Raw genomic sequence first — 62,364 nt, 5'->3', positions numbered from 1 at the left:
GGAAATGCAAATCAAAACAACCCTGAGATTCCACCTCACACCAGTCAGAATGGCTAGGATCAAAAAATCAGGTGACAGCAGATGCTGGCAAGGATGTGGAGAAAGAGGAACACTCCTCCATTGTTGGTGGGATTGCAAGCTTGTACAACCACTCTGGAAATCAGTCTGGTGGTTCCTTAGAAAATTGGACATAGTACTACCGGAGGATCTAGCAATACCTCTCCTGGGCATATATCCAGAAGATGTCCCAACCGGTAAGAAGGACACATGCTCCACTATGTTCATAGCAGCCTTATTTATAATAGCCAGAAGCTGGAAAGAACCCAGATGCCCCTCAACAGAGGAATGGATACAGAAACTGTGGTACATTTACACAATGGAGTACTACTCAGCTATTAAAAAGAATGAATTTATGAAATTCCTAGGGAAATGGATGGACCTGGAGGGCATCATCCTGAGTGAGGTAACACAATCACAAAGGAATTCACACAATATGTACTCACTGATAAGTGGATATTAGCCCAAAACTTAGGATACCCAAGATATAAGATACAGTTTGCTAAACACATGAAACTCAAGAAGAATGAAGACTGAAGTGTGGACACTATGCCCCTCCTTAGAATTGGGAACAGAACACCCATGGAAGGAGTTACAGAGACAAAGTTTGGAGCTGTGACAAAAGGATGGGCCATCTAGAGGCTGCCGTATCCAGGGATCCACCCCATAATCAGCTTCCAAACGCTGACACCATTGCATACACTAGCAAGATTTTGCTGAAAGGACCCAGATATAGCTGTCTCTTGTGAGACTATGCCGGGGCCTGGCAAACACAGAAGTGGATGCTCACAGTCAGCTAGTGGATGGATCACAGGGCCCCCAATGGAGGAGCTGGAGAAAGTACCCAAGGAGCTGAAGGGATTCGCAACCCTATGGGTGGAACAACATTATGAACTAACCAGTACCCCGGAGCTCTTGACTCTAGCTGCATATGTATCAAAAGATGGCCTAGTCGGCCCTCACTGGAAAGAGAGGCCCACTGGACATGCAAACTTTATATGCTCCAGTACAGGGGAACGCCAGGGCCAAAAAACTGGGAATCGGTGGGTAGGGAAGTGGGGGGAGAGGGTATGGGGGACTTTTGGGATAGCATTGGAAATGTAATTGAGGAAAAGATGTAATAAAAAATATTAAAAAAAAAACCCATCAGAATGGCTAAGATAAAATCTCAAGGAACAGCACATGCTGTTGAGGATGTGGAGCAAGGGGAACACTCCTACTTGTTGGTGGGAGTGCAAACTTGTACAACCATTCTGGAAAACAATTTGGTGGTTTCTCAGAAAATTGGGAATAGTTCTTCCTCAAGACCCAGCTATACAACTACTCTGTCTCTCTGTCTCTCTGTCTCTCTCTCTGTCTCTGTCTCTGTCTCTCTCTCTCTCTCTCTCTCTATATATATATATATATATATATACATATGTATATATATATATAAACATGTTCCACCACCCCACAAGGACATTTGCTTAACTATGTTCTAGGAGCTTTATTCATAATAGTCAGAAACTGGGAAGCTAGAATATTTAAATCAGGCTAAATAGCAGATGAGAGTGGATACTTGGTTTTCTTTTCTGTATAATGTATGAAATAATTGTTTCTGCTATACAAAGTCAGATATACTGAGTCAGGGGATGAACTAGGAGTAAAAGGATTGATGCTCACAAGCTATGGTTCAAAGTGCAAGTTATCTTCTTCAGTAATCATTGTTGTTACTGTGAGTACAACATGATTTGACAAGACTTGAAATAAGTTCACCTTCAGTAGACCTTTGTCAGAATGGTCCACAATACCACTGAGCTGTTAGCAGTCATGGAAGATGGGGGTCTCCTCTGAAACTTTTCACTTTTTAGTCACCTCAATCATCTCTCCGTAAGGCTCATAAAAGAAACACTTCCAAGGACAACAATTCCTTCTACATAAAATCTGTGTTAATAAGCACATATGTGTGAGAGCCCATGGGGAGTTTGCTAAAGTCCCTCATAAGATGTGCAGAGAATACATATAGAGAAATATGTTTTCCTTCTTTTGTTCCTTTCTTTTTAAAAAATATTGAACCTAATATGTACTTCCAAGAATGTAATGCAGGAGGAAAAGCAAATGAACAACACATTATGTTTTCCCTTCTCTGGGGAAGAAAAGTATCCTCAACAAGAATGAAATGTTAAACCTTAGAAAAGCTATCATGGGCATTGACAAGGAATAAAGTTTGAAAGCATATTTAAAATTTAGAGAAATAGGAACCATCTCTTCTGTAATCCCAGTGCAGATAACTACAGTTCTTGCATCATTAGTTATATCAAATTTATATAATGAGCTCACTTCACTCCAGTGAATAGCTCCAAACCCATGTCACACAGACAACCCTGGTTAATTTCAGTAGATCACAAAACAAAATCAACACCTGTAACATAAGAGAGAGATTTGTGCAGAGGAAGGGGGAATAGACAGATAGTGGGAAAGTAGAGATTGTGGGTGGTTGGTATGCATTTTGTATGTGTGCAAAATTGTCTAAAACCAAATTTAATTAAATTAAGGCATGAATTCATGTATATTTACATATTTTATATATTCATAATATAAATAATATATGAAGCATTCAGATAGACATATGAATATATATGATATACATATGACTATATGTATATGTTCTGAGGCTTGTCTCCTCCCATGCAGAGACAGTCCTTCTGCAGGTATCCTGTGTATTTTTGTATCCATAAGCTTCTCTTCTAACCTAGGCAGGCTTCAGAGCTATACGCATACTCAGATATGATCCTCTTGATTTTAGACTCTCCTTTCTTCATGGTTGCTTTTGGATGCTTAAATCTGATCCCTTTCCTTATTTTCTTAGCTAAGTGGTTTGCTTCAACTCTGTGACACATGGAATTCTGTTTCTCCTTTTTGCCTCTTGCTCACATGGGCCTACGCCTCACTTAAGAGACAGAATATTACTATTAACTTTCAATCCCACTCTTGAAACCTCTTCATTTCTTTTCTCTCATTTTGTACTTTTCACTAACCTGAGTTTGTGTTTATTATTCCATTAAACATGTGTATGCACAATTAAAAACAATGGGTTGTTTTGTTTTGCCTATTAAGCTTTACATGGGATCATAATTTAGGCATTAATTTAGAATTTGCTTATTTACTCAATGTTATTGTTGTGATTGATTTATGTCAACTTATTCAGCTGCACCTTTGAAACAAAAGCACCATTGTTTTGCATATGTGACCATTAATCACTTATAAATTTTTGTTGTAGAATATTTGCATATTAAAGTTTATAAGACATTGTCAAATTGTGTTTTAGGGCCTACATACTGAAAACACTACGGGTATCATACTTTTCTATTTTTCTTTCTCTCTCATATATTACATCTCACCACAGTTTCCCCTCCCTCCTCTCTGCTCAGTCCTTTTCCCCCTTCTCCCCTTTCCCTGAAATCTACCCCTTCTCTTTTTTTCCCTTCAGAAAAGAGCAAGCCACCAAAGGATATCAACAGACCCAGCACTACCCTCATTTCAGGCACAGGTCAGGCACAGACCCTCATTTCAAGGCTGTGCCAGGTAACCCAGTAGGCAGAAAAGGGTCCCAAAGCAGGCAAACAAGTCAGAAGCAACCCTGCTCCCACTGTTATAAGTCCCCCTAGAAGACCAAGCTACAGAACAGTTACATATATTCAGAAGACCTAGGCTACCCTTACAGGATACCTGATTGTTGCTTCTGTATTCTAAGGAGTCATATTTGTGTTTTAAAATAATATTCATTATACATGCTTGTGTGTTTTATATGTTTGTATTTATCTCTTAATTTCTTCAACTGGAATAATTATCATTTCCTTATTAGTTTGAATTTACTCTTTATATATGAATAAAAGTAATTTTAAGCTATGAATGATGTGAATTGAGTCATGACTATATTTTATCCATTTGCTTCATAGTATTTACTAATTTGGTAAATTAATCTATTAAAACTCAATTGTACCTTAAATTATTAACCTATATATAGTGAATCTATTGCCATATCTTTAGTAAAATCAGTAAGTAATTTGGTTTTACTCTATTTTTCTCTTATACTGAACACAAATTTGACTGGCATAGATTAGACACATGTCATCTCTGTTCACCGTCTGCCTGTGATGTATTACTTGTATCTACTCTGTGATATGTCTTATTTCATTAGTCTTTTTCAATTGGCTTATTGTTGTTATTGACATATCATTGTATTACTTTCTAATGATATTTAAAAAGGTAAAATAAACCTCACCATTGTAGTCTCCCTTAGTATGTCCAGCTCTTAAGTTTTCATCTTGTCCTGTGTCACTTTTTATATCCCAAGAGGATTTCAACTAAAACTGCATTGAAATAATAGATTGAACCGGGGAAGATTGACATATTTCGCTGAGACATTCTACTCTTAAAAATACTTATGTATAGATTTATGCACAGATTTGTTGTCTTCCAACACAGTATAATGAAATTATACATGTATATGTGACACATATTTTAAAACTCTTGACTTTTGTTAATTTTTAAAATTAACCACACTTAATTGTCATTTACACTGTCAGTGAGAAGGACAATCAGTTTTCTCCAGTTGAATGACACCGGGTGTATCTACCACTATAGGGAGGGTTTCATGTTCAGGAACAGTTGGCCACGAAATAACACACTCCACAGTTGTTTGTGTGTGTTTTTATTTGGTAATGGTTTGATGTTTTTGGTTAATGTCATACTTTGTTTACTAGATTTTGGGCATTTTGTTGTATTGGATTTCTGACTTCATTTTTGGGAAAGAACTTAAAGTTGGGTGAGTAAAGAGGAGAGAATTTGGAAAAATTTGAATTGGAAAATCATTACCAAGATATTTTTAAATCACGAAATTTTGTTTAAAAATAAAAAAAACAAATAAAAACCTAACCAACCAAACAAAAATAACCAAACTTTTACCTTGGTATCAATTCATCTCACATATATGGTTTGAAAATTTTAATACATGTACGTGTATAGGCAGTGAAGGAAATAGAAATGAACATGGAACTGAGGGGAAAGCCATGTTTTCTGAATGGATCTTCCTTAAAGTCTACTGTGAGTTTTGTCTTCTTTGTTTACTGGTACTTCTGCATGATAGACAGGCTTTGTAGTCATGGGAGAATCCATGGGAATGACCCTGGGGGAAGACTCGTTACTCTGTTTCACTTTCCTCTTAATTTGTCCCTGAGAGAAGCATAGGCTCCTCCCTTTAGAAATTATATCATCTAAAGAAAAACAACCAAGAAAGGGTATCTCTCCATTCTATATATCCCACAAAGGAGTCTTCAGAGACATCTCTACACTCACCAGTGTGTATAGAAGTCACCCTGGCTACAGACACTGAGGAGTGCTTGGTGGTCTCTGGCAGGGTGAGTTGAGCAGACAGCTACTGAAATCCAACCTTCAGTGAGACTTCTGTTCTCTCCCTGCTCCTTCCTGTAGGCTCTCTACACTTCGAATCTAGCTCTTGACTTTTGGAATTTCAGTACGTTAGTAAAGAATTTCAGTTATGAGACATGAAATGGAAAGAGGACACTAGAAGGAAGAGAGGTCACTTAACTGATGAAGGTATTGGTATCTAAAGTCTTCTGAGCCCTATAATTCAATTGGTTCAAACAATTCCAGCCTTCAAGGGAGTCATCAGTCAAGGTAACATTTTTTGTTTAATCACTAAATACTAAATCAGATCTCTTTACTGTACAAGTCATATTTGTAGGGTGACTTTTTTATATTCTGCTAGTTTTCTGTCATTCCATGAGTTATTTTTACATCATTACATTATTATTACATTGTTTTTACATTCTTCATTGTTTGAAGGGCAATCATGATTTTTGTTTCATATAGTTCTGGAGCCTTTGGGAGTTATCAGACAATCTTGTATGTCAGCTGAACAATAGATGAATGGTGAATAATAGGACAGCTTACTGGTGAGAGAAAGTCCCGACTTAGGGCAACAAAGGAGTCGTATTGTTGGGCTTCTCTGAGATGACACTTATCACTGAACTTACTTACCCACTCTGTGCTGTCCTGCTTTGCAGTGCACCATGCTGCAGATGAGAAATTACATACAATCAGGACAGATATATAAATAATTTAGTCACGGTACCTCCAGTCTTCACGAGTCCACTTTGCATGCTCCCCTCTGCTCCACAGCTGAGAATCACAGTTTATTCCATTTCGAAGCTGTCTCTCTTTTCTTCCTCCCTCAAAGCTTGGCATGGAAAACCAGAAACATCTACTGGGAACTAGTTTTACTAATCTGCAATGCATTTTTTGTGTCTACTTTGACCACCTGGAGGAGCTACACCCTATCTGTCCCCATAAACCCAGGATAGTTGTAAATATAAATAGAAGGATTTAAAAAAAGAAGGCCATAGACTTCTAGGACAAACAAACCTTACTTTTAAATTACTGTTTTAAGTCCTTGCTATTTTAATTTGAAAGTTATTTCTCATTTGTTCTCATTTTCTCTTTTGTGTAACATTAATTTAGCACAGGTAGAAGTACATTATATAATACATGTAGAGCAAATCTGTTTAACTAGAGTTGGTTGCATAAAAATTAATTAGCGATATTTTATTTTTCCTGTTAGTCTTCTTAATGATGTTTTATCCTACTTGAGGGAGATAATGCTGAAATGTGAATATTAAAATGCAACAAATATGCACTAATGTCAAAAAGGTATCAATGGAAGTACAGTCAAAAAAAGAGAATATTTGCTCTGGCAGTGGAAATCACAGAGATTTCCATGACCATGGGGACACCGACACCTAACATTTCATCAAAAGTAGATCCAGGAAATAAAAGATATGAAATTGCCAAAATTAAAAATAAAAGAATGTGATCTTATTTTTGCTGAAATACTGATTTTCAGAATACTGCGTTCCAAAGTTGGTTTAGAACTGCATTAGTGATGACAGTGAATGTGAGGCAGAGCGTTCTGAGTTTTGCCTTGAATGTTTTGAAAAGAAACTGAGAGGCAAAGGTCACAGTCAGGGATACTCATCTCCAGAATGATTCCTTAGAAGTCTGGATAGCAGGGAATGAAATCTTGAGATGGCCAAGGTGAGAGAGTGTGGATTTAGCCTTCACTAATTCTTATTAGCATTGCAAGAAATGTGATTGTCTGTTATCTCAACAAGTAGGTGCTAGTGTAGTGTTGCTACAGGTCATTTTTAGCAACTTCCCCATCCCCTAAGATGGCTATCTTTAAAACCATGTGATTATTACAACCGAGAATGATGTTTTTCTTTTGTTTCTTAACACAGCCTTTGTAGCAGAAGGATGGGCAGTGTTGAGGAGTAACTGTAAGCCTGACCAGAGCTGGCGGCTAAATAGGTACAAGTTAACTCTGGAGAGTCTCGTAATTTGAGCAATTGTCATAGTAACCTGAAGAGGGAAAAGGGAAAGTTACAGAGAAAGTAGAGAAGGTGAGGGTTAAGTCTGCACAATTACCATCTGATGAAGAACAGATGTCCCAGTGCAAAGCAAACTAATCAGAAATCCAGAAAGTGATAGTCAGCCAGCCTCAGAGGCAGTATTAGTAGAGGGAAAAATAAAAACTTTACAAAGAAAATTATTGTCACAAGTGTTCCTGATACTTACTTTGTGTTTTACTTTATTCCCCCCCCCCCGAAAAACAGGAAACAGAAATATTTTAAAATCAAAGTGAAAGGTTTAAGGCTAATCACACAGGGGTTGAGGTTAACTCTAAAAATGGATAAATTTTCAGAAAATGTTTTCTGAGCCTAAACTTCTGAGTCATTTATTTTTCTTCACATAAATCTATGACAGTGAGAGAAAGGTCACTCAGAGATTACATGATGTTATAAATGCTTCTGGCATGGAATTATATAGTTTGGAAACAGCGGTAGCTGATTTCTTTAGGATCTAGTTTTCTGTACAATTTTTTTATTAGATATTTACACTTCAAATGTTATTCCCTTTCCTAGTTTCCCCTCCAAAAGCCTCCTCCCCTATACCATGCCCCCTCCCCCTGCTCCCCAACCCGCCCACTCCCATTTCTGGCCCTGGCATTCCCCTATACTGGGGCATAGAACCTTTACAGGACCTAGGGCCTCTCCTCCCATAGATGACCGACTATGCCAGCCTCTCCTACATATACAGCTAAGGCCACAAGTTCCACCATATGTTTTCTTTGATTGGTGGTTTAGGTCCAAGGAGCTCTGTGGGTACTGGTTAGTTCATATTGATGTTCCTCCTATGAGGCTTCAAATCCTTTCAGCTCCTTGGGTACTTTCTCTAGCTCCTTCAGTGATTATCCAGTTTTCAACATAAGTAATTGAACATAGAAAGGAATCTGCATGTAAGCAATACTGAAATTCCAGGAAGTCCCTTATATCTTTTCTTACCTTCACAGATGACCCAATTGGTGGCCAGCCAGAATCAAACTATGGTGATTGAGTTCCTCTTCTCCGTGTTCCCACCTCTGTATGAAGGTGGCCTCTTGTTTTTCATTCTATTGATTCTTGTCTATGCATTCATTATATCAGGGAACCTAGTGATCTTTGTCGCTGTCCAGCTGGACATGGCTCTGCACACACCCATGTATTTCTTCATCAGTGTGTTGTCTTTCCTGGAGATCTGGTATACCACGACTACCATTCCCAAGATGCTTTCCAGCCTAGTCAGTGAGAAGAAGACCATCTCCCTAGGTGGCTGCCTCATGCAGATGTACTTTTTCCACTCGTTGGGTATCACAGAAGGCTGTGTCCTGACAGCAATGTCCATTGACAGGTACATAGCTATCTGCTATCCTCTCCGTTACCCTACCATCATGACTTCCAAACTTTGTATTCAACTAACAGCTGGCTCCTGCTTCTGTGGCTTCCTTCTGGTACTCCCTGAGATTGCATGGATTGCGACTTTGCCTTTCTGTGGCTCCAACAAGATCCATCAGATCTTCTGTGATTTCACCCCTGTGCTCAGTTTGGCCTGTACCGATACATCGCTGGTGGTCATTGTGGATGCCATCCATGCAGTAGAGATCCTGGCCTCTTTCCTTGTAATTGCCCTGTCCTATATCCGGATCATCGTGGTAATTTTGGGGATGCCCTCAGCAGAAGGGAGGCACAAGGCTTTCTCCACTTGTGCAGCCCACCTTGCTGTTTTCTTGCTGTTTTTTGGCAGCGTGGCTGTCATGTATTTGAGATTCTCAGCTACATATTCAGTCTTCTGGGACACAGTAATTGCTGTCACTTTCGTTATCCTTGCTCCATTTCTCAACCCCATTATTTATAGTCTAAGAAACAAGGAAATGAAAGATGCTATTGGGAGGCTTTTTCATCAGAAGAGAGATGTTCGGGCTCAGAAATAGATCTCAATTCCTGATATTAAAGCCCTTCTTGAAGTTTGGAATCTCACTGTTGTTTTTTGTGCTCCTGATGGTACTCTTTCCATTGTCACAGATGCTTTTTCTTCTGCTGTTAACAAGAACGATGGAATGTGCCTCTAGGTCACTGGTGGCCACTTGTTTACATAACAACTACCAGACTCTTGACAAGTGAAGCAGTAAGTGTGGATTCTCCAGCTTTAAGCACAAATTGACATATGCCTCATACTATACTAGTATGGTTCCTTCCCTTCTCTTTTGTGAGTACTTGTGTTGATGAGGCCAGCGATTAGAGTAAAAGATGCATACCACATAAAATAGTTCTGAAAATTGTTAATGTTCACATCCTTCTTGCCTTTATAGCTCTAGATTCCTCTGTCATTCATCATTGCTCAAGTACTGGTTCCTGACAGAAAAATCAACCTTTCTCTACTTCTGGCTTATTTAATTTAATTAACTACACACTCAGCTCAGAAAAAAAAAAGGTACTGGCTACTGCATGATGTGTCATAGAATTTCAGGCTCAAAAGGTTTCAGAGGAATAAGGTGGACATGTTTGCACTTTGGCTGACTTGCTTTCCATTGCGTCTTCTGCACATAAACATACCTACTATGAGTCCATGGGTTCAATAGCAGGACATATTCAGAAGATCATTATTTCACAGATCATATTTCACTCCTCCTCACTGTCTGTCTCTTGCATTTTTCTACCTTCTGTTCTGCAACGTCAAGAGCAATATTCTGAGAATTTAATTCCATGCTTCAATCTATTCAATGCTTTCATGTGCATATTGGATTGAGTTCAGGAGTTTATGGCCTAACATAGGAAATTCCATGGTTTCTGCATGCCTTTTACCGTATGATACTTCCTTTGTCCCTTCTGGACTTGTCTGCACCTGGTTCTTGTGGCTCATTAAGCTGTTTACCAACTAAAGGACAAATGAGGAATGATTCTTCTTAGCACGCTTTCCTGTCTGATTCTTTCTAAGTCTTCAGTTTTCAATCCACTTCATCAGACAACTCTTCATTTGCCCCTACCTCTGTTAGTCGTTTTGAATCTTATTATGAAAATGTTTCAAAATTAGTGTACCTTGTGAGCATCACAGTTAAGCTGTGTGTATCACCCTCATTGCATTTAAATTATTCCATAGAATACAATGGAAATACTTTAAGATAAAAGGCTAGAAACCATAGATTTTTCAAAAGTTAAAAGTCGAAACACATGGGCTGGAGAAAGGCTCAGCTGTTATGAGCAATGATTGCTCTCCCAGAGGTCCTGAGTTCAATTGCCAGCAAGCATATGGTGGCACACAACCAGCTGTAATGGGGTCTGATACTCTCTTATAGTGTGTCTGAAGACAGTGACAGTGTGCTCAAAAACATAAAATGAATAAATAAATAAATAAATAAGTAAATCTAAACAAATATAGGAACACATTTTAGGAGAAAGTTAATCAGAGTTAGAGATCAAATTTAATTTTGTTTACAAATTCAGGTAAAGATGAATTACATAATGGTAAAATCAATTTAAAGATGGATTTTGAGATTTGGAACATTGCTTGATTACAGAGCATTTTTCTTAAGCATTTAAGGTCCCAGATTTGATATTCAGTATTCAAAAAAAAATTAAAAATGCCCCCTAGTTAAATAGAATTAGGAGAAAAGATGAAATTACTACATAAAACAAGTAAATAAATTTTATAAAATGCTTTTTATCACTCAACACTGAATGTACAATGTTTTTATATTATGATTGAAATTTATCTTTATTGAAACCATAATTAATAGAGTCCCATTCAGTTCTTAAACCTTAGTTCTTTATCCTGAGAATAGATGTATACTGTGTAATGTGATCATATCCATTCCTTGTGTTCTCCCTCCAGCTTCCTCTATATTCCCACTTTTTTTAATGTTACCTTGATTTTCTGCTTGATTGGCAGTAAAACTTCACAAAAGAGTTGTTTATTTTTGAAATTACTACACCACAGAAATTACCTTCATACACTTAACAACATCATGTCTCACCACAATTACTAGAAGATCTCTGTATCAATTAGAGGTTTCAGCTGTGCCACCCTGGACTGTTGGCTCTACAGAGGGAAGAATGATTCAGGCCAGACAGCACTCCATATCTGCTCCAAACTCCGCCCTAGTTCCTCCATACTCCACTTACAATGTCTAACTCTCCCAAAGTAAATTACAAATGTCTAACTCTCACAAAGACCCTCAAAGCCCTGTGATATACGTCCCTCCCCTCTCTTCACTTCCCAACTCTAATTTTCCTTAGACCCATCCATCTCACACTCTCCATTTCAGACACAGGAGAATCTGGTTCTGGCTTTCATGATGCCTGAGTATTTTCTCTTTAAATCTATGGAGCCATCCACTGTCCATCAAAGCTTTGCTCATCCTTAGCATTTTCCATGGGTTTTAACTTGACCAATCTTAAACTAAGGAATCCCCTACTCACTCGAGATAAATTTGTACATTTCCTTTTCTGTTTCCCACAGAACACATAGTCATGTAAGGCATAACGTTCTAAATTTTGCTTAGTTTTATACTTTAAAAAAAATCTCCTCTTTCTCAACTGGCAGGTTTTAAGGACAAGATTTTTTTTTGTCAGGTGTATCCTTATTTTCTTACATATTATAGCAGTATATTGTTCCAGTAAATATTTGTTTTATTAGTATAAGATGACTCATATGACATTTATGTGGTGTGTTATCATATTTTAATTGCCATAGAGCCTTAGAACTAAGTACAAAAGTGTTAGTTGAAATCAAAACCTGTGATTTATGTTTTAGAAGAAAAGCTCAAGTATATTTAGTATTTTATTTTATTATTTAACATACTGTGATTTATTAAAATATCAAATCTTCCATGTAATTCTAATAGTTTATCTGCAATTGAGGAACTTATTTAGACATGTTATTGAGTAAAGTTGACATGAATTTTATAGTCAGAAATTCCATACTATTTATTAGACTGATCATATTAAGATGTATTTTGCCTCATTAATCACATTAAATACAGGAAAAGATTTGGGATTGACCATATTTATAAATTTTTATACTATAATGGTTATTTATGAACTTTAATGGTTTTATTGAATCATGAAGTTGAGGCTCTTAAATCAAAATAATTCAAGTCCCATTTAAATGCATTTTAAAGGGAGATTTAAATGTTAAGATTAAAAAATCACCTTTTAAATACAATTATTAAAATTGATAAATTTATAAATAGGATACTAAGATTTTTAGATTTATGTTATATGATTTTTAGATAATGAATAAATTCAAAGATTCAATAAAATCTAAGATCCTGAATGTATCAATGTTTCTTTAAAATTAATTTAAATGTATTATCAAAGAAATGTATCCACAGTTTACTCCATTCAAAGATTTTCCCTAGAGGTGTCAAAGAGTTCATCTGAATGTAGAAAAAAAAAAAAAAACCTAGGTTTTTCAAGCACGAGGTGATATGAAGGGAGCTGAGTTGCCTGGAATTGGGTGGGATCACTTTCTGGGGCTCACTTTAAAATGAGAGTTAGCCTTACTTCTGCTTCTGTGTTCCATAGTATGTGCAGCAATTAATCTACTTGACAATCTGCAGCTAATGATTGTTTATTTTTAAAACTACTCACATTTCCCTTTGTTGGCTTTATTTAATTAGTTTTTCACACCCCAATCACTGCCACCTCCTGTTCCCTACCTCATGGTCACTCCCCACCTTCCTTTCCTTTCTCCTCTGAAATAGTGCCCTCCCCCCACCTCATCCCCCCCCCACCCCCCCAGTATTTCTCTACCATGATACATCAAGTATCTGCAGGGATTGGTGCATCATCTCCCACTGAAGCCAGACAAGGGCAGCCCTGTTGGGGAAGAGATTTCACAGTCAGGCAACAGCTTTGGGGACATCCCAGAATCAGTTGTTAGGGGACTCAAATGGAGACAGAGCTGTACATCTGCTACATTGTGCTGGCAGCCTTGGCCCAGCCCATGTAGGCTCTTCTGGAGAAATCACCATCTGTGACCACAAGCAGAACTGCAAAACAATAGTGATAAAAACTGTATATGGTATTGGCACAGAAACAGACAGGTTGATTAATGGAGTCTGATCTAAGACCCAGAAATAAACCCACATAACTATGGACACTTGATTTTTAACAGAGATGGCAAAACTACACAGTGAAAAAAAAGAAAAACCATTTTCAAAAAATGATGCTGGTCTAACAATGTCTCTGTGTAGAAGAATGTAAATAGATCCATGTTTATCACCCTGCACAAAACTCATGTCCAAGTAGATGAAGATTCTCAACATAAAACTGGATACATTTAATCTAACATAAAAGAAAGTGGGAAATAGTCTTGGATGTTTTTATTCAGGAGACAATTTATGGAACAGAACACCAATGGCTCAGGTTCTAAGATCAAAAATTGATAAATGGGACCTCATGAAACTGCAAAGCTTCTGTAAGGCAAAGGACACTGTCAACCGGACAAAATGGCAGCATACAGATTGAGAAAAGATCTTCACTATACCTACATCTGACAGAGGGCTAATATACAAAATACATAAAGAAGTCAAGAAGTTAGTATCCCCCAAAAAACATCTCCCCAACTCCCCAAATGGGGTGCAGAGCTAAAAGGTGAATTCTCAACAAAGCAATCTCTAATGGCCAAGAAGTACTTAAAGAAATGCTCAACCTCCTTAGTCATCAGGGAAATGCAAATCAAAATGACCCTGATATTAATCGTTTGCCACTCACAGTGGCTAAGATCAAAATGTCAATTGACAGCACATGCTGGCGAGGATGTGAAGCCAGGGGAACACACCTCCATTGTTGGTGGGATTACAAATGCATACAACCACTCTGGAAATCAACCTGGTGATTTCTCAGAACTTTTCATTCTTTTTCATTCAACTTTTTTTTTTTTAGAATTTTATACATCGATATGATATTTACAATAATTATTATTGTTTTACACACACTCACACAGAGACACAACCTAATAGTCAATTTGATGTTGCTTTTATGTATATGTCTTTATGGTTGAACTTTTGGGATTGAGTAACCTACCGAGGTTGTCATCCATGAAAACAACTCTCTCTCTCTCTCTCTCTCTCTCTCTCTCTCTCTCTCTCTCTCTCTCTCTCTCTCTCAACTAACTGATTAGAGCTCTTTATCTTGGGGCAAGGACCTGTGAGATTTCCCACATCCCCATTGCTGTATCTTATTTAAAACACATTACTGATGAGACTTCATGGATGCAGCTTCACTGTCATATCTAGAAAACACTTTTCTTCTTGGATTCTTACAATCATTCTGCCTTCTCTTCCCTACAAGATCCTTCATCTGCTGCAAAAAGAAACTTCTTTGATGAAGAACGCTAGCCAAACTTATTTGGGACTATAAAGATAAGAATTTAAAACATATTTAGCCTCTGTATTGGTATAACAAAATGCCATTTTGATACTTTGTTTACAAAACCAAATCAAAATTCAAACTAATACTACTGAAATTTTTGTTGTGAAGAGCCTTTCCAGACTATTAGATGGATCCTTGCTCTTCTAAGATGGACTGGTAACTTACCAGTTCTGTTTTTCTTCCCATAGGAGCCAGGAAAAAAATCATTTTCTGGAGATTTTACTGTATTTTTTCCATTTATTTATTTATTTATTCACTTTACATCCTGTTATCAGTCTGTCCTTTCCTCCCAGTCATCCCTTCCCACAGCTTCTCTCCAATTCCTTTCTCCCCAAATTCCTGGAGTTTTTTTTTTTTTTTTTTTTTGTAGGAAGAAAGCAGAGAATTTTGAACCAGGGTAGCCAAATGTATAAAATTTGGGATGGGAAAGTTTATATGTTCTAGGGAAGAGAATGGAGGATCAAGCTATAGCTGGAAATAGTGAGAATAAAGGCAGTGCTTATGATGATGGGACAGAATTGTAACAGAGCATGACAAAAATGTTAAACATTTTAATACTACTAGTATTATATCATATTTACTTTTGAGTGTGTGTGTGTTGCATGTGTATGAATGCTTGAGGAGGCCAGAGGAGGGTGTTCCTGTAATGTTACATTTTAGGGGTCTGTATTGAGATCATTTTCTCTGCCAGTCAGTACGTTAAAGGAAAGGAGAAAGTTTGCAAGACAGCAGGTAAGAGCAGTTATATATCAGAAACACAATGTAGGGACAATGATGAAATATACTTTGATTAAATGTGAACACACACACACACACACACTGCACACAGCAAGGTACACAGAAATAAATATCCCCTACAAAGAGTGAAAATCTGGAAACAAAGCCTGTCTCTTCTCTAGGAATGCTGTTTTATGCTTTATGAGGAGGTGTGAGGTGTCTTCTTCCTCCAGTCAAAGTTTGAACAATTTGAACAAAACTAGGAGACTGATAGACACATAGTTTTGAGTAAATATTTCCCTGTCCGTGTTCTCTGGCAGAGATGCTCTATTGGCAGCAGGAGGCCTCAGCCTCAAGCAACCAGTCCTTTTTATCAGGTCAGAAAGAAGTCAGACATTTCATTTGCCATCTTTGTTACCTATCTGTGCCCCTTCCCCTATCTGTATGCTTATAAAGAGTCTGTCTAACTCCTAGCCATTGAAAGGTGTAATCTGGATTTTATGGTGTCTGATGGAAGCTGAGAACCAAACTCAGGCCCTCTGCAAAAGAACCATGGACTCAACCACAGAGCCATTGACAGTAACAATCTTTTAAAATATGAACTGTCACTGTTAATGGTTTATGATTATGACTTTTAGTCTCAAGGCAGTATACTAAATCTATAAATTTTAAGAGCTCTATATAGGATTGCTATGAAATCCAGAAAACAGTATGAAGTCCCACAAAAGAGATGATAATAACAAAAACTCAAGTTGGTCACTAAGTACCATAAAACCATGGCATTTTATTACTGTCCAACTATAGATAGTATGGCAAATGTCTCCAGAAAAACATCAGGGAATTATGCTCCTTTCCCAAGCCCAAATCATCTTAATTAGGTGGATTTGCTTAACATTTTATAAATGACTGTATAAGTAGCAATCAATTTTAAATATAGAGTAGATGATGATACTAAGGAAGCCTTTAGATGTGCTGATAATTAATTTTAAAATTTCTTAGACTATGATCCTTGATCGACTTGGGAAAGGTGGTACTGCACTGTTTGTGATATTGAAATAAGAATGTTCCATCAATAATCTTAGTAGTGCATGGAAGAATATGGCTTCTTCTCTCAGAATAAATCATGCTTGTGATAAAAACTGAAAAGCAATAAAACAAAGAACATGAAAATGAACCTTACATAGTAATTCTGGAAATGAATCATTTACTTTTTAAACATACTCAGAGTGTGTGGTATCTATTAATAGGCACTTGTAAACTCACATCAGCTCCCAGAGGCGGCGAACTTTCTGAGAACAGAACATTTTCTTAATGGCTTTTTTCATATCCTTGTTTCTCAGGCTATAGATTATAGGATTGAAAAATGGGGCAAGGACAGCAAACATTAGTGCAATGATCTTCTCCAGTAGTGGTTGGAAGTTGACAGAGAAGCGCAGGTACATAAGAGACACACTGCCAAAAAACAGCACAAAAATGGTGATGTGGGCCGTGCATGTGGAGAATGCCTTCTGACGGCTCTCACCAGATGGAATCTTCAGGACCACGGTGATGATCCTTAAATAGGAAAGGCTGATGATAGAGACACAGCTCAGGATGGAGATAGCATGGATGACATCTTCAACCAGAATCATAGATGTGTCTGTACATGCCAAGAGGAGCACAGGTTCTAAGTCACAGAAGAGCTGGTGAATCTGATTGGGGCCACAGAAGGGCAGAGTAGACATCCACACAATCTCTGGGAGGAGCATGAGGAAGCCAAGGGTGAAAGAGCCTGTGGAAAGCTGTGTGCAGAGCTTTGGAGTTATAATGATTGCATAGCGAAGTGGGTTACAGATGGCAACATACCTGTCAACGGCCATTATTGTGAGGACCAAGCCTTCTGTGACTCCAAAGGAATGGAAAAAATACATCTGCATTAGGCAGCCAATGAAGGAGATGGTTTTCTCTTTGCTGACCAAGTTGTAGAGCATTTGGGGAATGGTCACTGTGGTGTAGCAAATCTCCAGGAAGGAGAAGATGCTGATGAAACTGTACATGGGATTGTGCAGATGGACATCCAGCTGCACAGCCAAGAAGATCATATCGTTCCCAACAACAATGAACATGTAGACACAGAGCAGAAGGATGAAGAGCAAAAGGCCACCATCTTCAAACTGAGGGAAATCAGAAAAATAAAACTCTGTCACCTTCGTCTGATTCTTCTTATCCATATTTTCAGAAGCTTATTGGCTGCTTCAAGGAATAAGTAAAGCAGAACTCAAGTAAAGGGACAAAGAGAAAAATTAGCCATCTAAACATTCTCAATATTAATCCAATTAAATAGTATATAGAGAGTTGTTTGGAAAATTATAATATAGTACTCTCATATTTGCACAATTTTAGTCTGGAAATTTTGTATTCTACTAATGTGTTTTTTTAAAAAAATACCTGACTATTTAGAAATATAAATTTATATATACTACTGAATTATAATTTGGCAACTTTTATTATTGGGTAATAATTTAGAAACCGCCTTTCACTATAAGGAAAGTTATTTTACATAAAAATGATATACAGAGACTATCATTGTGATATTAATTTTCCTAGGAATATCATAACTTTTAAATACACCTTTTGGGAATGAACATTGAGGACAGAAAATGAATGTTATTAAAATATACAATTGTGGTTCAACAGGAAAGCATTTTAAAGTGAACATTTTAAAGACTGTAGGGCAGGTATTTTTCCATAATTTCATCTTTTTGTTAACTTCTCAGTAAAAACACGAAGTCAAATATACTGGGTAAAACTTATGTGAAATGCCACAGTTTATAGTCACATCTGTGTATAAAGTAGGTTAGTCTGTACTCCAAACAAGTATTTTTAATAGTTTCAATAATATGACCCAGATGATGGATGGTAAGCATAATTGAGTAATATCTCAAAGGCTTTAATCAACAGTCCATATCCAGAGACAAGTTTAGGCATGGATTCATATATTCTCACCTGTATCCTTACAATAAAGGGATCATTAATCAGCATGCCACAGAATTTATCATATTTAACACTATTGACAATTTTGGTCACACAATTATTTACTGGGGAAGTTACTTGGCTAACTGTGCATTTAACAACCTATGGATGTCAATAGCTCAACCCACTCCTAGCTTCGACAAGCAAAAAGGCTGTGCTTGCAAGGAAGTGAACATAAATGTTTGCTGTGAAGAATCAGCCATGTATGGAAAATAACTTTTGATGTTATACAAGTTGATCAAGATCTGATAATTGAATATGAATACACCTGGACCTTTGCTTTACAGGAAAAAGAATATGAAGGGACCAAACAGCTCCTTAACCGCACATCCATCATGACCATGACTCAGTCAGTTCTCTGCTATTTTCCGGGAAGGGAGATTCACCTTTTTTTATCTGTGAGAGTTTTGTGACATTGTCTTTCCAAAAATTCCATTCATTCTATAAACCTAAAGCTGGTGAATAGTTACCTGCTAACAACAGGTTTGATGGTATTTTTATGACTATTTACTAAAATATTTTTGCATGACAGAAGTGTAAGCTGTGTGTTTGTTAAACTCAACTACTTGATACTGAGGGATCTGAAGACTGGGCCTGGATAAAGAGAAAGCTACTGAAAACAATAGGCCATCTAGAAACTGGCTTTAGATATAATACATACACTCTTGAAACCACAGAACAAGTATCACTCACAAAGAAAAGTTATCCTGGCAAGCAAGAACCAAGGGTTGTGTATGCTTTCTAGGGATCCTGTAAAACATTAAATGTATAATTAAAATAGATACAAAGCACAAAATCTCCTTTGGTGTTTCTTCATGAAAACTTTTCACTAAAAATTGATTCTCATAGATAAAATAATCCATGCTATAATTAGTTCTTGCTTTATACTGTTATCTGGATGCACTAGCTTTAAATATGTCTTGGTTCAATTCAATCACTTAGATAATGAGGCAAATTTTACATGCATACATGTGGGTATGTTAAAACACATAAACCAATTACCAAAAAATACTTGCAAGTGTGAGGAATAATAAAAAGACTCCAAAGCTTCCTTCTCAGCTTAAGAAAAAATAATGTGAATACATGGGCTATTCTGAACAGAATTTGAATATCTGCATCTTTTGCATTTATGATCTGGTACTCTTTACTGGTATGTCATGACATAGTACATGTGCAACTGTGCAAGGAGTCAAATTACTCTCTCAATAGCACACTTCACAATCACAAAATCGAAGCATGGGAGAAGAAAAAAGGGAGAATTAAACCAATGGACTGCTCTATTTCCTGGGGCAGATGGACCACCAGAATCTCAAGTAGTAAGTTATAATCATGGCTTTGGAATTTTGTTATTCTTAGTTATCTTTCCTGACTCTACTGTATAATATATAGGCATCTTGGATTATAATTGAACTCACTAGTTAATATCAATGAGAAATGCCATAGATTCAATGTCACAGATACAATTTAATCAGTTGAGTCATAGAGGGTAGGTTGATTTCTCTGATGACATTTAATAGGTCATTTTTTCTTGAATTTGTTGTGATTCTCTGCATTCAAAGAGCATACTGACCTGCCCCAAACCCCAGCTTTGAGCTACAGTCTTCTCATCTCAGCTACAATCCTCACACCTCAGCTACAGCACTCCTACCTCAGATAAAGTCCGCCCACCTCCCTGTGTTTGCTTATCCTTCCCAATGACTCTGCAGGTCTTTCCATCTTATACCCACCTCTTTCTGAATCCCCCTTTCCAAATACCGTCATTTCTTTGCAGCTGAACGCATAGGAAGGTTATAACCACAACACTAGATTTCTTGGGGCTAAACATTAGTTAAAGGCTTATTTTGACACACTATTCACAGTGCCAAGGGAAAAGCAACTCATGACCCAAGTGACTAATTAGGGAACTGTTGTTGCTACACTTACCTTTCACAAGGACTCCATACCTAAGGAGAGCTAAGTCTTTTTAGTTATGCTAGATAGCAGATGGAAGTTGATACTTGGTTTTCTGTTTTGTATACTGTATGAAAGAATCATTTCTGGTATACAATGTCAGATAGACTGAGTCAGGGAATGAACTTGAAACAAAGGGACTGAAGGTCACAGCATGTGGTTCAAAGTTCAAGTTCTCTTCTGCTTTAGTCATTGTAACAGGTGTGAGCAGAACATGATTCTTGAGTACTTGAAATATATTCAGTTGGAATTTTTCTTAGGTAGTCTTTGGATTGTAGAGGGAGTGTTGTCATCATATATAAAAATTTCTATTTAACCTATATATGTATATTTATTCACAAAATTGCATTGTTATGGATTTATTGGGTAAACTTTACAGCTATACAACTAGCATTATTTAGACAGAGCAGGTTGTATTTAGAAATACATGCATATATACTTATGTGTATGTAACAACACTTAATTTTTAAAAAGCCTTGCATTTAAAGAACAAGAAAGAAAAGGATTATGGAAGGAATTGGAGAGAGAAAAGGGAAAGAAGAAATGATGTAATTATATTGTAATCTCAAATATAAAAGAACCTGTTACTGTTCATGCTTCCCTATTGCTCTCCCAGCAATAAATTCCCCTATCATCCATCATCCCTCAGATACTGTTTCTTGACACGAAAGAAAAAGGTTTCTCCTTGTGCAGCTTGTTTAATCTGCAAAACTCAGTTCGTTAACCATAGACTGGCCACTGTATGATGTCAAATAGAATTTCAGGCTCAAAGGGCTTTCATAAAGATTTCTAACCTTGGTGGTCCACCATATTTTGTATTAACATTCACAATATTTTCTTTATATCAACTTTTTAAAAATAAATAAATAAAAAGACTCTGAAGTGAATTTCTCAGAATCATCATTATTTCAACACTGAAAGTAAATCCCATCTGGAACTAAAGCTCAAAGCAGTTTAATGACTTGATTAACGTTATGTAAGTAGCTGTAACAACTGTTTAAAATCTCCTATTTGTGTATGTTATTCATTTCTTTTGTATGTGTATGTTTGTGTATGGCCATTGCACATGACACTAGGTGAAAGTTCGTGAATGAATCTGAAGAGTAGGTCAGTTTTCTGTTGCTATCTTGTAGCATTTGGAGATTGAATTCCGGTCATTAGGCAGTCATACTATCTCACAGAACACTGTAATGTACCCTTGAGATCTCTACTATACTTTCCATCTTTAACCAATAGGTTCCTTTACTTAATAAACTTGATTTTTAACAAAGGAAAACATGAAAATTGGTTTCTTTGAATATTTTTAAAGAACCTTTGTAGTACTTACTGTGTCCTTCAGTAACTGGGTCTTTCTTCTCTGTGTTTTCTTTCCCATAATGCACAAGTTTTTCAGTGACTTGTGCATTATGGGAAATCCATTGAACAAAGGGATTCCGTGATCAGGATTTATGGATTTCTCACCATCATCATCATGTCATAGACCCAAGGAGTGATCATACTACTATTATTCTAGTAAATAAACATAACATTGAGATGACTCTTAGTAACGTGTCATTATACCCATACATCAGTGTATCATTCAACCATCACTGAAGATGTTTCTCCTTGCAGGGGATAAACACAGAGACGCACAACTGATTAATGTGTAGAGAATAGGAGAATTTGGAGTGTACTGTCCAAAGTAAAGTGTGTTCTATAATGCCCATTCTGCTCAGAGATCAAGAATCTATGCAGAAGTGGCGGCAGAAATATTATGAGAACCAGAGGTGTTGAGTGAGTCCAGGAAACAGTACTTGCCAAGCACAAAAGGACAGAGACATAGGAACTCAAAATGACTGTGACATCATGGGCAAGATCCCAGCAAGCTTAAGCCAGACAAAAATCTCAGCATGGTGGAGGGCTGGTAAGCACAAGTCTTATCCCCAACTTGCAAGCTATCACATTTGATAGATTCTAGGACAGTATTCTTTACTAATGTGAGCCTTGGGTTATAAATCACACTCAAGGGCAAGCCCTATGCCCAAGAACAGTTATCCTACACAACACAAATTTGATTCAAGAGATGAGAAGAAGAGAGGAGAAGAAAAGAAGAAGAGAAGAAGAGAAGAGAAGGGAAGGGAAGAGAAGGGAAGGGGAGGGGAGGGGAGGGGAGGGGAGGGGAGGGGAGGGGAGGGGAGGGGAGGGGAGGGGAGGGGAGGGGAGAGGAGAGGAGAGGAGAGGAGAGGAGAGGAGAGGAGAGGAGAGGAGAGGAGAGGAGAGGAGAGGAGAGGAGAGGAGAGGAGAGGAGAGGAGAGGAGAGGAGAGGAGAAGAGAAGAGAAGAGAAGAGAAGAGAAGAGAAGAGAAGAGAAGAGAAGAGAAGAGAAGAGAAGAGAAGAGAAGAGAAGAGAAGAGAAGAGAAGAGAAGAGAAGAGAATAAAGGAATAGAGTCAGAGAGGTAGGAAGTTAGGTGTAGATCTGGGAAAATTGGATGAGGAGATTGATTATGATGAAAATGTTTTACATTAAATTTTCATATGTGAAATTAAAAACACTATTTTAAAATGTTCTGCACTAAAATTACATAAAGATGGATGGTGGTGGGTAGTAATCTTTAAGATGGTAGAAGTGCAATTATTTGAGGAGATCCTTTAGATCAGTAGGATTATAAATATTGTTTCGCAAATATTTATATATAAACAATGTCTATATTGTTTGGATTTCTGTATATGGAAATGTAAGAAGTAATTTAACTCTATAGAGCTGGAGTTATAGATAGTTGTGAGCCACTTGATGTGGGTCCTGGGGTCTGAATTCCACGCCTCTTCAAGAGTAGAAAGAATTCTTAACTGCAAAACATCTCTGTAGTCTCCCAGAAGCTTTCTTATAGTCAAGATTTTATGCTCTACTTTAAAAAGTATTCAGATGAATAAACATTTATTAATAGTGGCTTGTAGGTAAACCTCCACTTTTTAGTAGTTTAAGCTTTAGTAATATTTTCATTTTTTAAGAAACAGTGAAATAAAATAACTAGAGTGTGGTAAATCTGTTTCCTGACAGTAGTCCAGCCCCTATGCTTTCCACACTTTATAAGAGATGTAGACGTTTACGACTTCTCACAATGACAGACCAGGACAGACAGGACAATCTGCTCTTCTCATATGAGTGCTGCCTGTCTGGTTAGTCCTTACTTTTGAGAAATATTTTGTTACACATGTATAAACATGTCATTATATTATATATGTTCCCAAGTTGCTATCCTAAATCTAAGAATAAAGATGAACCAGGTGAATTAAAGTTATTAAAAGTAAGAGTAAACTTTTACTGTTAACCATACACTAGAAATTATGCATTGTGTTTAAGAGACTTTTGTTGTCATTGTCAAAAGTTTCTTGTCACAAAACAAACTATTGCATAATGAAATTAAGATTCAAAGGGGTTGATTTACCTCATCAATACCAAGTAATTGATAAGTCATTCAATAGAGCTAGAGCTTAGACTCAAGTCCACAGAATTTCAAACATCTGTGGAATTATAAAAACATTCTCAGTATACTGGTGTTTTCTACATGAAAAAATTGGTAAGTAATATAAGCAATATTTAATTATTATTTTACACATGCTCACACTCACAGAATGCATGCATAGATGCATACATATACACTCACAGGCAAACACACTCTCACACACACATTCTCTCTCTCACACACACAAAACCTACTGAGTCAATTTAGTGTATATGTTTTTATGGTTGAACTTTGAGGAATGAATAATCTATCAAGTTACTTGTCCTTGAAAAAACTGATCTCTCTCTCTCTCTCTCTCTCTCTCTCTCTCTCTCTCTCTCTCTCTCTCTCTCTCCCTCTCTCTCCCTCTCCCTCTCTCCCCTCCCTCCCTCCCTCCCTCCCTCCCTCCCCCCTCCCTCCCTCCCTCTTTCTCTGTGAGAGTGTGTGTTTCTGTATCTCTATCTCTCTGTATGCCTCTCTCTGTTTCTCTGTCTCTCTGTCTCTCTGTCTCTCTGTCTCTCTGTCTCTCTCTCTCTCTCTCTCTCTCTCTCTCTCTCTCTCTCTCTCTGTCTTTCAGTGGTAACTAACTGATTGGAGCTCTTTATCAAGGAGCGAGGACCTGTGAGATTTCCCACATCCACATGGTTGTATCTTATTTAAACAACATTACTGATGAGACTTCATTGATGCTGATTCACTATCATGTCTAGAAAATACTTTTCTCTTTGGGAGTGCGAATCCTCAGGTTCTTACAATCACTCTGCCTTCTCTTCCCTATAAGATCCTTCTTCTGCTGCAAAAAGACGCTTCTTTGATGGGAATGCCAGACAAATCTCTCTATGGCTATAAGAATAAGAATTTAAAACATACTTAGTCTTTATATTGGTATAGCAAAATAATTCATTGGTATAGCCATTTTGAAACCCTGTTTACAAAAACAAAAGAAAGCAGATGCTACTGAGATTTCCATTGCAGACTGCATTTCTATACCACTAGATGGCATCTTGTTCTTTTAAGATCTCTGGTAACATTCCAGTCCTGTTTTTCTCCTCCTAGGAGCTAGGGAAAATAATTTTCTGGAGATTTTACTTTGTCCAAACTCTTGGAGTAATTTTGTAGCAAGAAATAAAATAAGTTCGAACAAGGTGCCAAATGTAGAAAAATTGTAATGGGCAAGTGCAAGTTCTAGGGCAGAGAATGGGGAAGCAAACCATAGCTGTAATATAGTAGGAATAAAGAAAATGACTTAATATGATGTCATGACACTTTAATAGAGCATAACAAAATGCTGAACATTTTAATTACCACATGAAGCCTTTTGTTGTTATTGCTGTTATTGTCTTTGTTTTTGTTTTTAGGGACTGGAGTGATGGCTCAGCAGTTAAGAGCACTGGCTGCTCTTCCAGAGGTCCTAAGTTCAATTCCCAGAAACCACATGGTGGATCACAACTATCTGTAATGGGATCTAATGCCCTCTTTTGGTGTGTCTGAAAATAGCTACGTTGTACTCATATATATAAAGTAAATAAATAAATTGCCAAATAACATTTTAAAAAAATTTTGTATTTGTTATGTGTGTGTGCGTGCATGTGCGTGTGTGTTTTTGTGCTGTATGTGTATGGATGGCCATAGAGGCCAGAAGATGGTGATCCCTTAGTATTACCTTTTAGGTTTTTCTATTGGGTTCACTTTCTCTGCCAGTCAAGAAATTAAAGGGAGGAATAAAGTATCCAAACAACTGGAAAACGCAGGGATATATCAGACTCATGAGGTAGAAAACAATGATGAAAAATATTAAAGGTTAGGAAACACATGCAAAAATACATGCACACACACATACACACAATAGCATACACACTTACACATGTACACACCCATATACTCACACAGGTACATGCATAAACTCATACACACTAAGTGCACACGCACAGACTGCCCCCCCCCCATGCAAACACACACCACATTACACACAGAGAGGTATATAGAAATAATGATACACTACAAAGCAGAGTGAGGGATTTGGAAGTAAAATCCTGTCTTTCCTCTATTTGTGTGTCTTTATGTGTGTGGCATGGTATTCTTCCTAAAGTGGATGTTTTGTCAATTGGACAAACTTTGAGAGACTGATAGGCTCACAGAATGGAATAAACATTTCCCAATCCGTATTCTCTGGCAGAAGTGATTAATTGGCCACATGAGGCTTCAGTGTCAAGCAACCACCCCTTTTTTCTCAGTTCAGAAAGAAGCCAGATATTTGTTTCCTATCTGTGTCCCTTTCCCTATCTGTCTGTAAAGAATCTAACTCCTAACCCTTCACAAGTATAAGCTGGATGTACATGTCATTGGGAGAAGCTGAAATGGAACTCAGGCCCTCTGCAAAAGGACCATAAATCTTAACCACAGAGTCATTGATATTCCTAATATTTTGAAATACCAACTATAGCCATTTAAATATTTTATGCCTATGATTTCTAGTCTCAAAGTAGCATACTAAGTCTACTAATATTTAAGAGCTCTAGCGTGTTTTCTATGGAATCTTGGAAAAAAAACCACAAAGTCCCACAGAAGAGATGACAGTAGTAAACATTACAAGCCAGTGACTCTGTACCATAAAACCATGGCATTTTATCACTGTCCAGTTACGGAGACTATGGCAACTGTCTCCAGACAAACATATTGGGATTATTCTCCTTTCAAGTGTCCGAGTCAGTTTCATTATGTGCATTTTGTTAACATTCTATATAAGTAGCAGTCAATTTTAACTATAGTGTGGAAGCATATACCAAGGGAGCTTTTAGATATACCAGTTATAAATGATATTAATCCTTAGATAATGATCTTTGATTGACTTGGGAAAGATGGTACTGCACTATTTGTGGTTTTGAAATAAGATTCGATTGATAACCTGGTAGTGTAGGGATGCATACGACTTTCTCTGTCAGAACAAATAATACTCACTGTGCTAGAAGTGTACAGACTGGGAAAAAGATCGCACCAACCATATACTCAACAGAGGTGTGGCATAGAAAGCACATAAAAATTCAAGAAGTTAGACACGCCAGCAAACCAAATCATGTAATTTAAAATGGGGTATGGAGCTATCAAGAGAATTTTCAACAGAGGGATATCTGGTGTCCAGCATGGGGAAACCCATGGCTCCAGCTGGATATGTAGCAGAGGATTGTCTTATCTGACATCAAGGGAGAGGAGCCCCTTAGTCCTGTGGGGGCTCGATGACCCAGCCTAGGGGAATGCTAGGGCACTGAGGCAGGAGTGGGTGGGCAGCTGGGGGAGCACTCTCAAAGAGACAGAGGGAGGGGGGAGGGTATAGGGAGTTTGTGGAGGGGAAACTGGGAAGGGGATAACATTTGAAAGGTAAATAAATAGAATAACCAGTATAAAATAAGAAAGGGTCAACATCCTTAATCATCAGAGCAATGCAAATCAAAACAACTCTAAGTTTCAAACTCATAAATGAAAAGGACTAAGATAAAAGAAAACACAGCCGGGCGGTGGTGGCTCACGCCTTTAATCCCAGCACTTGGGAGGCAGAGGCAGTCGGATTTCTGAGTTCTAGGCCAGCCTGGTCTACAAAGTGAGTTCCAGGACAGCCAGGGCTATACAGAGAAACCCTGTCTCGAAAAACCAAAAAAAAAAAAAAAAAAAAAAGAAAAGAAAACACAAGTGACAGCTCATGATGGTGAGGATGTGGAACATAGGGAACACTCCTCCGTTACTGGGGGGGGGGGGTAGAAACTTGTACTATTAATTTGGATATCAAGTTGGCAATTTCTCTAAAAATTCAGAATAGCTCTACCTCAAAACCTAGCTATATATCTCCTGGTCATATATTCAAAAGATGTTCAGGGATAAAGATGGAACAAAAAGTGAGGGAGGAAATGGCCAACCAATGACTTCAGAACCACAGCATGAGGGAGAGGCCATCCCTGACACTAATCATGTTATTCTATTCTTGCAGACAGGAGACTAGCATAACTGTCTTCTGAGAGCTCCAGCCAGCAGCTGATGGAAACAGATGCAGAGACCTACAACCAAACATTAGGCAGACCTCAGGAAATCTTATGCAATAGAGGGAGCAAGGAATAAAGGAGCTGGGGGAGGGGGCAGGGTTAAGACTGCCACAAGAAACCTACAGAATTAAATAACCCGAGCCCACAGGGGCTCACAGGAACTGAACCAACTACTAAAGAGCACACATGTGACAGATGTAGACTACCTCTGTATAAATAACCAATACACAGCTTGGTTTTCGTGTGGAACTTCTAACAATTAGATCAGGGGCTGTCTCTAACTTACCCTATTCCGTAAATGGTTTTCCTTGGGGCTGTCTCTAACTTTCCCAATCCCATAAATGTTCTGTCTTGTCTAGGCTCAATAGAAGAAACTGTGTCTGGACCTACTGCAACTTGATATGCTAGGGTGGGTTGAAATCCATGGGAGGCTTCCTCTTTTCTAAATGAGGGGACTGTGAAGAGAAAAGGGAGGGGAAGGCACCATCAGGATGTAAGGTAAATAAATTAATTGATAAATAAATTAAACCAAGAACACAAAAGAGTTTACATAGTAATCTTGGAAATGGATTATTTGTTTTTAGAAACATACTTAGAGGGTGAGATATCTATAAAGAGGTACAGGTAAACTAACATCAGCTCCCAGAAACAGTGAGTATCTTTTGAGAACCGAACATTTTCTTAATGGCATCTTTCATATCCTTGTTCCTCAGGCTGTAGATTATAGGATTGAAAAATGGGGCAAGGACAGCAAACATTAGTGCAATGACCTTCTCCAGTAGTGGTTGGAAGGTGACAGAGAAGCGCAGGTACATAAGAGCCACACTGCCAAAAAACAGCACAAAAATGGTGATGTGGGCTGAGCATGTGGAGAATGCCTTCTGACGGCTCTCACCAGATGGAATCTTCAGGACCACGGTGATGATCCTTAAATAGGAAAGGCTGATGATAGAGACACAGCTCAGGATGGAGATAGCATGGATGACATCTTCAACCAGAATCATAGATGTGTCTGTACATGCCAAGAGGAGCACAGGTTCTAAGTCACAGAAGAGCTGGTGAATCTGATTGGGGCCACAGAAGGGCAGAGTAGACATCCACACAATCTCTGGGAGGAGCATGAGGAAGCCAAGGGTGAAAGAGCCTGTGGAAAGCTGTGTGCAGAGCTTTGGAGTTATAATGATTGCATAGCGAAGTGGGTTACAGATGGCAACATACCTGTCGATGGCCATTATTGTGAGGACTAAGCTTTCTGTGACTCCAAAGGAATGGAAAAAATACATCTGCATTAGGCAGCCAATGAAGGAGATGGTTTTCTCTTTGCTGACCAAGTTATAGAGCATTTGGGGAATGGTCACTGTGGTGTAGCAAATCTCCAGGAAGGAGAAGATGCTGATGAAACTGTACATGGGATTGTGCAGACGGACATCCAGCTGCACAGCCAAGAAGATCATAGCATTCCCAACAACAATGAACAGGTAGACGCAGAGTAGAAGGATGAAGAGCAAAAGGCCACCATCTTCAAACTGAGGGAAATCAGAAAAATAAAACTCTGTCACCTTCGTCTGATTCTTCTTATCCATATTTTCAGAAGTTTATCGGACAGCTGAAAGAATAAAAAAATCAGAACTCAAGTAAAGGAAGAAAGAAAAAATTAACCATCTAAACAGCTAAAATATTAAACCAATTAAATAACATATATGCTGAATTGTTTGGAATAAGTAGTCTTCTCATATTTGCAAAAATTTTACTAAAGATATTTAGTAGTCAGCTATTCTGTTTTTTTAATAACCTGTACATTTAGAAATATAAATTGGTATACACTATTGAATGACAATTTGGCAACTTCCATTAAAGGGTAATAGTTTAGAAACTGCCTTTTACTTCATAGTATAAGGAAAGTTATTTTACAATAAATGATTTACAGAATAATCAACATATTAATTTTCCCAACAATTCATAACTTTGAAATAACGGAATACATTTTGAGAGAAATATTCAGAAAAGAAAATGAATGTTAATTAAACAATTTTGGTTCAATAGGATAGCATTTTAAAGTAAATATTTTAAAGGCTTTAGGGCACATATTGCACATACATTGGTTAACATCTTTGTTAACATCTCACTAAAAGGAGAACATGATGTTTACTAGAAACCACTTCCTTGGAAATGGTTTATAGTCATCTGTGTGAGCAATGTAGTCTAGTCTGTACTACCTTGCACAAAGGAGGGTTTTGCTAATTTCAAAACTATTACCCAGATGATGCATTGTAAGTATAATTGAATAATACCTGAAAAGCTGTAATCAAGAGTCAATATTTAGAGACAGGTTTAGCCAAAGCTTCAGATATTCTCACCTCTATCCTCATGATGTACTGGTCATCAATCAGCATGCCACAGGGTTTCTCATATTTAATAGTATTGATACTTTTGTCACACAATTATTTACTGTGGAATATATGTGTCCTCCTATGCAGAGTAGGTTGTTTGCAAGACCATTTAACAATCGATTGGATGTCAATAGTTCAACCCATTCCTAGTTTTGATAAGCAAAACTGCTGTGTTTGCAGGGAAGTTGGCATAAATGTTTGATGTCAAGAACCAGCCACATATAGAAAATAATTTTTGATGTTACATAAGAAGATCACGGTCTGATAATTGAACATGAATACATCTGGACCTTTGCTTTAAAGGAACAAGAATAGGAAGGGACCAAATAGCTCCTTAAGTGCACATCCATCATGACCATGACTCAGTCAGTTCTGTGCTACATTCTGAGGAATGAGATTCATCACCAACTTTCAACAGGAAGTTATCTTTTTTACCTGTAAGCATTTTGAGACATATTGTCTTTACAGAAAGTTCCATTTATTCTACTAACCTAAAGCTGGCCAACAGTTACCTGCTAAAAACAGGTTTGAAGGTGTACTTGTGACTGTTTGCTAAAATATTTTGCATGATAGAAGTATAAGCTCTGTCTTTGTCACACTTAACTACTTGATAGTGAGAGATCTGAAGACTGGTTCTGGAGAAAGTAAAAGCTATTGATAGTTACCAAAAAGAGTCAGTCATATTAAAACTGACTTTAGACACAACACATGCACTCTTGAAAGCACAGAAAAAGTGTCCACACACAAAAGAAAGTTAGCCTGGCAAGCAAAAACCAAGGATTATATGTGCTTTTTAGGGATCCTGTAGAATAGCAGATCTATAGTTGAAATAGGAAATACAAAGGACAAAATTTCTTTTGGCATTTCTACATAAAAACTTTTACTAAAAATTGATTCTTTCAGGAAATATGGGCTATGCTATAATTATTTCTTGCTTTATACTGTTGCCAACATGAATTAGCTTCAAATATATCTTGGTCGAATTTAATCACTCAAACACTGAGCTCCAAGTTTTTACATGTAAATATGTGGGTATACTTAAACAAACAAGCAAATGAACAATAAAACAAAAAAATTGCAGAGGGGAAGAATAATTAAAAGTCTCCAAAGCTTACACTAAGCCTAAGAAATAATGTGATATATGCAATATTCTTAAAACAATTTCAATATCTGAATCTTTTGCATCTATGATCTTGTAATTTTTGCAGGTATGGCATGACATAATACATGTATATGCTATGAGTCAAATTACTCTGTCAATAGTACTTGTCACAATCACAATATCAAAGTCTGGAAGAATGATAAAGGAAGAATTTTACCAAAAGACTCTTCTATTTTCTAGGGGAAAAGGAACAACTAGAAACTCAAGTGGTAAGCTATAACCATTGTTTGGGGATTTGTTACTCATAGTTGATTTCCTGACTCTGCAACACATCATATAGGCATCCTAGATTATAGTTGATCTCAGGATTAAGTATTAATGTGAAATGTCATAGATTCTGTGTCACAGATACAATTTAATAGATTAATTTACACAGAATAGGTTGATTTCACTGATGAAATTAGTAGGTCATTTCTTCTTGAATTTGTACTGCTTCTCTGCAGTCAGAGAGCACACTGACCTGCCCAAAGCCCCAGCCCTGACCCACAATCTTCCCATCTCAGCTACAGTCCTTCCACCTCAGCTATAGTCCTACCTCAGTTAAAGTCCTCCCATCTCACTGTATTCTCACTGTGTTCATATGTCCTTGACAATAACTCTGCAGGTCATCTTATACCCACCTCTGCTAGAATCCCCTTTCCCAAATATCTTCATTTCTCTGCAGCAGAACACATAGAAAGGTTAGAGCCACAGCACTGGATTTCTTGGGGATAAAGGCTTTATTTTGATACACTCTCTATAGTGCCTAGGGAAAAGCAACTCTAACCCCAAGTGCCTAATTAGGAAATTGTTGCCACGCTTCTGTTTCACAAGGACTCCATACCTATGGGAAGCTAGGGTTTTAAGTCTACCAAGATAGCAGAAGAACATTGATACTTGGTTTTCTTTTGTGTAGAATGTATGAAAGAATTGTTTCTGTGACACAATGTCAGATAGACTGAGTCAGAAGATGATCTAGGAACTAAAGCAGTCAAACTCAGCCTCTTATATAGTAGCCAGTACAGCTTATGAACACAATTCAATGTTGACGAATATGAAATAGAATCAGCTTCAGTAGAATTTCTTCAGAAATATCAGATCATCTCAGGGTCATTGGTAGCAATGGAAGAAGTAAGGTTCTCCCTGAGATTTGTCATATTTTACTGACCCCAAAGATCTCTCCATAGGTTTTGTTTAAGGAAATGATTCAAGAACAACATCTCCTACATAAAAGGTGCATTGATAATCACCTGAGTAAGCATATAAAAAGACTGGGAAAGTCCCTCATATACAAGTAGGTGGAATATACCAGTAGAGGAATAAGTTTACTTTTAAATTTCTTTATTCCTTTTTCCTCATTGATTTTTTATTCTCTTTATTTACATCCTGATCACTGCCGGCCTCCCTGCCACCTCTCAAACAGTTCCTCTCTGCACCCCCTCACTTTTTCTTTTGCTTCTGAGTGAGCGGTGGCCCCCTGGTTACATTATATATATATATATATATATATATATATATATATATATATATGTGTGTGTGTGTGTGTGTGTGTGTGTGTGTGTGTGTGTGTGTGACAAGAATGAAACATTAAATGTAATGGTTCCAGTGGGCGTAGACAGGGAATAGCATATATATATATATATGTATATATATATATATATATATATATATATATATATGCTTGTATGAGTGTTGTGATGTATGTATGTAAAACATCTTACATTATTATACACAAATTAGTTCTACATCCAATTTAATAAGCAAGGGAAAAAGTTCACAAATACCACCCTTTATGTTAGAAAAGTAAATTATCTTAATAGATACTTAAATCTGTCTCCTGCCTTCAGAGAGATTAAAGTACTGCATATACATATTTCCAATTTTTAAATCTTTTTTTCTATCATAATTTTTATTGTTTATTTGGGAATTTTCCATAATGCACCCTAATCACACTCACTTTCTACCACTAAAATCAGAAACAAGACAAAGTTGTCCAATATCTCCATTCCTTTTTAGTACAAAACTATTACAAGTATTAGATAAAACAATAACATAATTTATGGATATCAGGGGATACAAATTGGATATGGACATCTGATATCTATCTTCTGAATACATCCCCACAATCACCACAGTGGTCTGAATATAAGTTGAGGCAACTGCTAGAAAGGAGAAAAAGACAACTGCTGTTTGGATGGCATCACAATGACCATCAGAGATGTAGATGTACAGTACAAACCTACCACAGGAATGGAATTACAGAAGATCTGATGGATCTGGTTGGAGCAACAAAAAAAGACAGAGTGGTGATCCTTACAATCTCAGAGTATACTAGGAGATGTAGTAGGATGTAGCCACAGATGTAGTAGGATCCATCTATTTGTGGCATTCAATGTCTGGATGTTCTCATGGTTGGACAACAGAGGACTTGTCTTGTATCTGTGAATGGACATTCTTGTCAGGACACAGCTTTCTGTGATACCCACTTGCTGCAGACCCTTTTTGGTCCCTGTTTGCATAGAACAGGTCTCTAGTTGCAGGTGGACAAGGAGTCAACAAATGAAAGAAAAAATCAACACAAGAGGTTGTGTAGAATCTGTATGTAATGTCACAAAGTGAACACCAGTCTTATACAGAAAATAAAAGGGTAGCATGTCACAGCTGGCAAAGTACATTGAAGTTACCTGACACAGAACAAAGGAATGACTTCAAATGGACTTACAGATACCAGGTAAATGTTTACAGTAAAGATAAAGCAGTCCTGCCTAGGGTCAGCTTAATGACAGTTAAGGATTTCACACCCTAGTCACAATTTGTGCTACTCTTTGAGCCTTGTGAAAGCTAGCACCAGGGGGTTCTGCTCTAGCAGACCTTCTCATGAATAATGCAATACCACAAACCTCCTATTTCCTAGGCCTTGATAAATTCTTGTATGAGTGTAACTTTTAAGTATCTGTGGAGAATCTTCATTTGTCAAAAGAATTCACCAACTTGCTTCTAATATGCAATATAACCTGCTATATCTGGCTGTAGAGAAGATCCCTGTCTCAGTGGGATTCCCTAGCTCTTTCATGTAAACCCACACATTAGCTAGGCCATTGTGTATTCCCTTGTTTGGATGAGACTGGCTACTGTCCTAAGTAATCACTCTGCAGACTAGCCCTGAACTATTCTAGCTCCGTTCTTTGTAATGCCTAGTTAGTTTCACTGTTTCTACTAGAAGTAAATTTGAATGTTACTGAATAGATAACCTTCTTACTGAATTCCTACTGAATTCCAAGTTTGTGGGCTTCAAGGATTTTCTAGGACTTTAAAACACTGGTGGAGGCTTTACCTATGTCAGAATTCAATCTTAAAAGGCATTTATAATAAAATAATACTAAAAGAGAGCACGTGGATCCATATACCAGACTAACACAGGGATAGGGTATGAGTATACGGGTTATGAGAATGCCAAGGTTCCAGGAGGTTGAGTTTCTCTGAAACTCTTTGCCTCCTGAGTGCTTCCAGGCCTCTTGCCCTGCCAAACAGACTACACTGGAGTGTGCATAGCACCCAATGGGTAGAGAACATACTATAAACAAGATATTAGGATGTTAGGGTGAAGGTTTTGTGTGGGCAGCAATTCAAGGAGTTTTGTGCTCCTTGTCTTGCTTGAGCAATGGGGCCTTGCTGTCAGTTTGCAGAGAATGACCAATTATGGCAACAGCCTAGATTGTCTAGGGATTTCCATGGGAACCATTCGGACAATAACTTAATTGTATGTAATCCAATCCTTGTACTTTAAGTTTTGTTTGATGTCTAGAGCTAACCAATTGGGGACTCTGTCTCTCCCACCTTTTGGAAACTTCATTAGGATTGACTACATATATTTTAAAGCATCTCCACTGCACTAGTGTTCCCCACCACCACTCAAATGCCCCTCAATTTATACTGCTTCTTCTCGCCTCTGACCTGATCCTTCCATTTTAATACCCCACTCTTCCAGTCCACCTACAAAATGTATTCTATTTCTCCCTCCAGGGAGATCCCTGTTCCCCACTCCTGTCACTTCCTTTATTCTTAATCTTACTAAATCTAGGGATTGTAACTTGTTTGTCATTTACTTAATGACTAATATCCACATATACTATATCTATCTATCTGAGTCTAAATTACCTTGCTCAAGATGATTATTTTCTAGTGCCAACCATTTAGTTCCAAATTTAATGATGTCATTTTTTTAGGTAAATGTTATATATAGACAAGTAACATTATTTAGAAGGAGCAGGTTATATTTAGAAATGTAGATACATATATATCTATACATATAACAATACTCAATTTTAAAAAGAGCCCACTCATTTAGAAAGGAGGAATTAGTGGTTTATGGAAGGATTTGGAGAGAGAAGAGTAAAAGAATAAATGATGTAATTATATTATAATCTCAAAAATAATCTAATACTGTTCATGCTTCCCTATTGCTCTTCCAGTAATAAATCCCCCTATCATCCATCATCCCTCAAATACTGTTTCTTGACATGAAAGAAAAAGGTTTCTCCTCGTGCAGCTTTTTTAATCTGCAAAACTCAATTCAGCAACTATAGCCTGGCCACTGAATGGTGTGAAACAGAATTTTAAGCTCAAAGGGGTTTCACAAAGATTTCTAACCTCGGTAGTCCATATATTTCATGTTACCATTCCCAATATTTTCTTTATGTGGACTTCTTTGTAGATCAAAACACTGTGAAAGAAATTTGTCAGTATCATCATTATTTCAACACTGAAACTAAATCAAACCTGAAACTAAAGCTCAAATCAGTTTAATGACATGTTAAGGTTATGTAAGTAGCTATAACACCTGTTTAGGATTTCCTATTTATTTATGTTATTCATTTCCTCTCTGTGTGTAAGACTGTATGTGACAAAGGCATATGAGGAAGTCAGTGAATGACTCTGAGGGGACGGTCAATTCTCTCCTGTCATCTTGTGGCATCTGGAGATTGAACTCAGGTCATCATGCAGGCATACACATGCTCAACTGCCTCACAGAACATATTAATGCACCCATGGTGTCTCTACTGTATTTTCAGTCTCCAATAAATAGGTAAATTTACTTAATATACTTGGATTTTAACAAAGGGAAGTTTTAAGTTTTCTTTCTTCAAATATTTTAAGGAACCTTAGCAGTTCTTGCTGTTTCCTAGAGAGATGGGTCTTTTCCCCTCCACTTTTTTCTCTATTTCAGTGACTGTGGATCATGGAAATACCATTGAACAAAGGGATTCAATGACCAGGATTAGCAAAGTGGCATAGACCCAAGGGGCGAGCTTTCTACTATTATTCTGGTAAATAAACATAGTATTAAGATGATTTCTAATAGTTTATCACTATACCATAAAACAGAGTATCACTCCACCAACATTAGAGAAGTTTCTTCTTGCTGTAGGTAGTAACTAACACAGAGAAACACAATGAATGTGTAGAGAACAAGAGAATTTATAGTTTCCCACTTTTAGAAAGTGTGTTTTATAACACAACTATCCCACTCAAAGCTCGAGAATCTATGCAGAAGAGGAGAGAGAACTATTGTAAGAGCCATATGTGGTGGATGAGTTCAAAAAAACAATGCTCTCCAGACACACAGGGCACAGCCACAGGAATTCACAATGACTGTGATAGCATGGCCAAGACCTTGGCTAGTTTAAGATAGACGAAATCTCAGTATGATGTAGGGGTGGTAGGCTCAATGTCTTACCCCATGCTCATGAGGTATTGCCATTTGATAGATTCTGGGAGAGAGTTAGGTTTCTTTAATAATATGAGCCCTGGTATGTAAATCACATTCAACAGTAAGCCCTATGTCTAAGAGCAGTAAGTCTATACAAATTAGACTCAATGAGATTAAAAGAGGGAGAAGAGAGGGAGGGAGGGAGGGAGGGAGGGAGGGAGGGAGGGAGGGAGAGAGAGAGAGAGAGAGAGAGAGCAAGAGCGAGCACATACAGTTCGAGAAGTAGGAAATTGGGCGTAGATCTGGAAGGAGTTGTAGGAAGGACATAAATATGATCAAAATGTACTAAATAAAAATTTCAAATAAATAAATAAAAAGCATTATTATAAAATGCCCTGCATTAAAAATAAGGAAAATGGATAAGTGGCTGGAAATCTTTAAGGTAGTGCAAGTTCATTTGAAGGATTCTCTAGATATATAGAAGTAGTAGTATTCTTTTTTAAAATATTTATTTTTAAACAATGTGTTTATTTGTGGGTCTGTGTATAGAGATGTAAGAAGTAATTGAGTACCATGGAGCTAGAATTATAGGCAGTTGTGAGCCACCTTGTGTGGGTACTAGCGTCTGAACTCCAGTTCTATATAAGAATGGAAAGAACTCTCACTGATAAACCATCTCTCCATTCCCATAGAAGCTTTCTTACAGTCAAGATTTTATTCCCCACTTCAAACAGAATTCAGATTCATAAGCATTCCTTAGTACTGGCTAGTATGTAAATCCCAAGTTTCTGGTAGTCTAAGTTTTAGTATTATTTTCATATATTTTGTATTTTATAGGAAACAGCTAGTTAAATAAAATAATTAGAGCAAGGTAAATCTGTATCCTGAAACTAGCCCAGCTTCTATGCTTTCGCACTTAATAAGGGATGTAGACATTTGGGACCTCTAACAATAACTGATAGGACAGTCAACAAGACACTACACCCTATGACATTTTATATATATATATATATATATATATATATATATATATATATATATATCATACTATGTGTTCACAAATAGTATTCTAAATCACAGAATAAAGATGAACCATGCAGATTAAAATTATTAAAACAAGAAAAGAATAATAATTTTTACTGTGAACTATATGCCAGAAACTATGTATTATATTTTAGAGATTTTTGTTGTAACTGTGAAAAATTCTTATCAGAAAACATTGCTATTGTATAGTGAAATTAAGATTTAAAAAGCTTAATTTACTTTATCAATATCAAGTAATTAATATGTCATTCAATAAGATAGAACTTAAGTTCAAATTCACAGAATTTCAAAAAATGTGTGGTTAAACATATGGTCAGTATGCTGGTGTTTTCTATGTGAAAAAAATGTGTTAATATAAGAAACTTTTAATTTTGCTCCAAATTTTATTTAATAAATATCTCTGTTTAAAGTATAATTAAATGATTTATGTTAAAACAAGTAAATTTGAGCCTGCATGTATTAGGGAAGAAACATGTTTGGCAAAATTTCTAAGCACAATTCACAAATATCTGAAGTTAGAAAATCACAGCCTCCTATGATGCTGGGAGAGCATTATAGATTGAAATCTTTGGGATCAAGCTGTATATGGCTCCAGAAGATGTTGTAATGTTATGATAACATTGAAGGCCAGGCATCTTTTGCCACAAAAATCAATGCCAGACATGAGAAAAGTGAGATGCTTCATGTACACTCCTTGGCTATTGATCCCTCAACCATTCTATTATCAAATCTGTCCGTGGCCTTTATTTTGCAATCCCATCACCTCAGTATTCCTGTTCTCATAAGCTGCCTCTTCAGGGCCTCCTTGATTTCCTTGTTGCGCAAGCTATAAATGAAGGGGTTGAGAAAGGGAGTAATCACAGAGTAGACTACTGCCAAGGCTCGGTCGTAGTCAAGGGAGTAACTCTTCTTCAGTCGCACATACATGAAAAGGATGCTCCCATAGAAGATGAGAACCACAGTGAGATGGGAGGCACACGTGGAGAAGGCCTTCTTCTTGCCTGCAGCAGAGGGAATCTTGAGAACTGTGCGGATTATCTGCAAGTAGGAGCTGAGGATCAGCAGGAAGGTGGCCAGGATCTTACAGGAGTTAATAATAAAATCTACTAGGACATTGACTGATGTGTCAGTACAAGCCAAACTCAGCACAGGAGGGAAATCACAAAAAATGTGCTGAATGTGATTGGGGCCACAAAAAGGGAGACGAGACACTAAGGAAATTTCCACCACTGGCCCAGCCAAACCTCCCAACCAGCAACCAATGGCAATCTTGATACAGAGTGACTGGGTCATTAGCGTGGGATAGTGAAGAGGCCTGCAAATGGCTAAGTACCTGTCATATGCCATTGCTGTCAGGAGGTAGCACTCAGTAGCTCCAAGAGAGTGAAAGAAGTAGATCTGTAGGAGACATCCAGAAAAGGAAATTGTCTTCTTCTCACTCAGCAAGTTTGCTAGCATCTTGGGAATGGTGGCAGCTGTGTAGCCCAGCTCCAAGAAGGAAAGGATGCTGACAAATCTGTACATGGGCGTGTGGAGCCGAGAGTCCAGGTAGACCACCAAGAATATCAGCAAGTTTCCCAATATAGTAGTGAGGTAAATGGAAAGCAGCAAGAAAAACAGGTAAATCTGGACACCTTGGAAGTGAGGGAAGCCCAAAATGATGAATTCTGTTACGTGGCTCCAGTTTCCAGTGCCCATTGCTCATTATTCCTGTACCTATATAATGTGAAATATACAAGAGATAAGGGAGAAAGTATCCATTGGCATCCAATCAAGGAAAATTTTAATGTCCTTCATCTTCCAAAGTAAATTACTTCTACTACATACTTTGAGAAGCAGGCATTTCCATTCCACACCACTCACTCCTGCAGTCAACTGCATTGGTCAGAACTTCTACCCATTGCTTCCAGGGAAACTGCCCTTTTTTTGAACAGTACAACCAATCTTTATATCACACCCCACTTAATAACCCATTCATCCTGCTTACTGTAGGATTCGGTAATTTCATTGATCAGAGTGCATATTGCCAATTCACATTGAGTGTGTAAAGATCATTGTTTACATTGACAGTGGAAATGTTACCATTGGTAACAGTGCCAATGGAACATCCTTACCACTGAGAATGTAGCTGACCAAGGACATTCAGTTCACATTACATTTCCTGGAACATCCTTACCATTGAGACTATAGCCGACCAAGGATATTCAGTTCACATTACATTTCCTGGTTTCTACCTTTAACTTGTTTGCTTCTTCAAGCTTCTGGCTTCTAAAAATATCACTCCTTTCATCTCTGTTTTCTTATGTTCTTTTGTGAAAACAGATCTATGACAACCCATCTATGAGCCTATCAGCTAGAATTTAGACCTCTTTTGGACACTAGTAAAACTTGCAGTGGAGATTAAGATGAGTTCAGGAAAAAAATGAGACTCAGACCAGAAACAAATCCTATACCTCCTTTCTTTCCTTCAAAATGGCCACTTCCTCAGTACTCCCTATTCATAATATTAAATGCATTTTTCCTATTCATTGGTTGTGTACAGAATAAACAGTTATGGTAATATAACTAAATATTATTGAATATTTTCTGAAAAGTATAACTAAACATGGACTCAAGGAATAAGTACATTTTAGTGATCAATGTCAAGAAACTACTTTGCTTTTTCCTTATTTCAGCTGTTATACAAAATTGTACTTATTTGTCACGTGTGACATGGTGCCGCAAAGTGAAGAAGGACTAGACACAACTGGTTAAATTAAGTATTGTGTCAGATAGCTGTCACTCAGTGGTGAAAGCACTTGCCATCTAGTCTCTTGGTGTTTCAAACAGTGCGATATCCTGGCACGATGAGATGGCTCGGCAGGTAAATGCACTTGGTGCCAAGCCTAAAGATCTGAGTTTGATCCGAAGCCTCACATGGTAGAAAGAGAGAGATGAGTCCTCAATGTTTTCCTCTGACTTCCACACCCTTGCCATGGCTCACACATGCACACACAAACAGAAACAAATAAATATGATTGAAAAAATATAGTATACTGTTATTAACTATATTTCACCAAACCACCCACAAAACTTTTGGCCCACAATTTATCCTGCCTACAAGATGAGCAGGGATAAAGATGGAGCAGAAATTGAGAAAATGGCCAACTAATCACTGGTCCAACTTGAGACCCATACCATGAGAGAGAGAGTCCACCCCCAACACTATTAATGATATTCTTTTATACTCACAGAGAGCAACCTAGCATAACTGCTACTTCAGAGGCTTCACCTAGCAAATGGACCATAGTGACTCATAGGGACTGAACCACCAACCATAGCGCAGAGATGGGTTAGACCTGGGACCTCTACTCATATGTAACTGATATGTAGTTTGGTCTTCATGTGGGATTCCTACCAAATGGAGCAGGGGCTATCTCTGACTCTGCTGCTTGCCTTTGTATCTCTTTCCCTAGTTGGGCTGCCTTGTCTAGGCACAATAAGAGATGTTCCCAGTCCTACTGCAACTTGATGTGTAGGTTGATATCCATAGGAGGCCTCCTCCTCTCAGAGTAGAAAGGTTTGATTTGGGGGAAGGTGAGGTGAGAGGGACACTGGGGGGGGGGGGAGAGAAAGGGGAAGCTGCCATTAGGAGGTAAAGTAAATAAATTAATTAAAAAACACAATATACTGTTATAAACTGAACTCACACTATTATCCAAAGAATTTATTAATTCTAAGAAAATAAATAATTGCAATAATTTCCCAGATTATTTTTCTGTATATAAATGACATTAATCTCACTAAACTTACTAAACAGGCATAACCACATGCACATCACTATGCACGCACACACACACACACATATGTACACACACATACACACATACATACACACATACACACACACATACATACACACACATACATACACACACACCAACCTCCCAGTTCACAATACCTATATCCTATTCATATAGTTTGACCACTCTTTTCACATAATGTAGATATTTTTTAAAGAAGGATTTAGAGCTCTTTCCTTACACTACTGATTTTAAATGTTCGATCATTTCCACTCAATTAATCATTTTTAGAACCAATAAACATTGCTGCAACTTTGGAAGAAGCTCCAGGACCATCATAATTTTGAATTTCACTGAAGTGCTCGAGGTTTTAAATAAATCATTTATTATTATCAATTCACAAAGATGAAAGAGCTTTCATCCGAAAGAAGGAACAAGGAAAACAATAGCATAAATCATCACAGCGAAGACACCATCGCCGTTGCTGACTCAGACCAGCTAGAACTCTTATTCTCTGATGCAGGAGGAAACCTGTGTCCTCCAAACATCCTACAGATGGAATCAGACGTTTGTCAGTACTCACGGTGCGAGGTGCTCATATGACAGCCTTTCTATTGTACAAATGCTTAGATAAAACTCTTTCTTTCCCTCTACCCAAAATCTGACTTTCAAGCACTGCTTGTATTCTGCAGAATAACCCCACTGTTCTGGCTGTGACCCATGTTTAAAATTTTACCAGCATCATCATGTTCATTGTGATCATCAAAGTTTCACTGCTGGTGGCTCCTCTGTTTGGAGTGTTCTTTCATTAAAATTTTGGTTCATGCTCAGTACCCTGAGGATCCTTAAATCTTCATTGACCACAAGGTCATTTCTTTCTCTAGGCTTACAGGTTAAAATGAACTTTTTCTGCTACTCCTAGTAGTCATGACCTGGAGAAATGTCTCGGTGCATAAGAACTATTTCTTTGCAAGCTTGAAGCCTTGAACTTGAATGTCCATCACTCACTTGAAAGCCAAGCTTGTCTGTTAGTTCCTGTAACCTGATCATTGGGAGGCAAAAATGGGTGTTTTTGAGAGTTCATTGGGTGGTCACCCTAACTTAAATGGTGAAATTTGAGTTTAATGACCTTGTTTCAAGTCATTAAGGCAGAGAGTGATAGAGGAAAACACCCAACATCCCCAAATCCTGCCCTGCCCTTATACCAATCTGCACATACACACAAACACAGAGACAGAGAGACAGAGACAGATAGACAGAGACACAGAGGGAGAGACAGACAGACAGACAGACAGACACACACACCCAGAGAGAGAGAGAGAGAGAGAGAGAGAGAGAAACAAGTACAGATAGATGAGAGGGGTCTGTCCAGCAGTATTCCCCCATGGTCCTTTTATTATGTCCTACTTCAGGTACTGAAATTATTTTTATCCTTGTATTTACCATCCCAAAGCAGCTCTCTATGAGCTTTGTATATATATATATAAAGGTTATTTTTATCACCTTTGGTTATATATAGGTGTGGGTGTATCAGCATATAAGTATGCTCATGAATATAGGTGTCCACAGATGCCAGATGTACAAGATTTCAAGAAACAGGAGTAATAAACAACACTGAGCTAGAACTGAGAACCTGCGTCAGGTCCTCTGACTGGGCAACAGCTTCTTAACAGCGTAATCATCTCTCTATCTCCTGTCTGAGCTTTTTGAAATTAATAAATTCCATATTTTACTTATGACCTAGAATGCTTAGTAAAATGTCTGATTTGTTACAAATATGATAGCTAATGAAAAATAGGATGTCAACTAAGATGATCGTCTGGTTCTTTCATGCTACATCTCCTCCTTTGGTGTGAGGGCTGGAGTGAGGGCTATTAGAAATCCTAGCATATTTACAAATTAGCACTTATCTTGGTTAGGTAGCATCTCACTTCCCATATTCCAAGAGGCTTTTAGCTTTAGTGCCTTGCTACTCATTCTCTGCTTCACATGGTTACATTGTTTCTGGCCTATATCTATTGAGGCATAAGTCCAAATAGTTACAACTTACGAGATCAACTTGATTTCTCCATTGTACAAAGAAGGAAGTGGCGATCAAGAAAAACAGAACATGTTTTGTCAGAGGTCACACACTAGGTTAAAAACATACCCAAAATACTGATTCTGAGATGAGACAGGTCACGGAAACATTTACAAAGAAGAACATATGCCTGGTATGGTGGCTCACACTCATAATCCTGGTCCATTCTGGACTATAGAATGAGCATCCATTATCAAAAAGAATGTATTGTGATGGCATGAATATATAGTTTGCAACTGCATTATTATTCTAAAAAATATGTCCATCCCATGAACCTGAATTATTCTGTACACTTAGTATTTCTGAATGTTCTTATTATTTTCCTAATGACCAACCTAGAAAGAAGCATGATAAAGTGTTTGCCTGACACATTCTTACCTGCAGCTTAAGAGTGAGGATCCTTTAGGGCTCTACCCTGGGGTCACTGCTGTATCTAGACGTAGAAAAGAACTCCCCGATGTCTTTCTAATTTTTTCACTTATTTGTAGCATTATGTGTTCCCACTCATGGGTGCTGCATGAGTTGAGCTTTCTCACTTTGAGAAGAACCTGTGGGAGTAAATCAAACCATAAAACATTCCTCTCTCATGATCTATATTTTTGATTGGGCAGAAGTTTCTGGGCCTTCAGAGCAGACCCCTGAGGTTGCTAAGGTGTTCCTTTGGGAAGACAACTGTCATCTATGATATTCATTACCCAAGAGTTCTTTGCCTCTTACCAGTTCTTTCCTGCAATTACTACCCATCCAAGTTGCAAAAAGCCTCTCTTATTGCATTGGTTTTCATTAATGGAAACAATTAACATCAAAAAATTCCTGAGCAAACTAGGTCCCTGGATAGCATGACTTTAGAGAAAGAAATCATACATGTCCCCATTGCAACATGACTTTTCCAAAATATGACTGAGTTTCCTGATCTAAGAGATGCTAAAGAGAGGTACAAGCTGAGAAAATAGATGCTAACAAGGCAGGTCCTAATCCTGACTATTGGATTTATACCTTGCCCCTTTTCAGTTTAATCCAGTGTTATTCTGCCCTGAAATTGTCTCTACCTCAGGATTCTGTATTTAAATCTAATTGCAACGCCACCTATTCATGTGACCTTGGCTACCTCATCAAATGTTTACTTTCAAACTTTCCCAAAGAGTATAATTTACAGATTCATTCCACAAAGAATTAAGTATTAAAGGTATTGAGTATCCTTTTATATATACATGTGTCAGAAGATTACATTTCCTTGTAAATACATTTCATTGTCATTTGTCAACTGAATATATCTATAAAGGATAGGTTTTTCCTCATGCCAAAATGATATCCAAGTGTGACAATGAAAGTGAAAAATTACGAACTCTGAGTCATATGTGAAGACTTATACAGGTTTTTCCTACATTCTCATTACAATCATATTTTGAAAGTTCCTTTTTTTATTGGTTATTTTATTAAGTTTCAAATGTTGTCCACCTTCCTGCTTTCCCTTCCTCAACCCCTGCATCCAATCCCCTGTTCCCCTGCCTATATGAGGGTGCTCCCCACCCTACCACTTCCACCTCACCACCCAGCATCCCCCTACTCTGGGGGCAACTAGCCTCCACAAGACCAAGGGCCTCCCCTTCCATTGATGCCAGATAAGGCACACCTCTGCTACATATGCAGCTAGAGCCATGGGTCCTTCCTTGTGTACTCTGGTTGGTGGTTTAGTCCCTGGGAGCCCGGAGGGGGGTGGTTTAGTTGATATTGTTGTTCTTCCTATGGGGTTGCAATCCCCTTAAGCTCTTCATTCCTTTCCCTAACTTTTCCATTGAGGTTCCCATGTTCAGTCTGATAGTTAGCTGCGAGTATCCACATCTGTATTGGTCAGGGTCTGGCAGAGCTTCTCAGAGGACAGCTATACCAGGCTCCTGTTTTCAGTCTTTGCTCCTTCTGGGTTACAATGTTTGAGATAGGTGGTTGGCCGCATTCTTCAACCAGGGGCTGTGCCTATCCACTGGATATGGTTCCATCTCCCTTTTGTTGGGTATTTCAGCTAATGTCACCCCAGTTGGGTCCTGGGGACTTCTTGCTTCCCTGGCCTCTGTACTTCTTCCCAATCTCCTCCTACATCTGATCCTGTCCCCTACTTTTCCCTCTCCCTTTTTTCTCCCTCCCAGATCCCTTCCTCCAGTAATTATTTTGTTCCCCCTTCTAAAGTAGACCTGAAACATCCACATTTTGGTCTTCCTTCTTATTTATTTATTTATTTATTTATTTATTTATTTATATTAGATGGTTTCTTTATATACATTTCAAATGCTATCCCAAAAGTTCCCTATACCCTCCCCCTGCCCTGCACCCCTACCAACCCACTCCCATTTCTTGGCCCTGGCATTTCCCTGTACTGGAGCATATAAAGTTTGCAATACCACGGGACCTCTCTTCCCAGTGATGGCCGACTAGGCCATCTTCTACTACATATGCAGCTAGACACCCGAGCTCTGGGGATACTGGTTACTTCATATTGTTGTTCCACCTATTGGGTTGCAGATCCCTTCAGCTACTTGGGTGCTTTCTCTAGCTTCTCCATTGGGTGCCCTGTGTTCTATCTTATAGATGACTTCAAGCATCCACATCTGTATTTTCCAGGCACTGGCATAGCCTCATATGAGACAGCTATACCAGGGTCCCTTCATCAAAATCTTGCTGGCATATGCAGTAGTGTCTGGGTTTGGTGGCTGATTATGGGATGGATTCCTGGGTGGGGTAGTCTCTGAATAGTCCATCCTTTCCTCTTAGCTCCAAACTTTGTCTCTGTAACTCCTTTCATGGGTATTTTGTTCCCTATTCTAAGGAGGAACAAAGTATCCACCCATTCCTTCTTCTTAAACTTCATGTGGTCGATAAGTTTTTCCTTTCTCCACATCCTGTCCAGCATCTGCTGTCACCTCAGTTTTTGATCATAGCCATTCTGACTGGTGTGGGGTAGAATATCAGGATTATTTTGATGTGCATTTCTCTGATGACTTAGGATGTTGAACATTTCTTTAGGTGCTTCTTGGCCATTCAATATTCCTCAGATACAGGCAGATAGATCGATGGAATATAGTTGAAGACTCAGAAATAAACCCACACACCTATGGTCTCTTGAACTTTGACAAAGAATCCAAAACCATCCAGTGGAAAAAAAGACAGCATTTTAAACAAATGGTGCTGGTTCAAGTGGCAGTTGGCATGTAGAAAAATGCAAATTGATTCATTCTTATCTCCTTGTACAAAGCTCAAGTCCAAGTGGATCATGTGGACCTCCACAGAAAACCAGATATGCTGAATCTAATAGAAGAGAAGATGGGAACGATCCTAGAACACATCGGCAAAGGGGAAAATTTCCTGAACAGAACACCAATGGGTCAGGCTCTAAGATCAACAACTGACAAATGAGACCTCATAAAATTGCAAAGCTTCTGTAAGGCAAAGGACACTGTCAATAGGACAAAATGACAACCTACATACTGGGAAATGTTCTTTACCAACCCTATATCCAATAGAGGGCTAATACCCAATATATACAAAAACTCAAAACCCAACATCTCAAGAAGACTCCAGAGAACCAAATAACCCAATTAAAAATGGGGGTACCGTGCCAAACAAAGAATTCTCAACTGAGGAATCTCCAGTGGCTGAGATGCAGTTTCAAAGTTCTTAATATAGACCTTCTTTTTCTATATCTCCAATCATCTTACTTGAACTTTACTTTTACTGTTTACTTAAAATTGTTTCTTACCTTTTGCTTGTCCTGGGTAGGTGTTAAATTGGTGATGTATATATTTTTTACTTTGACTTATATTTTTGAAAATATTTTATAATCCTGACAATTCTCCTTTCCCTTTCTTCCCACTTAACCCTGCCATATGCCTTTGAGCCCTGTGTTGGCAAAGCATGATGACTTCAGCAGGAGCGACTTAAATTCTGCCACTACAGGGCAAACCAGCACAACAGAATCAGGCTATATATTTTTGGAGTCTGTTGGACAGCCCTGGACAGTTACTCAAAACTAGGTTTCTCATGTCTGATATCGAGGTCTTTGACTCTTGGAGGGAACTTTTGAATCAAGGTATTGCTTTAAACCTTGATTACTATGAAATCAACTTTAAATAGTAACTTTACTTAGATTTTTAAATCCTCTGTTAGCCAATTATTAGCTAATTACCTATTATCATTTTTAATATTTATTTACTTTTTTATTTATGATGTGTGTGTATGTGTGTGTGTGTGTGTGTGTGTGTGCATGTCTGAACTAATGACTGTTCAGGTATATATGCCTGGAGAACAAAAGAGGGTATCAAACTTTCTTGTAACTGGGAATCAGTGAGATGATGCTGGGATCTAAACTCTGGTTCTCATAGATGCACAACATGTACTCTTAAACACTAAACCTGTTCTCATCATTTCTCTGAACTTTAAATTAAGGCATTCACCTACTTTTTACAATCAATTATTTTATATTACTAGAATGTCCTTAACTGATCGTTATTATTATCTACATCTAATTGACATGTATGTGCTCTGTACTTAACATTTAATTTTTTTCTAAGAGCACCTAAAAACTAATGGCTTGAAGTGTCTTAATCTTTGTGATAAAGACAAAGTCTAAATTTAGGTATTTGACAGCTGGCCTAACTATGTTTTTATTATTTAATCATTTGCTGATTTCAAATTTCTTTTAATAACATGCAATATACAATATGATAGTATACATTTGAGAGGCTAAAGTACAACAGTATATACATGTAGTGGAAAATCCCAGTTAAACTATCAAATTAATTATATATTTGAAGACTAATGTATAGTTGTCTTTTCTGTCAAAAATCTCTATTTCAGAGATAAATGAAAGAATTAACATAAAAAATATCTCAAGAAAGAAATTGGGAAAAAATCTACTTTTCTTAGTATTAGGTCAAGTGTTCTATAGTATGACACTCAAAGAATAAAAAGCCTTCATTAAAATAAGAATTTTTTTTTCATTTTTATTTTTTTTTATTTTTAATATTTTTTATTACATATTTTCCTCAATTACATTTCCAATTCTATCCCAAAAGTCCCCCATACCCCCCCCAGTTCCCTACCCACCCATTTCCATTCTTTTGGGCCTGGCATTCCCCTATATTGGGGCATATAAAGTTTGCAAGTCCAATGGGCCTCTCTTTCCAGTGATGGCCGACTAGGCCATCTTTCCATACATATGCAGCTAGAGACAAGAGCTCCGGGGTACTGGTTAGTTCATCATGTTGTTCCAACTATAGGGTTGCAGATCCCTTTAGCTCCTTAGGTACTTTCTCTAGCTTTTCCATTGGGAGCCCTGTGACACATCCAATAGCTGACTGTGAGCATCCACTCCTGTGTTTGCTAGGCCCCAGCATAGTCTCACAAGAGACAGCTATATTTGGGTCCTTTCAGCAAAATCTTGCTAGTGTATGCAATGGTGTCAGCGTTTGGAAGCTGATTATGGGATGGATCCCTGGATATGGCAGTCTCTAGATGGTCCATCCTTTCATCACAGCTCGAAACTTTAACTCTGTAACTCCTTCCATGGGTGTTTTGTTCCCAATTCTAAAAAGGGGCACAGTGTCCACACTTTGCTCTTCATTCTTCTTGAGTTTCATGCGTTTAGCAAATTGTATCTTATATCTTGGGTATCCTAAGTTTTGGGCTAATATCCACTTATCAGTGAATACATATTGTGTGAGTTCCTTTGTGATTGTGTTACCTCACTCAAGATGATGCCCTCCAGGTCCATCCATTTGGCTAGGAATTTCATAAATTCATTCTTTTTAATAGCTGAGTAGTACTCCATTGTGTAAATGTACCACATTTTCTGTATCCATTCCTCTGTTGAGGGGCTTCTGTGTTCTTTCCAGCTTCTGGCTATTATAAATAGGGCTGCTATGAACATAGCGGAGCATGTGTCCTTCTTACCGGTTGGGACATCTTCTGGATATATGCCCAGGAGAGGTATTGCTGGATCCTCCGGTAGTACTATGTCCAATTTTCTGAGGAACCGCCAGACTGATTTCCAGAGTGGTTGTACAAGCTTGCAATCCCACCAACAGTGGAGGAGTGTTCCTCTTTCTCCACATCCTCGCCAGCATCTGCTGTCACCTGAATTTTTGATCTTAGCCATTCTGACTGGTGTGAGGTGGAATCTCAAGGTTGTTTTGATTTGCATTTCCCTGATGATTAAGGATGTTGAACATTTTTTCAGGTGCTTCTCTGCCATTCGGTATTCCTCAGGTGAGAATTCTTTGATCAGTTCTGAGCCCTATTTTTTAATGGGGTTATTTGACTTTCTGGAGTCCACCTTCTTGAGTTCTTTATATATATTGGATATTAGTCCCTTATCTGATTTAGGATAGGTAAAGATCCTTTCCCAATCTCTTGGTGGTTTTTTTGTCTTATTGATGGTGTCTTTTGCCTTGCAAAAGCTTTGCAGTTTCATGAGGTCCCACTTGTCAATTCTCGATCTTAGAGCACAAGCCATTGCTGTTCTATTCAAGAATTTTTCCCCTGTGCCCATATCTTCAAGGCTTTTCCCCACTTTCTCCTCTATAAGTTTCAGTGTCTCTGGTTTTATGTGAAGTTCCTTGATCCACTTAGACTTGACCTTAGTACAAGGAGATAGGAATGGATCGATTCACATTCTTCTACATGTTAACAACCAGTTGTGCCAGCACCATTTGTTGAAAATGCTGTCTTTCTTCCACTGGATGTTTTTAGCTCCCTTGTCGAAGATCAAGTGACCTTAGGTGTGTGGGTTCATTTCTGGGTCTTCAATTCTATTCCATTGGTCTATTTGTCTGTCACTATACCAGTACCACGCAGTTTTTATCACAATTGCTCTGTAGTAAAGCTTTAGATCCGGCATGGTGATTCCACCAGAGGTTCTTTTATTTTTGAGAAGAGTTTTTGCTATCCTAAGTTTTTTGTTGTTCCAGATGAATTTGCAGATTGCACTTTCTAATTCGTTGAAAAATTAATTTGGAATTTTGATGGGGATTGCATTGAATCTGTAGATTGCTTTTGGCAAGAAAGCCATTTTTACAATGTTGATCCTGCCAATCCATGAGCATGGGAGATCTTTCCATCTTCTGAGATCTTCTATAATTTCTTTCTTCAGAGACTTGAAGTTTTTATTATACAGATCTTTCACTTCCTTAGTTAGAGACACGCCAAGATATTTTATATTATTTGTGACTATTGAGAAGGGTGTTGTTTCCCTAATTTCTTTCTCAGCCTGTTTATTCTTTGTGTAGAGAAAGGCCATTGATTTGTTTGAGTTAATTTTATATCCAGCTACTTCACGAAGCTGTTTATCAGGTTTAGGAGTTCTCTGGTGGAATTTTTAGGGTCACTTATATATACTATCATATCATCTGCAAAAAGTGATATTTTGACTTCATCTTTTCCAATTTGTATCCCTTTGATCTCCTTTTATTGTCGAATTGCTCTGGCTAGGACTTCAAGTACAATGTTGAATAGGTATGGAGAAAGTGGACAGCCTTGTCTAGTCCCTGATTTTAGAGGGATTGCTTCAAGCTTCTCACCATTTACTTTGATATTGGCTAATGGTTTGCTGTAGATTGCTTTTATTATGTTTAGGTATGGGCCTTGAATTCCTGATCTTTCTAAGACTTTTATCATGAATGGGGGTTGGATCTTGTCAAATGCTTTTTCTGCATCTAACGAGATGACCATGTGGTTTTTGTCTTTGAGTTTGTTTATATACTGGATTACGTTGATGGATTTCCGTATATTGAACCATCCCTGCATCCCTGGGATGAAACCTACTTGGTCAGGATGGATGATTGTTTTGATGTGTTCTTGGATTCGGTTAGCAAGAACTTTATTGAGGATTTTTGCATCAATATTCATAAGGGATATTGGTCTGAAGTTTTCTATCTTTGTTGGGTCTTTTTGTGGTTTAGGTATCAGAGTAATTGTGGCTTCATAGAATGAGTTGGGTAGAGTACCTTCTGTTTCTATTTTGTGGAATAGTTTGTGAAGAACTGGGATTAGATCTTCTTTGAAGGTCTGATAGAAATCTGCACTAAACCCATCTGGTCCTGGGCTTTTTTTAGTTGGGAGACTATTAATGACTGCTTCTATATCTTTGGGGGATATAGGGCTGTTTAGATCATTAACCTGATCTTGATTCAACTTTGGTACCTGGTATCTGTCTAGGAACTTTTCCATTTCATCCATGTTCTCCAGTTTTGTTGAGTATAGCCTTTGGTAGAAGGATCTGATGGTGTTTTGGATGTCTTCAGGATCTGTTGTTATGTCTCCTTTTTCATTTCTGATTTTGTTAATTAGAATGCTTTCCCTGTGCCCTCTAGTGAGTCTGGCTAAGGGTTTATCTATCTTGTTGATTTTCTCAAAGAACCAGCTCCTTGATTGGTTGATTCTTTGAATAGTTCTTCTTGTTTCCACTTGGTTGATTTCGCCCCTGAGTTTGATTATTTCCTGCTGTCTACTCCTCTTGGGTGAATTTGCTTCCTTTTGTTCTAGTGCTTGTAGGTGTGTTGTCAAGCTGCTAATGTGTGCTCTCTCTAGTTTCTTTTTGGAGGCACTCAGAGCTATGAGTTTTCCTCTTAGAAATGCTTTCATTGCGTCCCATAAGTTTGGGTATGTTGTGGCTTCATTTTCATTGAACTCTAAAAAGTCCTTAATTTCTTTCTTTATTCCTTCCTTGACCAAGGTATCATTGAGAAGAGTGTTGTTCAGTTTCCACGTGAATGTTGGCTTTCTATTATTTATTTTGTTATTGAAGATCAGTCTTAGTCCATGGTGATCTGATAGGGTGCATGGGAGAATTTCAATATTTTTGTATCTGTTGAGGCCTCTTTTGTGACCAATTATGTGGTCAATTTTGGAGACGGTACCATGAGGTGCTGAGAAGAAGGTATATCCTTTTTTTTAGGATAGAATGTTCTGTAGATATCTGCCAGATCCATTTGATTCATAACTTCTGTTAGTTTCACTGTGTCCCTGTTTAGTTTCTGTTTCCATGATCTGTCCATTGGTGAAAGTGGTGTGTTGAAGTCTCCCACTATTATTGTATGAGTTGCAATGTGTGCTTTGAGATTTACTAAAGTTTCTTTAATGAATGTGGCTACCTTTGTATTTGGAGCATAGATATTCAGGATTGATAGTTCCTCTTGGAGGATTTTACCTTTGATGTGTATGAAGTGCCCCTCCCTGTCTTTTTTGATGACTTTGGGTTGGAAGTCAATCTTATCAGATATTAGAATGGCTACTCCAGCTTGTTTCTTCATACCATTTGCTTGGAAAATTGTTTTCCAGCCTTTCATTCTGAGGTAGTGTCTATCTTTTTCTCTGAGATGAGTTTCCTGTAAGCAGCAAAATGTTGGGTCTTGTTTGTGTAGCCAGTTTGTTAGTCTATGTCTTTTTATCGGGGAGTTGAGTCCATTGATATTAAGAGATATCAAGGAAAAGTAATTGTTGTTTCCTCTTATTTTTGTTGTTAAAGTTGGCATTCTGTTTTGTGGCTGTCTTCTTTTAGGTTTGTTGAGGGATTACCTTCTTGTTTTTCTAGGGCGTGGTTCCTGTCCTTGTATTGTTTTTTTTTCTGTTATTATCCTTTGAAGGGTAGGATTCGTGGAGAGATAATGTGTGAATATGGTTTTGTCATGGAATACTTTGGTTTCTCCATCTATGTTAATTGAGAGTTTGGCTGGGTATAGTAGCCTGGGCTGGAATTTGTGTTCTTTTAGTGTCTGTATAACATCTGTCCAGGATCTTCTGGCTTTCATAGTCTCTGGTGAAAAATCTGGTGTAATTCTGATAGGCTTGCCTTTATATGTTACTTGGCCTTTTTCTCTTACTGCTTTTAGTATTCTATCTTTATTTAGTGCATTTGTTGTTCTGATTATTATGTGTCGGGAGGTATTTCTTTTCTGGTCCAGTCTATTTGGAGTTCTGTAGGCTTTTTGTATGTTCATGGGCATCTCTTTCTTTAGGTTTGGGAAGTATTCTTCTATAATTTTGTTGAAGATGTTTGCTGGTCCTTTGAGTTGAAAATCTTCATTCTCATCCACTCCTATTATCTGTAGGTTTGGTCTTCTCATTGTGTCCTGTATTTCCTGGATGTTTTGAGTTAGGATCTTTTTGCATTTTCCATTTTCCTTGATTGTTGTGCCGATGTTCTCTATGGAATCTTCTGCACCCGAGATTCTCTCTTCCATCTCTTGTATTCTGTTGCTGATGCTTGCTTCTATGGTTCCAGATTTCTTTCCTAGGGTTTCTATCTCCAGTGTTGCCTCATTTTGGGTTTTCTTTATTGTGTCTACTTCCCTTTTTAGGTCTAGTATGGTTTTGTTCATTTCCATCATCTGTTTGGATGTGTTTTCCTGTTTTTCTTTAAGGACTTCTACCTGTTTGATTGTGTTATCCAGTTTTTCTTTAAGGACTTGTAACTCTTTAGCCATGTTCTCCTGTAATTCTTTAAGTGAGTTATTAAAGTCCTTCTTGATGTCCTCTACCATCATCATGAGATATGCTTTTAAATCCAGGTCTAGCTTTTCAGGTGTGTTGGGGTGCCCTGGACTGGGCGAAGTGGGAGTGCTGGGTTCTGATATTGGTGAGTGGTCTTGGTTTCTGTTAGTAAGATTCTTACATTAACCTCTCGCCATCTGTTCATCTCTGGAGTTGTTATAGTTGTCTCTGTTTAGAGATTGTTCTTCTGGTGATTCTGATTACCGTCTGTAAGCAGACCTGGGCGACAGGCTCTCCTCTGAGTTTCAGTGGTTAGAGCACTCTCTGCTGACAAGCTCTCCTCTTAAAGGGAAGGTGTACAGATATCTGGTGTTTGGGCCTCCTCCTGGCCGAAGAAGAAGGCCCAAAACAGGACCTTTCCCAGATGCTGTGTTGCTGTGGCAGGTCACAGAAGCTGTCAGCTTCTGTGGTGTACACTCTCACCTGTGCAGACTAAGTTCCTAAGTTCCGCGGAGTCCTGGATCCAAGATGGTGCTCCCTGCTCCTGAGGTAGAGGCCTCCCGTGCAGGGCAGACCACTGTCATCCGGCTGGGAGGGTGCTGGATGTCTGCGGCCCCAAAAGGGTGCTGCCTCAGCAGCTCTGTGGCTTCCGCTTGTCCCAGAAGCTGTCTGCCTCTGTGGTGCACACTCTCACCTGTGCAGACTAAGTTCCTAAGTTCGGTAGAGTCCTGGAGCCAAGATGGCGCTCCCGTGCAGGGCGGACCACTGTCCTCCGGCTGGGAGGGTGCTGGATCAAAATAAGAAATTTTAAAAATGCTTCAAAAACACATATTTCCATAAGAACAAATTGTTTAAAATGATATACCTACTATACAAATTGTATCTTGACTGTATAAAATATATTTGCAACTGAATAGCAGTAAGATGCATACGGGATATTGAGAGACAGGCTGATCACTGGTTACTATCACCAGATGCTCTTGTAGAAGATCCAAGTATAATTATCAACACCCATGGTGTGGCACAATACCATCTATAATTATAGTCAAAGGGAAGCTGACACACTGTTGTGGCCTTGAGGTACATCAGCATGCAGATGTACACAGATATGAATGTAGGCAACATTCATATACATAAGATAAGAAAATAGAAGATGAATGATCCAGTAGAATGATAATAAGTGAATAACTAAGAGCAAAGGAACAAAATTAACTAAATAGAGAAGTACCTCATTTAAAAAAGCATATTTTCTTTTTTTTATCTTTCTTTGCTGTTTTAAGTAAGATAGGTAATATAAATTTTCTATTTCACTATGGTATTAATAAACAGTTTCATTGTTTACAAAAAACAGCAGTAGAGTAGAAAAAGTAGCATAAATAGAGACTGAATGTATAGACAACATATTTGATGATGTAGTAGCCAAAAATGTTGCAAAATCTGGAGAACTAAATAGACAACTGAAGACATTTAGAGTCCTAAACATACATGATCACAGAAGAATTTATCCAGAGTCAAAGTCCCAAACACACAAAGTTGGATGACAAGATGTCTTTGTGAGTAAAGGCACTCACTGCATAGCTGGACATACTGAGTTTGATGACAAGAATCCATGTGGTGCAATAGAAGAATCAACTTCCAAATGTTCTCTAGCCTGTGTGCACTGATCATGACACACAGACACACAGACACACACACACACAGACACACACACACACACACACCAGAACAAATGAATAAAATTGCAATAAAAGTTCTGAAAATACAAAGAAGTGATTTAAATCTGAGAGAAAAATATTAATTCATAAACAAAGGCATTGACATCAAAGTAACACTACATCTTTAACCAACAAACCAGAGACCCAGAAAATATTAGCTGATATTTTCCAAGGTTTGAAAGTTAATAATAGTCAACCAAGATAGCTTTAATTAATAAAGTAATCTTCTTAAAATATTGAAGAAACATTTTAAAAGAAGCACAAATTAATATGACTCAGAGCAATGAAATAAGAATTGCAAGCTATATTTACAGAATGCTACAAACAAAGGAGGAAGACAGTCTCATTTATATAAGCATAGGAGGAAACATATTTCATGAAAGGAATCAATGAATAGATATAAAATAGGTACGTGAATAATGGAAAAATAGATTATCCAACAGAAGAAGAGAAGGGTTATCAATAATCTAGGCAATTGGAACAACTAAGAAGCCTAGAACAGAACAAACCCTTAAATGTAAATGGACTCAACTCATCATTTGAAAGAGGAAAACTGATGAGATGAGAAAACAAGATCCAACTACTTCTTGTCTCCAAGAAACACCTTCCTGAAAAAGTGAAACTCAAAGGATAAATAAACAAGCTCGCATAGCAATTCTCTATCAGATAAATATGACTTCAACCTAAAATTCATCAAAAAAAAAATAAAGAAGGAATTGGAATTATGTGTTAATAAGGTGAGAAATTTACCAAATAATACAAATGATGCTTAGGCTTCTAATTTCATAAAAATAAACACTAAAGAGTTTATTTTATTTCATAAAAATAAACATAAAAATAAACCAAGTGTTGTAGTTTGGCCTCTTGCTCTGTTTTGCAATGCTAAATTCTGTATTCAGTCTAGATACTCAAGGTGCAGAAATCCTCACATAGAGCAACCTTTGTTGTATAAACCTTGTCTCTCCCCACCCCACGTTATCCATGAGGTTGATTAATAACGATGCTGGCAGCCTGTCGCTGGGCAGAAGTACATAGACAAAGCTTCAGTTCCCAGGTGGAGGCAAGACTACAAGGGAGAGAGAGAAAGAAGAAAGAACGCACCATGGGATATGTGGATCATGAATGCATGGCCATGAGGGTAGGCCAGTTGGAGTACAAGCAGCCTAGGCAAAACATATGCCCAGCTCTAGTACTTTAAAATTTATTATAAATATAAAGGTTTTCTATCTTTTATTTGGGAACTAGATGATGTAAGGTGGGGTAAGAACCGTTAAATAATATTTACCACAACAACCAAGTGTCAGATATACCAGATACATTAATAGTAGGTGACATAAAATCCATCTCTCATCTTTAGATAACTCTACCAAAGTAAAAACTTGAAGCAAGAAACTTTATAGTTAAATTACACCACAGATCTACTGGATTTAAGAAATATCTATAGATTATTCACTACAATATTTGGGAACATAGATTCTTTTAAGTGGTATGGAAACTACTTAAAACCAGTCACATAATTTACAATCTGAGTCTTAAATACAACTATATTGATAGGAATAATTTTATATAACGTCATACCATAGAGAAATAAACTAGAAATCCACAGTGAGAGAAATGCTATGACTATTTGGAGATTATGTAAATATAATGCACTTTTGAATTATAGTGGTCCACTGATGACATCAGTAAAAAAAAAATATTTTAAAACTAGCTGGAATCAAATGACAAGAGTAGCTTGTTGCAGGAAATAATAAATAAGGATCATACCAACTCTCCTGCCCCACTGGCCACATTCCTGCTCTAGTACCTGTCCCCACTCTAGTACCGGCACTTGGAGGGCAAGGCACTATGGCCCAGCGGCGTCTCGCTGGGAGTGTTCTCACCACCCACCTACTGTCTCCCAGCTAGCTGCTGCTGTGCTTCTCTCTTCACCGCTAGTTCTTCTTCATCCACAAAGCCATATAGTCGGCAATCACACATTCCAGTAACTTAATGGGACCGCCAACCTCGCGGTTGCAACTCACAACACCCAGTACCCCCGTAGAATCATGACTCTTAAAGCTTAATTAACCAATCAGATTTGTGTACCAATAACATCACAATTTACAAAGTGCCAATAAAATAATTTCAGAGCCAATTAATAATGATAAAAGCTTTATCCCAATATTTCTAACCTTGTGAAATCATAGCTACTTGTGGCAGGTAAATGGCATGAAGGTACACAGCCAAAGCCATCTTGGTTCTTCTCCCTACCCTCTGTCACTGTTCTCTCTCCCTCTCCCTCTCTCTGCAACTCTTAGCTCTGCCCTCCTTATCTCTTTCCAATCACAGAACTCCTCTGCACTAATGTAACTGGACAGGGGAAATCTTGCTACAATAGCCCAAGATCTAGAACCTCTGAGATAAAGCAAAGGGAAATTTTTAAAATGAATTGAAAGCTACAAGTGCCTACATCAAAAATATAATAAATCACATGTAAATAATCTTATCATATACCTCATATGTCTAGTAAAATATAGGTTAAATGTAAACATAGTAGATGGCAAAAATACATTAATATTTGGATAGAAACTAATGAAATAGGGATGCAATGAATAATACATAAAAAAGAACCAAGATTGACAAACTACTAGGAAAACTTGTTAAAGGATGGCAAGATGCAAATTAACAATGCAAAGGAATTGTTTCACAGACCAAAGAAATGATCAGAGGATATATATATGATATATATATATATATATATATATATATATATATATATATATATATTAGTAGAAACTAATAAATTCTAAGCACATATGGCTTACTAACACTAAATCAAGACGTGATTAGCAACTCATATAGACCCATAATGAATAACATGATTGAAGGAGCAATTAAAAGTTCCTCTACAAAGACCATGAGTGAGCACACTGTTGAATTCTACCAAAGCCTTTAAGATGTAATGCCAATACTTCAAAAATGACCCCACATAATACAAAAGGGAGGGACTCTCTCAAACTCATGCTAAAAAGTCCATATTATTTTAATATCAAAGCTAGATAAGGACAAAATGAAAGAAAAATAAACGGAAATTACTTGGTATACTTAGATACAAACATTAACAAAACTCTTCCAAAACAAACTGAAAAACACATTAAGAAAATCATGCATAATCACCATGTAGGTTTCATCCCAGAGATGCAAAGTTGACTCTGCATATGCAAATCTGTGAAAGTAATGCATTATATAAATAGAGTGAAGACCATTAATCTTCACCACAGGAAAAGCTGATTAACTCTCTAGTTACAGATAAGCAACTACACCTACACACAGAAACATTTTTACATATTTTGAAAGAAAGAAAAATATAATGTGATACAGGGCAGTCCCATACATTAACTCAGAGCAGTTGTAATAGCATGTACATAAGCATGACACATAACCTCAACTCAGACAACTTTAATGCATGGAGGGGCTGGGGTGGGCGTAAAGTCCAATAGTAGTAAACGATTTTGGCAATTGATAGCTAATGAGAAAGGGAGAATCAGTTCTCTGCAGCAGTGTAAGCCTTGGTAAGTCAACTGTACTCCACTAGAAGGCCAAACTATTCAAGAATATGTGGACTTGTTGAGTGTTAAAAGAAAAATAAACAGAAAGAACACAAAGTTGGGTGGGTAGGGAAGGAGGCTGGATATGAAAGGAGATGGGCGGTAGAGTGAACATGATCAAAATATATTATTTCAAAGATCTAATAAAAAGATAAAGGTGGAAAATATGTTGAGTATTCAGGAAGAGTATCAAAGATGCTGTCATTTGAACTGACATCAATGATTGATTTGTATGTGAACAGATGTGCATGCATGCCATAGAATACCTGTGGAAGTTAGTGGATAATTTTAGAGAGTCAGTTCTCTCCTTCCACCATGGTTGAAGGTATTGAATTCAAGCCACCAAGTTTGTACCATATGTGCTTACATGTACTAAACAATCACACTATCCCTGAAATTAATATTTGAACCAACAAAGTACAGACAAATGAATTGCATGAAATGTTGGGGAAGCATGAAGGTTCTAAAAGCCAAAATGAGCTTAATTTATAAGAAGGAAGTAAAACATCCTTAAGGAAATACACCTGGGCTCCCTATGAGAAAGATGAAGGATGGAGAACAGTTAATATTAGAGAGGATGGCAGAGAAGAATTTTGTTTAGCTTTAAAATGTGTGGTAAGGCTCTTGGTTTAATCTCATAAACAATTGCATTTCCTGGGTTTTGGAATGGCTTATCTAGTTTAGATTTAAAATATTAGATTCTTTTAAAGATTTTTTTATGTATATGAGTGTTTTGACTGCATGAATATCTATGAACTATGTGCATACTTAGTGCCAATGGAGGCTAGAAGAGGGGAACTGAGTGTCCTGTGACTGACATTACAGAAGGTTGAGAGCTATCATGTGACTTTTAGGAACAAACCCAGGCATTCTGGAAAAAAAAAAAGCCAATGCTTTTAATTGCTGCACTGTCTAGTGAAGATGAAAAGCTAGCAGGTGATCTTCTAGAGATGTTTCACCATGAAACTAATATGGAAGAGACTTTGAGAGCTAAGTCCCAAAGGAAAAAAAATCTCAGGAAATGATTCTGCAGCTGACATGCCTTTTCTGTCCTTATAAAAATAATAGCCTAGCTCCTGGGCATTAGCCCACCCTATTGGGAAGATTTCCACATATCAATGAAGATGCACATATCAATAGTGATGCTATATAAGCGAATAGATGATTTCTTAATTCATAAGGACAATTCTATAAGAAATTGTAAAATTGTCCTAGTAATTATCAAGCCCTTTGTAGTAAAACCCTCTCTAATAGGAAAACTGCTATTAGAACTCTGCCACTGTTCATGTGTCACAAGTTAATTGCTCCTGAGATAGGAACATATTCCTTAGAGCTATGGCAATTAACCAAAGTCCATAAAAAAAAATTTATTGTAGGTGCGAAGACAGAAGATTAAAATATTTACTATTCAAAACTTCAATGCTATCTTAATCACAAGAATTATGGTTTTTAACTTTCAATAAACTTGTAGAACTAGTGAAAGAAAATAAATGTCTGGTTAGATAACTACTCTTAATAGAAACCCATGAAAACATCTCTGTTGTAAACTTCTTATTCATTTTATTATTTGAATTTATGTTTGAACTTTTAGTGAACATCTGTTTTTTTTTAACATGTTTGGAAAAAACCAAGTGATCTATTCTTCTAAAAATGGTACAAAAACCTTGCAATGAGGACATTCGGGCAAGGTCAGAAGAAGAGAGCAATATACAGAATGCAGAGAGAAACACAAAGAAGAAGATGCAGACATATTAGAGAAAGCAGGCATTCATCTCCTTACCATGGGACAGAACAGGTCTTAACGGCAAGGCAGGCTTAGTCTTACTAAAGAGGACAAAGCTTTTTTCTTACAGGTTTGGATTTAATTCATTTAGGATAAAAAAGGAAATAAAAGGATAAAAGGATAGAAGCCTTTTCTTTCTCTATGCTATAAAGACTGGTGCTCCATTTTCATTCAGACTGAGTGAGTTCTTTCTGCTCTGGTGCTTGGCATTTTGTTCCATATGTATATGTAAGTACCGTTGTGTGAATGGGGAGTATGTAAATATGAGATAGGTAAGTAGGTAGACACAACAGGAATGCATGAAGATGTATGAGTGAGTGCATATATGAATATGCGTATATATGAATGTATGTATATTTGCTTGTGTAAAAGTTTTTCTTCTGTGAATGGTCACAGACTCTCTTTTCCTTGTTGAGTAAAAGTTTATTGCTCCAAACCTCCATACTGCCTGACAAACAAGAGGGGAGGCTTCTGGGTAAGATAGAAAGGAGCACTAGCAATTAATCCTTTACTTAATCCTCTGTTGTTTACAGACAATTCACCCAGTGGCACGCAACTTCTGGCTCCAGAGTACATCAGTGATTCTAAGTT

General features: G+C 37.6%; 4 protein-coding genes across 4 annotated transcripts; 1 reads left to right on the top strand and 3 right to left on the bottom strand.

Annotated features, from left to right (window-relative positions):
* Nucleotides 1-8,467: 8,467 nt before the first annotated feature.
* On the top strand, nucleotides 8,468-9,424 carry Or6k6 (olfactory receptor family 6 subfamily K member 6). Its single transcript, XM_021170898.2, has one exon. The coding sequence runs from the start codon at nucleotides 8,468-8,470 to the stop codon at nucleotides 9,422-9,424; it is 957 nt and encodes a 318-aa protein (XP_021026557.1).
* A 7,419-nt stretch (nucleotides 9,425-16,843) lies between these two features.
* LOC110302329 (olfactory receptor 6K3-like) lies at nucleotides 16,844-17,797 on the bottom strand. Its single transcript, XM_021173184.2, has one exon. The coding sequence runs from the start codon at nucleotides 17,792-17,794 to the stop codon at nucleotides 16,844-16,846; it is 951 nt and encodes a 316-aa protein (XP_021028843.2). The 5' UTR covers nucleotides 17,795-17,797.
* Nucleotides 17,798-28,694: 10,897 nt separating this feature from the next.
* LOC110301817 (olfactory receptor 6K3-like) lies at nucleotides 28,695-29,642 on the bottom strand. Its single transcript, XM_021172488.2, has one exon. The coding sequence runs from the start codon at nucleotides 29,640-29,642 to the stop codon at nucleotides 28,695-28,697; it is 948 nt and encodes a 315-aa protein (XP_021028147.1).
* A 9,461-nt stretch (nucleotides 29,643-39,103) lies between these two features.
* Or6n1 (olfactory receptor family 6 subfamily N member 1) lies at nucleotides 39,104-40,042 on the bottom strand. Its single transcript, XM_021174560.2, has one exon. The coding sequence runs from the start codon at nucleotides 40,040-40,042 to the stop codon at nucleotides 39,104-39,106; it is 939 nt and encodes a 312-aa protein (XP_021030219.1).
* Nucleotides 40,043-62,364: the final 22,322 nt, after the last annotated feature.

Source organism: Mus caroli, unplaced genomic scaffold, assembly GCF_978045245.1.
Source record: "Mus caroli unplaced genomic scaffold, Mus_caroli_1 scaffold_1, whole genome shotgun sequence".
Classification (NCBI taxonomy): domain Eukaryota; kingdom Metazoa; phylum Chordata; class Mammalia; order Rodentia; family Muridae; genus Mus; species Mus caroli.
This window is presented reverse-complemented; position numbering and strand designations above follow the sequence as displayed.

Bases quoted from the DNA above. Each gene is read 5' to 3' on its own strand.
- LOC110301817 (XM_021172488.2), bottom strand. From the start codon at position 29,642: ATGGATAAGAAGAATCAGACGAAGGTGACAGAGTTTTATTTTTCTGAT.
- LOC110302329 (XM_021173184.2), bottom strand. From the start codon at position 17,794: ATGGATAAGAAGAATCAGACGAAGGTGACAGAGTTTTATTTTTCTGAT.
- Or6k6 (XM_021170898.2), top strand. From the start codon at position 8,468: ATGACCCAATTGGTGGCCAGCCAGAATCAAACTATGGTGATTGAGTTC.
- Or6n1 (XM_021174560.2), bottom strand. From the start codon at position 40,042: ATGGGCACTGGAAACTGGAGCCACGTAACAGAATTCATCATTTTGGGC.